Source organism: Ptychodera flava, chromosome 13, assembly GCF_041260155.1.
Source record: "Ptychodera flava strain L36383 chromosome 13, AS_Pfla_20210202, whole genome shotgun sequence".
NCBI classification, from domain to species: Eukaryota; Metazoa; Hemichordata; class Enteropneusta; family Ptychoderidae; genus Ptychodera; species Ptychodera flava.
In genome coordinates, this window is record NC_091940.1 from 21,951,640 (window position 1) to 22,023,728 (window position 72,089).

Here is a 72,089-nt window from a genome sequence, read left to right on the forward strand (position 1 = left end):
ACAGACAGACAGACAGACAGACAGACAGACAGAAAGACATTCTCGATGTAAAACATTCATATGATGGATTTCAATATGCTGTATATTTACCATTGAGGTTTACTTTCCAGTTCACTTAAATTATTATTGTTATTTGCATTTTCGTGTGTACGAAGCAAATTTCATTTCCCAAAAAGATTTTTCGAGAAAATTGCTCAAAATTATGCTTGTACTTCATTCATGTATGTGTTATTAAACTCTTTTCACGACATGCGTCGATAAAAAAATACTTAAAAAAATAAACATCTTCACACAAATGTTTGCAAACACACATATATGGTTACATAGTTGCACAGAGACAAAAATTCATTGATGTATACTTAGATACTTACATAGATGCATACAAAAAGACCAACAGACAGACATGCAGACAGACATAAACAGACATAGTTAATTTAAAAATGTCATATGATATATTTCAAAATATTTTATTACAGATTTGACAGACAGACAGACAGAAGGACATACAGACAGACTGACAGGGAGAAAGACAGACAGACAGACAGACAGACAGACTGACAGGGAGAAAGACAGACAGACAGACAGACAGACAGACAGACATAGACAGACACACAGACAGACAGATAGACAGAAAGAAAGGCAGATTCGATGTTAAAATCGTATCATACATTTCAATATGCTGTATATTTCCCATTTGGGTGTACTTTCCAGTTCACTTTAAAAATCATTATAAATTACACTGACTTGTGTACGAAGCAAATTTAATTTTACCAAAATATTTCAAGAAAATTTTGGAACATTCTGCATGTTGTTTGCGTTATTAAATTCTCCTCGCGACATATATCGATAGACTAATGCATAAAAGATTGCATATCTTCACAGAAATGTATGCAACACACATACAGTAAAACCTCGCTCTAACGACCATGCTTGGGGACAGAGAAAACGTTCCTTAGGGACTGGTCAGTTTCTCCGGCCTGGGGGCCGATGGATTCATGGGGGGAGGGTCACCCTGTTTTTTACTTTGGTGATAGGGGGATCACCATGTATTTGAAATGCCCAATATCGGGTCAGTGTGTTTTTGAATTTCGACACAGACTCATCATATTGCCTAAAATGCATCGTGTCAGCCACAAATTTCATCATTCAGTTGCATTTTTCGGCGCGCCCTTTGGGCGCGTAACTTTAATAATCAGACATATTTTTCAGCACGCCCAACTTTAACATATCAGGCATACATATATCAGAGATATCTGTATGTTCAATATTCTTCAGCGTGATCTTCAAGCGCATTACTTTAATAGATCAGACAATTTTTAGCACGCCCTTCCGGTGCATGACTTTAATATACAAGACATATGTATCAGAGATATCAGGATGTTTCATATTTTTCTCCGCGCCTTTTGGGCGTCATACTTTAATAAAACATAAATTTTTACTACAACCCAAACGGGATTCGAAGCCCCCACTGACGGCAAGATCGCCTAGCTGCTAGGCCTCACACAAAACCAGTCGGCCACCGCTTCCAACCCAAAAGAGTTGGTCACAGTAACCGACTTAGATGTTACAATTATGTGCGCGACCGAGCAACACATATCAGACATATGCCAGAGATATCTTGATGTTGGCTAAGTGAAAGTGCACCGTTATGAAATCTGCATTGCATATGAAAAGCATGACAAATTCCTGATACTTTTCTGTTCTCTCTATGAGAATTCAGTATGGGAAAGCAACATGCACAAATATTTCACAATATTTATTTAATACAGTGATTTATTTAAGAGATAGAAAAATGACAATATATCTTTCATTCTCATTAATGCAACTGTTTTCCTTTGTGTCTCAGGTTTTCTGTAGAATGATGCTTTTTAATGACTAAAATAACAGTTAAAAAGGGCAGTTTTTGTCATTATTAGCTGTGCTTTTATGGTTTCAATGTTACAAGAAAAGGTCATCTCAGACACTGCACACATCAGATTTGGCTAAAATGCCTCTCTATGGCTCCTCAGGAGATTTAATTGGATGGCTGGCAAGTCTTAACACCCATCAAAGTTTTTGATTTACTGCTTCTTCCTCTTTGATATAAATGGTTGACATCCATTTCTGTACAACAGTTCAGGACATCTGGTCAAGCATAGAAAGTGTGAAATACATTCACAGCTCATTCAAAATGTACTGTATTCAAACTTTAAGATTGACACTTTAAAATTCAGATCTTACAAATGACATGTCAACAATTTCATTAAATACAGAATGAATAAATGTATGTAAAATATAATATATATATATATATATATATATATATATATATATATATATATATATATATATGTATATGTCCACCTTTTTGTTTTACAGTTGTCGCATGTGGGGGTCACCCTGTTTTCGTAATTTGGAATAGGGGGTCACCCTGTTTTCAAAATTTGGAATAGGGGGGTCAGCCACTTATTGACGTCGGCAAAAAATAATCCACCCCCAGCCCGAAGAAACTGACCAGTCCCTTAAACTGGGGTATTCGTTCAATTTAGGGAATTCGAATCCACACTAGCCCTCTTGGAAGACACATTGTACGTACGTTATGACCGATAATTCGTACTACTGGTGGTCGTTAGGGCGAGGGATTACTATATATGGTTACATAGGTGCATACACAGAGACATACAAACATTGATGCATACATAAAAACCTACATAGATACAGATAGACAGACAGAAAGACAGGCAGGCAGACAGACATACTCGATTTAAAATTTCATATTATAGATTTCAAAATGCCGTATTACAGATTTCCCATTCGGATTTACTTCAAGTTCTTTTAAATCATTATCGTAAATTACATTTTCGTGTGTACGAAGCTACTTTCATTTTTAGTCCAGTCAAAATAGGGTTAGATCGACCACAAATTGCAACATAATGTTTTGTTCAGAATGCATTTTGTTTAACATGTGACATTTGGTTAATTATGTTATTTTGTAGAACGGCTGGCAGCCATATTTGATTTATGCACGTTAGACACATTTCCCCAAGGCAGATACGAGTAAACATTTGATATGTTGATCTGGGTACCTCTCCAACATGAAGTCTGAAGAAAAAAATTCTGTCGCAATTTGTGGTTGGCTGGTGGCCAAAATCTCGTAGATTGACGGGACTATTTAGAAAAATAGATTTCTTGAAAATGGTGGAAAATTCTGTTTGAATTTTGCTTACGTATGTGTTATTAAACGCTCCTAACAACATTTTATGCCTTTAGACGAATGCATAAAAGAATGAATATGTTCACAGAGGTGTATGCAAGCACACATACATTGTTGTTAAATAGATGCATACACAGATCTTTACATACACAGATCCATCCATCCATCTATCCATCCACCAACCCACCCGCCCACCCACCCATCCACACATCCATCCATCCATCCATCCATCCATCCATCCATCCATCCATCCATCCATCCATCCATACATACATACATACATACATACATACATACATTTAACTTTCTTTTTGCTGTTATATTGTTCAAAACGACTTTATAATCTGTATTACAGCAGTTTCGGTATGTAATTTTTCAATGAGTTTTCTTGACGTGAACGACTGGATCATTTTTTTGTTTTATCCACAAAGTAATAAAATTCATTCACTTGCACCAACCTATTTGTCTCTTTGCCATGTTGTAACAGCCAGTGTAGGAGACATATTTGATAATATATGTTTGACATAAAGGTACGAGACATATTTGCACACAAAAGGTACAATGAGAATCGAGACCTGGAATATCATGTCACTGCCATTTTATCATAAGGATTTAAAGGAGTAGCTACAACAGACAACTTATGAATCAGCTTCACTTACTGAAAGCATTACCATCCAGACTGATAGTTCGACTCACAGTCCAAAGGCACAAGTGTAACAAATAATGAAATCTGTCTAGGCATGCCTTGGCAACTGGTTTGAGACTGAAAAAATTAAAACAAAATTGCCACCATGCACATATATTCGACTGTATCAGGAAACATGTTGATTTGCAGCTGTATGCCATAGTACTATACACTTGTACTAAGTTTCAATGAAATTGGAACAGTCATGTACGAATAGTGGCTCTGGAAGGACAAATATAAAAAAAATCAAATGGCCGCCAGGCTGCCATATAAAATTGTATTGGGAGATAAATTGACGTACTTTCGAACGTCATGATATTATCTATTTTTTCCCGAGTTCGATCATGTCAGTTCATGTCAGAATATTGGCGCCAAACCGACAAATATTAAAACAAAATTGCAACAAAAATCCCATACTTGACCGTATCGCAAAATAAATTAAAATACATATATAAGTTATATTAAACTTCCTGTGTGCAAACTTTTAATGGCATCTGTCGAGGTGTCTGAAAATGGCCGCCTGGCAGCAATATTGTATCGGTAACAAAATAAATCGACGTGCATAAGTTAACATAGTGTGTTGTCCTTTAGCAAGTTTTACACAAACCGGTTCAGTCATGATGTCCGAGAAACGGTCGCGGACAGACTCGTGCACGTACGGAACCAAATCCGTAAATCCCCATTCCGGACTTCTTCCGCGGAAACTAACAAGCTTGCTTCAGAGAGAGAATCTTTGCCAGTCTCACTGCATCAACTGGTATTCAGTCAGTTTTTTAGTTAATCGTTTTTAAATCTATGATAACATCACGGAATATCTAATCATAGCTGCATACAAAGCTTTCATTCGATGTACGACGTCTTGGTTCCTTCTCAGCGCAGTCACTGTGTCGCATTAGCTGTAACTTTTGATGCAATTTTTGTTAATTTTCTTCTGCTTGGAAAATGAGTTCTCTCGTTTTACTTCCAAAGTCACGCCGGAAAGCAAAGCTTTCTACATGTCAACACGGCATGCTATTGCCCCCTCAATAGCAGTCAGAAACACATACCTCCAGGTCAATTATGAACACTATGAAATTCGGTAAATCCGTACATTTAGTCATCGCAGAACTGTTACAACTGTTCGAATTTGTAAGTCTTAGAGCATGAAGCATCTTCTTCAGCTATCGTTTGTGACAAGATGCAAAATTTTACAGTAGGGGCATGTTTTTTTTCTTCCCAGGCCCTTATCTTCACAAATCTAGTATAGCGTCATCTCAGGGTATAAGATGTAATTTGATCGTGAATCCAATCATCCGTGACAATCATTTCGTCATATGTCGCTAATCAGATGACGTATGAGTACATTTACTTCGGAATTTCAACACTAAATTCAAAAGGAGTTTAGAAGAAAGGGGTCAATCAATCAAAAGTGTAGAAATCAGTGTACAAAAAGTCTAATTTTAACTCTAACAGAACATACGGCAGAGTTCACTCAAGTTTACCATAATGAAGCAGTAGGTTCTTTAACCTTGTTCTTCAATATTCATATCGAAACTTAAGTTGGTTTTAAAATAAATACGGCTAGTTTTCAATCGGGTTCGAACCCACAACATACAGCATCAGTCGCGAAACTTCGTGCACGAAACTCAATTAACTAAACATTTTAGGATCTACACTGACACTTTTTAGAACGCAAAGGTAAACAAATCGAGAATGGATACGTGCAAAATGCATTTCGAAAGATCTTTTTGAGTAAGTTAAAGATGAGAGACTCAGTATTTTTCGAGCGAACAGTTCCACATGTTGAACCGTGAAGAGGGTCTAAAAGTTGATAAGTCGTTCCCATCATACCTCATTATCAGTTGCAGTAAAAAAATAATACAAAATTTGATTGACCACTACCGCATGTTTTGGAAAATTTGCCCCAAATTAGACGGGAGTGGGACACAGTGTCCCTTGGTTTAAAATGTTGTCTGCAATAATAATTGCAGACAACCAAGATATGAAACCCGATTCGGTCGATGACTTTCCATCGCAAGACCTGCTACGAGATTGTCTGTAATGTTTTCCGCGCTCTCGAGGCATTACGAGGATATGGAGCTGGCTGCAGTTGTTTGCTACTAAATATCGTATCGCGATGGTGACTGCAGCCGAAGAAATTTAGACAAATATTGTCTGTTTTGAGGTTGCTTTGGTAGCTGCAAAAGCCCGATATTGAAGCGTGGACATGTGATTTTTATGGTTATTGGCAGACACAAACGAAAGTACCTGTTTGTTCTTCCTCTATACGTACACCCAAATGGCGAATACCTTACAAAACAGATGCATATTTTTTTGAGTTATAATCAACTTTTTACACCATTTAGATTAAGCTCTATCTACTTATATATGTATATTTTAAGGGGTCGCGGTCAGAAAATGGCCGGGTAGCGAATCATCTTGTCGATGTATACTGTTTTAAAACTAGTTTGCTAATCAAATTTCAATTTCCAGCCATAAAGGAACGAAGTTATTAATTGATACTGTTCAATTATTTAAAGGCCTTGCACTTTCTTAGCAAACACTATCAAAGTCTATAAGTGCGATACATACCAGGTATATCCGACGAGTCGTGGCCATGGCACAGAAGTCGTTGAATGCTGGCGCGCGAGGGCGCTACTTACAGGAATAGATACGGCTCTCCGTAGTTTATTTTATGGCAACAGCTATATTCGTTACTATAGACATCTTGGCGCGGAAATAAAGAACATTTTTTCTCTTTTGGTTTTCTACATTACTGTAAGAGCTGTTGTCAATTCAAATATTTACCTTTACTTCAGTGCTTGTAAAATCAATTAATCAAATTGAAGATGCAGACTCATCAGTGCAGACATACTATATTCTTCTGGCTAAATACTTTGTGCTGCACTTGAGAATTATTTCTCTGTCCAGAGATTTCGACAACTATCCTGCCGTCGTTATCAATGGTGTTGAAATAATTCTTCGGTGCAGTACAAAGTATTTAGCTACAAGAATTAAGATAGTTCTTTTCAGGATGTGTTATGCAACATGCCTGAACTCAGCTCAGCTTTGAAGAGAGAAACCGGAAATCTCCCACTTTATGATTGACTCCAATAATGTCCGTTACAACTATGTAGTCTTTAGCAGAGAAGGACGAAGCTTGCAAATACCATCGCGCAAGATAAAGCTCCTCCCTGTGCCTTGCTGTGTTCTGATGAAAATTTCGGCTGGTGTTGTTTTTATCTGTGTCTCGCGTGTCAACTTAGTATGTCTAATATCGTCGAAGTTACACGTAACACGATTAGAATTGATTTGGGATAATTAATTCTTCATATTTTTCAAATTTATCAAAAGTGTTAAGTGCTATATAGCTGAGTGTAGACTTGGTTCAAGTCGGTGAATGTCTAAAAAAAACATTTGTACTAGTTCATACAAACCTTTTTGGAAGTTTGGCAGGCCAGGTTTTCCTCGCGATTGAACCCGTTACCTTTGAGTCTGCGCAGTAGTGAGTTAGTTTCTGCAGGATTCATCTACTTGGACTTCTTGAACAGTACCGGCTTAGACGAACTGTGTACACAGTGACGTAAAGCAAATACAAAGCGATTGACAGCCCTCCGCCGGTTATTCTTGCTGATAAGGAGAACGCCTCAGCTTCGACATCAAGGACATTACATGCTTGGCAAATGGCATAAAATTTGCAAATCGACTGCGTTTTAAGACTGATCGTTTAACCATCACAAATCATGGGAGACTACAAGAGAAAAGTTGTCGAAGTCATATCGAAGTCATATCATGTCGAAGTCATAGTCATGTCGAAGTCGGGGAAATTGCGTGAAATCACCGACGTACGACGTCGCCACACATTGTTCTGATTTTCATCGCTTCGGACACGTAAGAGAGCAGGCTACTTATTGAAAACTCCTCCACATATTGCTCTAATGAAGGAGCAAGCCTGTAAGTTGAACGAAAGAGGACTGAAAGCTGTGACAGTATACATCAGCAACCAGAAAGTTTATATAACCAGTGTAGTGGAAGGCTGGTTCAATTATGTTTTCGGTGATGAACAGAGGCCGTGCTGACTTTGATGGGAATGATCGCACTCGACATGTTATCAAAAATGCCATGTGAGTTTTATGCACATATCTTGGGGATCGAAAGGCAACTCCTCCCAATATGCCAAATACGATGATGTCGTCTTATGAATAATATATTACTAAATACAAACGCCATCTCATGCATAATTTATAGCAATGCAAATCGTGCAAGAAAGCCAAGTCTGTGATTCCGGGAGAAACTCCCCTGTATAGCGTTCACCCCACTAATCTTGTTCACCCTACCCAGTGAGCAGGGTGAATGCGTTTCACATGCAAACAGAACACAAATCATCGCGTTCACCAAGCTCAAACATTCACAAATCACAGACTTGAACCAAGTCTACGCTGAATGTTGCAATATTACAAATTACTCATAAACACAAGTGTGTAACTTAAAAGAAATACATGTAGCAGATGAGCTTACATCATTTGCACTATCCATTTATACCAGATTAGTTCAAATCGTGTTACGTGTCTTTAACCATGCAATAGGCAGTTATCTGATCATTATATTACCATGCCCTGTCCATCGCGTTTTGATTGGTCGAGCTGAACCACGTGACTGCCCACAAATATACAGTAATGGTTTGTTTTCATGCCCCTGAATATAAATAATATCGTAAACATAGTAGCTCTACAGCTAAAAAGAATATTGTCATTTGTACAAAATTCATAATCAACCACAAAATGAAATGGAGGATTTGCCGGCGAAGTTTAGACGCTTTTTTCCAAAAAAATCTCGGGATTTGCAAAATTTTTGCAGCGCGCGCACTACTCACTGACAGGTTCTGCAGCCCCGTTGTCGTTCGCACGGGAAATTTTCGTAAAATTTGACGGTTTTCGGGATTCTTTGATAATATAATGGAAGTAACAGACTCCGCGCTGACCATTAATGTTTATTTATGGGCGCGGGCGAGAGGAAAGCCAAATAAACGGGCTCGGCAAGCCTCGCCCATTAATTTTTGGCTTTCCTCTCGCCCTTGCCCATAAATAAACGTTAATGGTCAGCGCGTCGTCCGTTATTTCTATAATATCAAACCAATAATCCATGGTCTTACAAACGTAGTTTATTATTCAATCATCTTTCAATAGCTCTGATCACTAGGATACTTAAATAAAACTATATCAATTGAATAGAATACCTTTATTGTTATTTAAATAATTAAAAAGCAAGGCATGTCAATTTCAACTAATAATTTGACCATCTGGGCATTTAATTTGTCGAAGTGGGCCTTGCATTTAGTCAGTATAGAGTCAATGACCATTAAAGATAATTAATCTGTACACAAGATACAGATAAAGCCTGAGAGTAATGAGTTGCCCTGGTAACTAGGTTATGGATCGTGCAAAACAATCATATCGTTTACTGTCTGGTCTCCTGGGCCATTTTACCGTTCTGTGCGCTGCGCTAACTGAATGGTAGCCAGTCGGTAAATCGTTCTGGGGAGCAGGGTACCAGACTGCATATCAGCATGGAGATAATAGACGGACTGTCAGGTCCAGCAAATGTTGTCTAGGCGAAAGTTTATTTGCTATTGAAAACGAATCTAGTAATGGCTGGTCCATTAATTTAAGTGGGTATGTGGAATGTGGGGTTGCTTTACTATGTGGAGGTATTGTTACTCATCTCCGTCCCAACTAGATAATGTCAATTCTGTAAAAAAAATGAACATTCGTGCAAATGTATGGAGATTCTAAGGATTTCTGTTTACCACTTGTACAAATTTCAGATTACCCAGCATTAGTTGAATGATGTATTAATTACCAATTTTCATAGTCACCTTGAGATATCACCGCTATGGTACACTATATGTTCACAATATGGTTGCCGAAGCATATAAAACTATTTCTTGTCAATGGCATATTCCCCGCCAAATATTAATTTGCCAGTGACACATCCGGAAGGTGCTTTGCGTTCATTTAAAGAAGTGGATCAGAACATGGAAAATACAAATATGGCCGTACAGGGACCTGTCACGTTCAATCTTTCGTGACAATTTGCATGATTATGTTCAAAGTGTACCGAATTGGGTGGTCATGAATGTGTCTGTAGCATGCTGGTAGGAGAATATCTGGTTAATTTTCTCTCTAAATTATGTCACTGTATCGTTGTAGTGAAATATTAGTGAATATTTCTTTCAAATACATAATTATGTTAACGTTGTTTTCTCATACCAAGTTATCATATAGAAAACAGTAAAGGATCAGGTGTTTGTCATGATTTGCATATGAACAGCATATTTCATAATGATTGGTGCGCTAAGAAAGTAACAGACTTACAATTTGTAAAAATCAATATATCTCAGACATACATCTCTGATATATTTAAGTTTTCGCCCCCAGGGCACGCCAAAACTGTAACTGAGTGACAAAGATTCGTGGCTTGTACCGTGCATTTCATCAGTTATGAGCCCATGTCTTAATTCAAAAAACACACTCGCCCAACATTCTGAGCATTTTAAAAACACCCCCCCCCCCCCCCGCTTAGGAAGATCATCAGTCCCCAAGGGTCGTTGTGTACTTACAAATTCTAGTGCATGAAATCGCACAATTAATCATACTGAGTTGTAGCGTGACCAATTAATTTACTGCCTGATTGCACTTAATGTCATGAACGGTCGTCTTGACGTCGTGTAATGTACATATACAATGAAAGAATATCATTAAAGAGGAATAATTAGAGGAGATCTGCAGACCACATCGTGTAAGTCACGACAACTACGAATACTTTCGAGCTTCTCGAGCAAAGAATCGGGCATGAAGAGCTGCATGGTAGGTGCTTCAAATTGTTAAACGCCCATCACCGATAAGCTGACTAACCTAACAAAAGCAAGATTGCGATATCATTTGAGGGTAATCAGGATATAAAACAGGGCGCTAAATTGTCACACATTGGATTTGAAACATCGGTACAATTCTATCGATTGTCGGCAAAAAGTGTCGTAGTAGTACTCGTACATACATATATACATACATACATACCGATGCGGTGCATAAACTATTTAAATAACAAAACAATTTTCGCTAACCTCACCTGTTAATGAAAGTGAACATGTTCATTTTTGCAGCATTTGATCTAGAGTGGCAAATACAAAGGTCACTTTGGGCTCCCGTCTTATAAATAAACGCCATTTGGGGAAAGCTTTCCTATATTTTTACAGGGAAAATTTGTCACAAATAGATGTATCCTGCAATGTTATCCGGAAACTAAAGCAGAGTACATAGTTTGGACGAAGAAATTCCATGGTGCGCTGTTTAATACAATTTGATAACTTCAAAGTTGTACAAGGATGAGAAATAGAGATAACAACCATGGCGGACAGGTGAGCTTTAGTTTTCATTATTACTCTGTATGAAATTGACTTTTTGTTCACTTTGAGATTATCTCATTTGTTAGAATATATGATTTTTTTTATTTGCTTGATGTTTTCTTTACAGATGTAACAGAGCATTCTATTGTCCAATGGGTACAACTAGCGCTACCGTGACAGCAACTTAACCTGAAAGAAGACAAGGTTATTTTTGTTTTAGAGTATTGTGAATGCTTTTCAACTATAAAATAAATATACTGTTTCATTATTTTTTTTGTGTCGCAGTTTTTCTAACGTTATTAAATCAACTAGACTGAAATCTGCATACATACTCATACATAGATATTATGGGCAAATTTAATTTAAACGTTAATTAAACACTGTATACTGAAAATAAAACCAAAAGCTTATAACTACTTTATTTTCTCACAGTAAAATAGAATGCTAGTACAAATCAAGAAATAAAATAATATTGCCTTTTACAAATAAATTGTAGTCAAGTTTCAGTTCAGTTATCTAAAATCAATATTGGAAATAGAGCTGTATAAATAACAGCGATTTCATGGGTTACTGATGTTTTTGTTTTGTATTTGTCGTAGTTTAGGAGAGCAGGGTAGCGGGGATCGGCAGTGTCACTAGGGCGCACACATACAGACATTAATATCAGCTTGTGTAGCTATACCAGAAACGTTTAAAAGAATGTTGAACAGATTGTGAATAAGTTTGTAGACCGGCTATTAGGCGTTATAATTATCGAAAGAAAAATCGAAACAAGAAATAAGGACACTGAAACTGTACTGTCACGCGGCGAGAATAATTTTCCCTCAGTAATTGTGGTGAAAACTGAGCTTTCACAACAACCAAAACGACATATATTTGACGTTTACTGACAGCGCATTGAGAGTTTCCTCATTTAGTTTTATCAGTGTTTGAATAAGAAATGTAAGTTTTCGGGTTTACGTGAGTTTTCCTTGAAGTTGTGAATATTCATTTCCAATTGGATAATCACGAAAAATATTCATGTTTCACCATATATATTTTGGTGTTGTTTTTTGTTTTAAACTCCGATGATTATCAGTAAATTAAAATTCAGGATGACCGCTATATCAAATGTTGTGTCTATCTGGAAAATTAATTTCATATTTTCTCAAAAACAATCCAGTGAATATTTATTTTCCTGTGTATGCCCCAAGATAAGTCCACGCAAAGAGCAGAAGAGCAATTAAAATAATAGAAATATTTGAGAGTTCCAAATGCTGTCCCAAATGCTTATTCACCTTTGATATGTTATTAACATCTATTGACGCGGACATAAAAGTATCAATAAAACTCATCTACACCGAAATGAAAAATTGGAAAATATGGAAAATTTCTTCTGGATTGGTCATAACTGACAATTTATGCACATTAATTCACGAAGGAATTTTGATGGAGTGGGTGTATTTGTAAAGCGTTCCCTCTATGATGATTATTGTATATCAATTATTGATAGGGATTATGAGGGAATTCTAGGAGTCCGCTTTAACGATAAGATCTCAGATTGTTCATTTATTCTGTTTTCTTATTACTTACCACCTGAAAATTCACCCTAGGGCAGAGATTCTTGTAGTTATTTCAGTCACCTACCCTGTCAGCTGTATGCATACGATAATGAGGTAGACACTGTATTCATTTTTGAGATTTGAATGCCCGCCTTGGTAATTCAAATGATAATGTCACTGGTCTAGATGATATTCTTGACCGACAAATTATTGATCACAGTGTCAACCAACATGGACGTGACTTCTGCGATTATTACAAGAAGCAAAGTTTTGTACATTGAATGGAAGATTTAATCTTCAACACGATAATGTTACTTCTATTTCAAGTAGAGGAACTCCTGTAATCTATTTTATATGTGTACCACATGATTGTCTCAAATTTTGTAATAATTTCCATGTTTTCACTATTCAGTCAATAGCTGATACATATGGCTTACAGCATCTATTAAATGAAAGATGTAAATTGCAAGAACATTTCTTTCTTTATATTGATATCTGTGACTGCCCAGGTGTTGTTTCATCAGGTGATCAACTTCACATTCCATCCTTTTATAATTGTACGATTACGAAATGAAAATACCGTCTGAATGATATTCTAGCAAACGTTTTGTCTTCTGGTATTGCCAGGCATGCCATATTAAATATTTTGAGAGAAATTGAACATTGTAGAGAGTCGCAACAAGATTTTGACAAGATTTATGAGAACGTCTCTGACTGCATCATGAATGAAATTAACTCTACTCTACAGCACTTTGATTGCTTCATACAAAAACGTCTTAAATATCGCCCACATAAACCAAACTGGAATAATGAGCTTACTAATTTGTGGAAAGATATAAAAGAAAAAGAGAAAGATTTTGTTCGGTGCAGAGGACGGGGTTAAAGCGAACGTGAGTTGCATTTAATATTCAAACACGCCACGTTAATTTTTGATGAGAAATTACGTCAATCTGAACGGATGTACAAAAATAATGTCATTGATGATATTGAATCCAGTTGCATACAAAATGCACGTCGGTTTTGGGACAATTTGAAAAGGCCTGGGGCTATTAATAACACATCGAAACCAATGAAAGTTTACGATGATACTGGTAATATTATTTGTAGTGATACTGATACGTTGAACACTTGGCATCGTGAATATTTGCATTTATCGTCATTCTGAGAATGTAAAGCTTTCTATGATAGGATGATTTTTCATAAAATCTTCTTGAAAATGAATATTGAAGTTCCGCTGTATCAGTATAATGTATTCTTCAATCGGAATTTCACAAGTCAAGAGGTTAGAAAAGTGTCTTGAAAGTAAAAGCAGGCAAAGCTGTTGGTTTAGATAAAACTCCATACAAAGTGTTGAAGAATGACAATGCAATTTTAGTGCTCCACCACCTACTTCAGCTATGTTTTGATTCGGGAAATGCTAGACTATGATTCAGCTATTTGGGGTTACGGTAAAAACCCCAAGTGTGAGTCGGTTCAAATCCATACTTTACTGTTTTTAGGGGTTCATAGATTTACACCAATTGATTCTGTATCTGGTGACATAGGATGTAATTCATGTCAGATGCGAAGATACATTTGGATACTCACGTATTGGAATCATCTTGTTAACCTTGATGGAAACAGACTAACAAAGAAAACGTTTCTCTGGGACTATGCTCTTCAGTTGTCCAATTGTTCTTCTGATGCATTTAATATTTATGATGACCTGAATTTTGATACAAGTGGACTACTTCATGTAAACTTAAGTCCAGCCTCAATTCGTTTGCGACTTGAACATTCAACTGCTTTGTGTGAAAGTGTAAACTGAAAACAAAAACTTAGAACATATGTGCTCTTTAAAACTGACTATAATTTAGAATGCTATGTATCGATGTTTGTGTCGCGTGGACGGCGATCTTTCTTGGCCCGATTTAGAGCCGGTGTTTTGCCTTTGCGATTAGAAACTGGAAGATATTGGGGAGAAGCTGTTGACTATAGATTATAGTTTCTATAATCGAAATGCTACAGAAAATGAGACGCACTTTCTTTTCCATTGTAATCTTTATGATGATTCGAGGAAAATGTATATAAATTCAAATACTGATTATGAAACTTTGACATCAAATACTGAAAAATGTAAATTTTGGATGTCTAAAAACATTAAAAGGGAATATCATAGTTCATTGACTATGCATTTACGATTTTCTCACCGGTGAGAATTGAAATTCTCACCAAGTACAGTGAGAATTGAAATTCACTGGCGAGAATCATCAAGACTCGCCGTTCATTGGCGAAAATCAGCAAGACTCCCCATTCATTGGCCAGAATCAGAATTTCACTTCTCACTGTACATGGTGATAATTTGTTCTCACACTTGATTTTCACCAAGGATTGCATTTCTCACCAATCTCCAGTGGAGATCAAAATTTTCTAACCGAGAGCGGTGAGAATAGGAACAGATTCTCACTGATTGCAAGAAAGCGTCATTTTTTCGCTCTAGTCTCGCAATTTTTCCCTATAGTGTATTCACATTGCGGCTCAGTCACAATCAGGGTGCTCTAGAGTGTTTCACTTTTGTCAAAATTTCATCTTATAGACACACATCTAAATTAACTAAATTCACAAAGCTTAAGGTTTGATACATATTTCCTTGAAAAGTTGTGGACCAAACTTTCTCAATATTTCCATGGAAACCAGTTCTTTATTGTGTTGACACACAGTCACGGACACTACAAAATATTATGAGTTGATGGAGAAATAAGATAGTAGACTATACAACATTTGTACAATATTCTTTTTAAAAGTTTAACCACAAAATATATACATCTGTTGTAGAAATAAGGTGATATTATCAGGATTTTACCCAGCTTTACATGATTGTCTGCAAAATGATTTCTTATGAAAAAAATAATTTTTCATTTTTTTCTCCCCATGAGCTTATGATTCCTCTAGTTTACAGATTTGCCCTTTAGTACATTTAAGTTATGTTTTACTGCAATTGTTGAAGTCTTTAGAAAACATTAATAGTGTTTGCAGCAAAATTTTGCTTATTTTTTGTTAGTTTTCTAGTCATTTTTGTAGCATGGTAAAAGCGTCATGGACACTACACATTCAGGAATATGTGTGTGAAAGATAAGATAAGATAAGATAAGATAAGATAAGATAAGATAAGATAAGATAAGATAAGATTAGATAAGATAATACTTTATTGAGTCCCATTACTGGTAATTAAGATGTCTGCTGACATACAAACTCAGAACACTACAACAATAACAACAAACATCTCATCGAGATCTGTTAAAAGCCCTATTAAAATTCACAATTGCACGGGGAATGAACGAATTTGAATAACGGTGGGTTCTAGAAGCCGGCAGTCTCAATCTGCTGCTTCTGTCAATACGTAAAGTGTCAAATTCATGTCGAAGTGGATGTGAACTGTCTGCCAGAATACGCGACAGTTTTTCCTCAATTCGCCCTTGATAATGCGAGTCTACCGACCGTTGTTTCTTACCGATAATCATCTCTGCCTTCTTGATCATTTTATCTAGCTTTCCTTTCTCATGTTGTGGAATGTTCCCACCCCAGCAAACAATACAGTAGTTGAAAACACTGGTTATCACAGCTCCATAAAAAGACGAGAGAATGTCATTGTTGACGTTAAAAGAACGCAATTTTCTTAAACAATATAACCTGGAATTAAGTTTCTTAATGATAAAATCAATGTGATGTAGCCATTTAAGCTTATTATCGATAACAAGACCTAGATACTGATAAGTATCAACTCTTGCTACTACTTCACCCTTGATTGTAACTGGCGCAGGATCACTTTGTTTTCTTCGAAAATCAATTATCATTTCCTTTGTCTTAGCAACATTTGAAATTAAATAATTTTTATCGCAATAGTTGACAAAACGGTCTATCTCATGGAGGTAATCAGTTTCGTCATCACGATCAATTAATCCAATCAAACTATTGTTTATTATAACCAGTAAACCTGTAAAATAGTATGATTATGAGAAGAATTGATTACAAACAAATCAAAAACATATTATTAAGGAAGTTTGACATAAAGAATATTTGTGGTACTGGTATTTTTCAATAACCAGAATAATTAATCAAAAATACAACACTGAATGCGAAAATTCTTGAGACAACTGGAATGTAGACAATGATATCTGGTATGTAGAAAATGCTATACAATGCAAAACTGTCCTAGTAACACTATAAAGTGAACAATAAATGATTTACTGAACATTTGGTTTCTAACATATTATTGTGATCTGTATTTCAGTACCGTCACAGACACTACACATTTGAATACTTAAAGGGGCAACTTCTTTATCAGTTCCAACAGACAATATTAAACACAAATTCTCTATATCAAAAGTCTAATTAAAGTCATGAAGAGTATAATATAATACTCTCTTGCCACTCATAATGATATTTGTAGGTGACTGGAGTATTTCAAGTATTTGATCAGCACCTGTTGTTTATAAGGGGGAAAGAGGTTGCACATCTGACTATTATACGTGGTACTGCAGTAGTGTGGGCTCCATTATGAATCTTTGTCAATAGTGATGTTTATAAGGGGAGGATTTATCTCCTGTAATGATATTTATCTGTTTTATCCCCTTGTTGTCGTTTTAATGTGTTGTTGGCTTCAGAAAATGAAAGCCAACATTTCCATATTTTTATCTTGTGTTGAGATTTTTTTGTGAATTTTGTTTTTTGTAGGCTGTTATTGGGATCCAGGGAAAGGGTTTTTAATGTTTCGCCCTTTTCAAGTTCCTCCCAATATTTTGCAAGACTTTCTTTCAAGTCTTTTGTTTTAATGTATGGCCTATATGTTGTTGTGAAGATTAGATTATTTGTTGTTTCCTTCTTTATTTTTCTTGTACTTTTTGTTGAGTTCACTTCCTGTGTTTAATTTCTGTTGTATTTCTAATTATTTCTTTTTTCGTGTATTCTCTGTAAATTAATTTGCTTGTAAAGAAATCAACTATCTCCTTGATATCGTTTGGGTCATTGCATGTACAGAAGTATCTGACAATTTCACCTTCAATTAGTCCTGTAAAGTTTGATTTGGTGACATGATTCTCTGTGCAGGTATTGGAATGTTCCAATTTAGTTTTGTGTGGGTTTTAATATCCAAAATATTTTCTCGGTTGTGCCTTGGGCCCTTCAAAATTTTGACGTCGAGAAATGTTATTTTTTCCTAGTGATTTCTTAACTGTTAATTTAAATGTTGGGTGCATTTTGTTTATTCTATGGCTGAACTCTGCCAGTTGGTTTTGTGTTCCACTAAAAATCATGAAAATGTCATTTCTGAATCTTTTTTCCAAAAGTGAATCACATTTAGGTATTCAGAGATGATGTCCATTTCCAGTTTATGAAATGCAATCATGGCAATCTCCAGCAATGCATTTTAGTCCATTAAACAGCCACATATTTGGCGGTAGAATTCATTGTTGAATAGCCCAAAGACTTGAAAGAAAGTCTTGCAAACTACTGGCAGGAGCTTGAAAAGGACGAAACATTAAAAATCCTTTTCCCAAACCACCCAATAATAACCCCCAAAAAAGAAACAAGAACATAAACGACACACTTGTCAAAACAAAGTTCACAAAAAGAGACAAAATGTTAACAATAATCTAAACACATGAAAAAAATACAAAAATATTGGTGACATTATTTGAAGCCAATAACATGTGAAAACATTAACATCAACAAGTATAACAAAAACAACAAAATATCTGACACAACAACTTAGGAAAGACAGAACTTTGCGACTGTTATAAAAATGTAACTTCAGCTGGTAAACGATAGAATTACCTGCTTGATTCGCTGTAACAAGCAGTGTCTGGATTTGGTGCACGGACACTACGGCTGTCACGGACACTACATTTGGCCACTTTTTGATACACTGAAACAATACAAGTGGTAAATGGATTATATTTTTATAACACATAAGGAAGGCAAACAAGGCCACTTTGGCTAATGACATCAGATTTCTACTATCTGAATGTGGCTGAAAGTTATGGGGGTGTCACGGACACTACAAAATGTTTGGACAAAAAATGGGGACAATTTTCATGATTTGTCATTCATAACCAATACGTTGACCCTATAAACATTTAGTACCAGCTAATCACAGTTGGTCTTCCAATCAAATAGATGTTTTAGGAAACATTCCGCTAGGTAATGTTTTCCAAGTGATAATAGAGAGATAAATCAATGTTGTTGTCAAAATATAAAAAGCGTAACGACACACCAATTTCACTTGTTATCATGCCATTTCCATTCAAATCCATGTATTAAGATGAAATAACTTGCAAAAGAAAGAAGAAATGCTTTTCGATACTTTAAATAATCAGAATAATCGAAAAAATTAATCTAACAGTTTCAAAAAGTGAGTGAAAAAAATGTGCTTTTTCAGATGAAACAGCGTAACGCCCATTTCGACCCGTTTTTAGGGTACTTTTTTCACTACTCAGCTCAAAATCATCAAAAAAACTCCATTTTTTCGATGGGGCCTGTTTGGTTCTACTGGCTGTTTCATATTAAGAACAACGTTTCATTAAATTTTGCTCAACATTTTTTTTATATTAGAGCGTAACATGTCAAAATCTGTCTACAGCACCCTGATTGTGACTGACCCGACTAGTGATGACATGAGCAAAATTGAAATTTACAAAACATCCAATATTGCAGCCAAACCACTTGACCGCTCAAAATGCCTTTCTCAAACTTGATAATACTTGTTTTTGTGATAACATGTGTAAAATTTCACGTCAAATTGTCTGTTGGCTCTGGAGTTTAAAATTTTAATAGATTAAATTCTCATATGATGGCACTCGTTAGATGAGCACATGTTGTTCCTGAGCTCCATAAAATTTGTGATTTTCTACTTCGGTCTTTTGTTGTCTTATGGTGTTCTTCCTTGGTTTTGTATGACGTTCTTATGAAGTTCTAGAGACCGTTCCTGAACTTTTACAGCCATTATGCGGACGTATTTTGAGTGTGAGCCGGGATTTTCTCGTTTTTGGCTACGGCCAAGTATTGTACCCTGTACATGGTCACCAGTCAACAGGTGTTACTCTGCATAACATAATGCAAATTTAGTGCTATAAGTAGCATGAGAACAATGCCAAAGTGCAACGACTGTGGAAAGACCAGAAATGTGAGCTCTACTGAGGGTGATCTCTTCCTCTACCGGGCCTGCAAAGGGAAATATTTTCCGACGACAAAAGAAGACAGCGACTCAAGTGAGCACCTAAACGCAGATCAAATCTCAGCCAACTTCGTTAGCAATGATATACTAGCAAACGAAGGCCATTTATTCAAGGCTGTCGTGCCTGCCAACTGTACTAACGGCTATCGAGGAAATGAAAACTGCACAGAATGCGATGTTTTCGTCATTTGGTTGAAGACAATGGCCAGAACTGATTGTTTTGGTGGCTGTGGCTTGCACACGTATTGCTCATTTGCATAATTAGTGATTTTAGAAAAAAGCAATATACATTGAGAACGACTGCACAGAATTTGATTAGATTTGCTACAAATGTTGATCACACCAGGATATACCAACCGTGAAAGATATTAATGAGTGACATGAAAGACAATTGCTGATTTCATTCCAACTTTTCCCCACACAGAAACTGGCCAGCTTGGAATTATAACACATGCGAAACGCGTATGTGATTGGATAAAATGGCTGTTCTGAGCATTTGTAATTACCCCTAGGCCTATGTACTGGTCAGACATCATGTTGCTTATATAATAGTAGTTCTGAACATAGACAGCAGAGGGGGAAGTCCCCTCTTCTATCTATATTCTAAACTACAAAAAGCTGTTACACTACTTAAAAGTTTCGTTTGAGACGCCATGCCGAGTTCCTTCTCAGTTGGTTCTGAGATAGGGGTGGATTTAGATCAGACGGTACAAGAGAGCAAACGATACAGAAATTGTGTGACGTACATTAGAACTGAAAATTCATCTACATTGAAATGTTGAAATTATTGTACAGTATAGCAGACGAAAAATCCGAACTTCGGTCATATGTTTTCACCGTGACGTGACGCAACAAACATGGAGATGGCTCCATGCAACAAATGACTCAATCGCCAAACTAAAACCCGGATTTTTCACGACGAGAATATAGAGAAGCTGTCGGGGATGTTCGAGGGGCTAGAACTGAAACAAATCGACATCAAATTGTTCAAATTGGTGAAGGTCATGTCAGTTCAGTAAAGATAAAAAAACAGTCAAATTTGCAAAACACGTGGTTGGGCCGAAAAAAGAAAAGTAAATTCAATGGTGTCCCACCAATCCACATTGGATCCATGGAGTAAAAAAATATGATGTCCCCTACATCACAGACAAGGTCTGTGCCTACATAGATTGTTAATACTAAAGGAAATGATTCAGGGTCAGCTTGTGTTCTCTAAAGAGTTGCCACAAGCTTTAACTGGGTGCTGAATGTATCCATTCAATCTCTCTATAAAGAGAAAAAAAATCATGTTTTTCTAATGCACCATAGGTACGATGCTGTGTGGACCTTTGTGTGCATGTTCCGTTCAAACACTGTTACCCTGCACCACAATAGAGGGACGAACACAAATCACCATACACAGACTTAGGTGGATGCAAAGTTTGCAATGACAAAGATCACATGTACAATAAAATAAGGACCTCGGCTACTCCTTTGGCGGCTACACACGCGCTACTCAGCTCTGCTTGGCAGGGCTATAATACGGCTAAGGCGTAGTCATAGCTGAGCACTCTTCACTCATACCGGCCGTGGGGCTAATACCTGACCATCGCGCATCGGTTGATACCGTGGCAGAAAATTACTTTCATAGTAACCTCCGTGACTTTATTTTTAGGTCACGCGTATGTCAGTCCAAGGAGGTAAAAAGTTCTCTTCTACCTGCATGGTTAGTCATGGAGCAAGGAGCGGAGCTAGCACCTCAATGCTATACAGCAAACATTGTGGAATATCTTGGTCATTGCATGCTCACTGTGTTTTGAATGTCATTACACACAGCTTTGCTAGGTTTGCATATTTTTCTCTTTTTGATGAACGTTAGTGTTGTTATTGGAGGGAAATGAGTAAAACCAACAAATTTGTCTGGCTTTATTCGGAATCGCAACTGTCTTGCAAAGAGCATGGAGCTAGCTCCATGCAAAGAGTAATCTGAATTCGCTGCCCACATATGGGGATAGTCAACCTGATGTAATAGCCATTCCCAGATTTCCATCGATAAAGTGTGTGCGTAAACAAGAAAAGTAAACTCATGAATTTTAATAGACATGGTAGATATGGCCGATTGAGCCCAAATAGGCCATAGCAACCACGACTAAATGTGTGGGGGAAAAGCTGTCATGTTCATATTTAATGAACTTTCCTAATTAGGGATATATATCTGAATTGATTAGACTAAAGTTGACGAAACTTAGTGTGTGTATTGAAGATACTATGATTTAACATTATCGAAAGTTATTAGGCATTTTAACATCGGTCAATTCCTAATTTGCATATTTAATGAATATATATACACTGCAAGATCCGAGGTGCAAACTTTTTATAAACTTCCCTCTCGGAGTCGGTAGTATAAAGGTACTTACGTGGGGGGATAGACTTCGCTACTCGAGGCAAACACGTCATCAGCAGCTAGCCTACAATGGTGAGATTTGGCTTGAGTATGATGTAAACAACTCACTCATACAGTGCCGTGTTGAGGTAACTTTCGCCAAGGTATTCACCATGCATCACCTCGCCGACCGTGCGTTCAGCGAAACATTGGTACAGTAGAAATAGGTCCGCTTTACACAGGCATATCCTTCCATGACAAGCAATCAAGTCCACCATTCTTGGCTTTATTTTGTCAATACATAAAAGAAACTGAATGTACAAATTTTACAGAATGTTTTGTACAGTATAAACCAACACTCCCCACGCATTAGCTTTCAAGCGTAGTGTTAATTTAGTTTCGTTACACTTCGCAACACTTGTTCTCATTTGCATATAACTTTGCACCTCCTTTCTTGCAAAAGATGGATATAAAAGCGAATCGACTTGACTAAAGTTGACGGAACTTGCTATATACAGTTAAGATACTATGATATAACATCATTGACAGTCATTTAGCATTTTCACATCAGCCAACTTTGTATTTGCATATTAAATGAACTTTCCTAATTAGGCGTAACTACATTTGTAACAAACAAAGAAACAAAAGCTAAATAAACAATACGAACACAAATACAACTCTCCATTGGCCCTTTATTGCATACGGATATAATCATTTATAACAAATAATTAAACAAGTGCGCATAAAGAAACAACAAACAAACAAACAAACAAGGAAGGAAATAGAGCTTCCTGTGATTCTCAAGCTGAGTATATTTGATACCTCTGCTCCACATGAAATTACACAAGGTGTCCAGACCTATTCGCCAACCTTAAATAGGGTAATAAAATACACAATATGCAATATTATACAAACTTCTAGTACTAACGTAGCTCAAGGGTCATCAAAGTCATCACATATTTACAAAAGATATTTCCCTGCTTGTCATCATGTAATAAAAACAGAACTCTAGCCCTTACAGTTGCTGAAATATATGAAAGTAGGCATCCAAAAATTTGGAAAAAATGTTTTTGTAGCATAATGGTGAAATTGCAAGCGACTGAAAACCAGCTCGTGGGGTGCAGGTAAGAAAGTTAAAGGTCAACCTATACATTTTGAGAAAAAATGTTTAATCTAAGAAAAGGCAACTCTAGACATTGTAGTCATTAAGTAAGGTGGAAGTAGTTCATAGGTCATCGGAGGTCATCCAAAACATTTGATAAAAAATGTTGGTGCCATACCTATGCATTTGGTATGTTTGTTCTGATGAAGAAGATTTCTTATGTTAATTATGGTTATCGTAAGTTTTTATTATATGTTACTAATAGTAATATAGCTGGCAAAGCGCCCAACCACTTAAATCGCCGTCCAATTTGGCTGCCAAGATTATGTGACTACTAGCGAAGTGATGAATAAATTTAGTAGAAAAGAAATTCTAAATTGTTTTGCGCTGTATTCTTGATAATATGCTTTTTTGGTCGATTTTCTCAAACCAAGGTCATGTGATCAATTTAAGTCTAGGTGTACCATTTACTGGTACTCCTTACTTTAGTCCGTGGGCTGGAGGGGCCCACCGTGCACCCCCCCCCACATCCCTACTTCTTGTGTATTTTTTTGTTCTTTAGGACCTGCTGAACAAGAAAAGAGATGTTAACATTGGATATTTGGGGATGCACTCCCTATCTGTGCTTGTTTTGATTTGCATGTACCGCAAAAAATGGCGAAAAATGGGTAGGGGTAGGGGGTACTATATCCTCCCCTACATTGAGTAAACTAGCATGAAATAGCACAAACCATACATTTTTGGAAAGCTGAGATTCTGCTCTTTGTGAGAAATACCAACTTTAGCAAAATTAATTTGTGTACATAGAATAGGACGACTTTAAATTGAATTTTTTTGACAATTTTGAAATTTTTTACCCAAAATACCATGTAACAATTGTGATTTACTTGTTATTAAGCAAAATTTTGACAGCTTTTTGTGTTTGAATTATTTATTCCCACATATTAAAGAAGAAAAAAAGTGTTAACATTAGATATTTAACTATACACTACTTCTCTTGAGTCAATTTTGAATTGCGTGTATCTGTATGGGGTGTGCAAAAGCTAGGGGTAGGGGTACAACATTCTTTCCTTGATGAAGTAAACTGGCTTGAAATGCCATATACCTTATAGTTTTAGAAAGCTTAGATACTGGTCTTTCTAAAATGCATAAAGTTTTTGTGAAAAAATATGACGTCATAGAATTGGATAACTTTAAATCGATTTTTTCTGGTAATTCAGTATTTTTAACCGGAAGAAAATACGATAACTATTGTTTCCTCCTTATGAAGCAAGTCAAACACATTTATGGATGTTATTTACTAATTGCAATGTGCTGAAGAAGAAAATAAATGTCAAAATTGGGTATTTACCATGAATCATTGTCTCTAGTCACTAAAATAGCAAGTTTTGCTACATTGGTATATCGTGAATGGTCATTTTATTGTTATGCAATGAACTAATGCACAGCCTTAAAAAGAAGACTCGAAAACGTGCACACATAGTCATATTGCCATTTTCTCCTTCAAGTAAATAGATTATTGATGACTGTCTATTGTTATCATTTAATTTTTTAATATTTTTCTACTTAATAATTTTGTTAAGGCGTATTCGGAAAATTGTCTATGCCTCCTTGTCTTACTTTATATACAGCAAGCATTACTAACAATCTATTAGGCCGAGGCTAGAGGGGGCGTCTACGTGCACCTCCCCCCTCACCCCACAGGATAACAAACCTGTAATTTTCAGAAGCCTTGGGATCCCTAGAATAAGAAATGGGATTTTAACAGACAAAATATAGGGACTCAATAGCTGTTACGGTCATGTTTTGAAGGGTACCACAAAATCACGATTTTGTGACCCTCGTGGATTTTTGTCAAACCTGTCTTCTTGTACGTGATCTGCTGAGCTTACTGTTTAACATGACCTAGGTTATGGGGTATCATTAGAAAGGTGATTCATTCTTCTTGTAAATGGTATATAGCAATATGCATTATCTTCTATAGTTTTCATGAAATAGGGCCATAATTTACCCCATACCCCAAAGTTTTATATCACAAATTACTGTCAAAACTAATCTAAATTCCACCAATTATTTACCTATACATAATACAAAGGGCAATACTGTGTATTAACTTTGTGTTATTTGCTACAGGTACATGTTAGAAACTTGGAATAAACTTTTAACAGAAAAAATATTGGGATCCTGTAGCTGTAACAGTCATATTTTGAAGGGTACCGAAAAATCACAGTATTACTGACTCGCATTCGTTTTTGTTAAACCTGTCTTCTTGTAAGTCTTCTTCTGAGCTTATTTTGAACATAACGAGGCCAATGGGGTACCATTAGAAAGTTAATTTACTCTTCTTTAAAATAACATGTTGCAATATGCAATATCTTCTATAGTTTTCATGAAAGAAGATCAAAACTTACCCCATACTCCAATGTTTTATGTCGCAAATTACCATCAAAACTAATCTCAAATTCTACCAATTATTTTCCTAGACACATTACAAAAGGCAATTCTTTGTATAAAATATATTTTATTTGGTACAGGGACATGTCAAAAATATGAGTTACACTTTTAAGAGACAAAATATTGGTATTGAATGACTGTTACTGGCATGTTTTGAAGGGTACCATGAAGTCAGAGTATTACTGACTCGCGTATGTTTTTGTTAAATGTGTCGTCTTGTAAGTTTTCTGCTGAGCTTACTTTTTACCATAGTCTAGATTATGGGCTGCCATTGGAAAGACAATTTATTTGGCTTTAAAATGACATATTGTAATATGCAATATCTTCTATAGTTTTCATGAAATAGGACCAAATTTTACCCCATACCCCAAAGTTTTATGTCACAAATTACTGTCAAAACTAATTTTAAATTCTACCAATTATTTACCTAGACATTATACAAAGGGTAATGCTTTGTATCAAATTTGTTTTATTTGATACAGGTAAATGTAATTAACTTGAATAAATTCTTAACAGAAAAATATCCAGATGCTGTAGCTGTAACAGTCATATTTTGAATGGTACTGCAAAATCACAGTACTGCCAACTCGCATACATTTTTGTTAAACCTGTCTTCTTGTAAGTCTTCTACTGAGCTTAATTTTTAATATAATGTAGCAAGTTGGGCATCATTAGAAAGTTAATTTACTCTTCTTTAAAATAATATATTGCAATATGCAATGTCTTTTATAGTTTTCATGAAATAGGACAACAACTTACCCCATACTCAAAAGTTTTATATTCCAAATTACCGTCAAAACTGATCTCAAATTCTGGCAACTATTGACCGAGACATAATATAAAGGGCAATGATTTGTATTAAAGTTAGTATATTTGCTCTAGGTTCATGTTAGAAACTTGAAACGAACTTTTAACAGAAAAAATATTGTGATGCTGTAGCTGTAACAGTCATATTTTGAAGGGTACCACAAACTCACAGTATTGCCAACTCGCATACGTTTGGTTAAACCTGTCTTATTGTAAGTCATCTGCTGAGCCTATTTTTTAACATAACCCGGCTATTGAGGTATCGTTAGAAAAGTAATTTTTTCTGCTTTGATATGACATATTGTAATATATAATATCTTCTTAAGTATTCAGGAAATAAGACCAAAACTTACCCCACACCCCTAAGTTTATATTGCAAATTACTATCACTACTAATCTCAAATTCTACCAAACTTTTACCTAGACATACTACAAAAGGCAATGATTTGTATGAAATCTGTAATTGCTACAGAGACATGTTACAAATATTAGATAGACTTTTAACAGACAAAATATTGGGAATGAATGGTTGTTGCTGTAATGTTTTGAAGGGTACTGTAATGTCTCAGTCTTGCCCACTCGTATGTGTTTTTGTTAAATGTGTCATCTTGTAAGTCATCTGCTGAGCTTACTTTTTACTCTAACCTATCTTATAGGCTATCATTGGAAAGAAAATTTATTTTGCCTTAAAGTGACATATTGTAATATGAAATATCTTTAATAGTTTTCATGAAATAGGACCAGACTTACCCCATATTCCAAATTCGCAAACTGCAAAGTTTTCAAACAGATGTAGTTTGCAAATAAAACTAAGGGCTGGGGTAAGTTTTTTGCCATTTCATTACAACTTCAGATGATAATGCACTTTATCATATGCTAAAATAAAGAGTGATAAAAGCTTTGTAATGATACCCTACAATCTGCGTTAAGGATAAAATAAAGGTTGGCAGATAAATTTCATGGAAACTTGTTTAATAAAATTTTATGGGTTTCAGCAACATATATCCTGCTATCCTTCAAACTATGATGCTAACAGCTATTAAATCACAATAATTATCCAGTTAATGGTATCTTTCATAGTTGGAAATGTCTCTGTAACAAATAAAATAGGTTTCATACAAATTTGTCTATTTTATAGAATTTATCGAAATTAAATGCTAGTTTTGACAGTAATATACAACATAAAACTTTGGGGTATGGGGTAAGGTTTGGTCCTATATCATGAAAACTATAGAAGATATTGCATATTACAATATGTCATTTATAAGCCAAATGAATTGTCTTTCCAATAGCAGCCCATAATCTAGGCTATGGTAAAAAGTAACTTACAAGACGACACATTTAACAAAAACATACGCGAGTCAGTAATACTCTGACTTCATGGTACCCTTCAAAACATGCCAGTAACAGTCATTCAATACCAATATTTTGTCTCTTAAAAGTGTAACTCATATTTTTGACATGTCCCTGTACCAAATAAAATATATTTTATACAAAGAATTGCCTTTTGTAATGTGTCTAGGAAAATAATTGGTAGAATTTGAGATTAGTTTTGATGGTAATTTGCGACATAAAACATTGGAGTATGGGGTAAGTTTTGATCTTCTTTCATGAAAACTATAGAAGATATTGCATATTGCAACATATTATTTTAAAGAAGAGTAAATTAACTTTCTAATGGTACCCCATTGGCCTCGTTATGTTCAAAATAAGCTCAGCAGAAGACTTACAAGAAGACAGGTTTAACAAAAACGAATGCGAGTCAGTAATACTGTGATTTTTCGGTACCCTTCAAAATATGACTGTTACAGCTACAGGATCCCAATATTTTTTCTGTTAAAAGTTTATTCCAAGTTTCTAACATGTACCTGTAGCACATAACACAAGTTAATACACAGTGTTGCCTTTTGTGTTATGTATAGGTAAATTATTGGTGGAATTTAGATTAGTTTTGACAGTAATTTGTGACATAAAACTTTGGGGTATGGGGTAAATTATGGCCCTATTTCATGAAAACTATAGAAGATATTGCATATTGCTATATACCATTTACAAGAAGAATGAATCACCTTTCTAATGATACCCCATAACCTAGGTCAAGTTAAACAGTAAGCTCAGCAGATCACGTACAAGAAGACAGGTTTGACAAAAATCCACGAGGGTCACAAAATCGTGATTTTGTGGTACCCTTCAAAATATGACCGTAACAGCTATTGAGTCCCTATATTTTGTTTGTTAAAATCCCATTTCTTATTCTAGGGATCCCAAGGCTTCTGAAAATTACAGGTTTGTTATCCTGTGGGGTGAGGGGGGAGGTGCACGTAGACGCCCCCTCTAGCCTCGGCCTAATAGATTGTTAGTAATGCTTGCTGTATATAAAGTAAGACAAGGAGGCATAGACAATTTTCCGAATACGCCTTAACAAAATTATTTAGTAGCAAAATATTAAAAAATTATTATAAATGGTAACAATAGACAGTCATCAATAATCTATTTACTTGAAGGAGAAAATGGCAATATGACTATGTGTGCACGTTTTCGAGTCTTCTTTTTAAGGCTGTGCATTAGTTCATTGCATAACAATAAAATGCCCATTCACGATATACCAATGTAGCAAAACTTGCTATTTTAGTGACTAGAGACAATAATGCATGGTAAATACCCAATTTTGACATTTATTTTCTTCTTCAGCACATTGCAATTAGTAAATAACATCCATAAATGTGTTTGACTTGCTTCATAAGGAGGAAACAATAGTTATCGTATTTTCTTCCGGTTAAAAATACTGAATTACCAGAAAAAATCGATTTAAAGTTATCCAATTCTATGACGTCATATTTTTTCACAAAAACTTTATGCATTTTAGAAAGACCAGTATCTAAGCTTTCTAAAACTATAAGGTATATGGCATTTCAAGCCAGTTTACTTCATCAAGGAAAGAATGTTGTACCCCTACCCCTAGCTTTTGCACACCCCATACAGATACACGCAATTCAAAATTGACTCAAGAGAAGTAGTGTATAGTTAAATATCTAATGTTAACACTTTTTTTCTTCTTTAATATGTGGGAATAAATAATTTAAACACAAAAAGCTGTCAAAATTTTGCTTAATAACAAGTAAATCACAATTGTTACATGGTATTATGGGTAAAAAAATTCAAAATTGTCAAAAAAATTCATTTTAAAGTCGTCCTATTCTATGTACACAAATTAATTTTGCTAAAGTTGGTATTTCTCATAAAGAGCAGAATCTCAGCTTTCCAAAAATGTATGGTTTGTGCTATTTCATGCTAGTTTACTCAATGTAGGGGAGGATATAGTACCCCCTACCCCTACCCATTTTTCGCCATTTTTTGCGGTACATGCAAATAAAAAACCAGCCCAGATAGGTAGTGCATCCCAAAATATCCAATGTTAACATCTTTTTTCTTGTTCAGCAGGTCCTAAAGAACAAAAAAATACCAAAGAAGTAGGGATGTGGGGGGGGGGTGCACGGTGGGCCCCTCCAGCCCACGGACTACTTCCAAATAAGCATTACGAAATGACACGAGAAGTAGTGTCTGAGATTTGAAGCGACAAAACATACTCCAAAAGAAGAAGAGAAATTCGGACGAAACCAACAGGGTCCACGCCTAGTAGGCGGGGGCCATTACAATACCAAACGAAAGGAATGTCACTATTGTAAGTCAAGTCTATAACGTAGCAAGTGTAAACCATTGCTAACGGAAAATAGACGTGCATTAAATGTAGCCATTTCATGATGAAAACGACTGCCAAGCGACAAGAGAACGCAGAACATCATTAAAACATGAATAGGGAACGCCGCATGTTGTTATGATCCGTTCACGTTCCGTTCACGTGTGTCTTAAAAAAATTGTACACGTGTGCACGGCGTCCAGGACGCAAGTGGAAAGGTACGAATAACAGAATAAGTCGAGAACAAAACCTGGAATATTGTTGTACCTTTTGGCTTTTTCAAGCACATTGCAAATCCATATTTTACTAATCTTTGACTACTTGCAACAGGCAGACTTCTATCGTTTGGTGTCAAAATTGTTTTGTCTTTTATGTTTTTCATGTTCAGTGAAGGAGTGTAGGATAGTTTGTTTATCAATTTTTCCATTCAACAATTACATTTTCATCATCTTCATTTTGTGTGCCGACATTATGTCTCTTAATTATGACAATGTCATTCAAAATAAAACATTGACGTGAAATATGTTTTGCGTATTTGACAATTAACTTATCTCATGAACAAACTTGAACGGACGAAGTCCCACATTGTTCTATCCAAGTCTGCTCATTCGAGACAATATTCCTCTGGATATCGGTAATTCCGTGATCGCGTTATGTGTTTTTTGTTTGTATTCCATTCAGCGTACAGCTTGGGTCTCTCATCGTATTTTTATTGCATCTGTTAGAGTTGCACATATTCTCTGCTCTCTCATTCGTCCGCTCTGTAAAAGGTTATTCGATCTACCTTTGATGAGCACACTGGTATTTCATGTTTAACATTTTGAAGTAAGTATCTACTGTAAGGTTCGTAAAAACTGAAAAAATGTTATGTCATGGAAAGAATGACTTTCTATCAATTGTGATAACAATGACGTGTTACAACAAGCAAGGAATCATATATTTAACGCTAACTAACAGTGCGTAAGAATTCCCTTATTCAGTTTTTAAAACTAGCCGTATTTTCTAACCTGGGTTGGTTACACTGCTGGTGGACAGAATTGTCCCCGAGGTTATCGTTCGCCCAGTTAAAGCGATGAAATTCGTTTCTTCGCTTCGATAAAGTGTGTATGTGCGATGTATGATAGTGAGCATGCGTGCGTGAGTGCTTCACGAACTCTACAACGTGTTGAGCGGTCTCAGTCAGAAAAATGTAACAACTTAGCCGGCTATTGAACCACTCTTTTTTGGGAGTGGAGATTTAGCCGAGTGGTTCTGTCTGTGGCCTCTCAGCTAGGCGACTGATGCCGTATGTTGTGGGTTCGAATCCGATTGAAAACTAGCCGTATTATTAGTGTTTGATTAGTGATGTATTGAACTTTTTTGATTCATCGTTTTTGTTTTTTTTTTTGTTTTAAGTTATTTATCGGTAAACGAATCAGGATAGAGGGAAAAATATTATATTTAAAATATCTTTTTTCGAAACTATAACATAATATCAACGGAGAGTTACGTTTATTTGGCCCTAACGGAAACCTTATAAACTTGCTTTGGCTTGTGAGGCTGTAGTCTAGACCTACGCGCTTGAGGGTTGGAAGCTGAACACCTCATTTGGCAGAGACTAACTTCAGAATATCAGTGAACTCTAACGTCATAGATATTGCACTTGAAGGTTCCATCAACTGATGTAGTTCAGTGCATATTTCAAGATCAACTCACTCTACTTTTGTTTCAATTTCGACATCAATTACAAGCCGGTTACACTGTTCAGAAGATGAAATCAGCGTGAAAGGGTTTGAGAAAGTGCTGCCTAGACCTTTAATTGTATTAAAAAGCACCCAATTTAATTTTATTTAGATTTAAATTTGTAGTCGAGAAATATCAGTCGGAAATGCTTCAATCATTATTGACGTCAACATTTTATCTTGATTAAAGTGGTCACCTGGGAATCTTTGTATGGGTGAATACACTTATTGTGATAGCAAATATGGTATTTCAAACAAAACAGTCCATATCGATTAATTTCCTTGCTAATCCGACTTCATTAATTTGCTCTACCGATCACCATCACGGAGTCAGAGTGATATGCCTCCGTATTGGTGATCGGTAAAGCAAATTAATGAGGGGAATTAGAGAGACAAATTAACAGACATGGACTGCCTTCTTTGAAATACTTTACAGAGACAGCAAGGGTAAAGTAATAATACCAAACACAAGCAAGGCTTGTAGTATATAAGATAGGCTTATATTATAAAATATGTTTAGTACTGACAAATATTGATCATAACGTCGAGGTGAATACTGCTTGCAATACCTATTGAAAATGAAAATGAAAACATACCAAAAAAATAGTTTTTAGAAAACGTTGTGTACGCCTTGTGTACGACAATTTAAATAAAATATGCAAAAACGGTTATTACTGAAATTCTGATCTTAAAGGAAAAGCATGATAATAAACAGTTGTTTTTAGCTCAGGTTTATTTGACACATCAACATCTGCTTTTAGTACATGACTAATTATGACAATATATAGCCAGACTTAATAAAAAGCTATGTTTTTTCATTTAATACATTTGTACCCAGGGGAACTGTTGGTGGCAAAAGCATCAGTCATAAATGATCTCGATGTTTTATCTTATTAAAGCATTCGTATGACTTGCGTCGTACACTATTTGTAACATCGAGTATGTCAAACATATAGAGATAACACTAGAAAAAGTTTAAAATTGTCCATCTGCCCTTCCCAGAACATGAGGTGCAAACACATGAAGTTTATTCTATGAAGACAGTGGTCTTCAATCAATGCGACAACTAGACGCTCAGACGTATTTCTGAATTGACGAGTTGCCGACACTGTCATGTGCAATTATTGTCCTGACAGTAAATTTGCTCAATGGAAAGCAAAACAACTCTAAGAAATTTGAAACGTCACCTAGGAGTGAACGAGCAGTCAAAATAACTCCATACATATTCCACTAAGAAACTATCATTTGCATTTGTACGGATTTTGTGTTATTTTTGTTATGTCTGACCTCCTGGACAGTATTTGCACAATTTCACGGAAATGATTTCTTGTGATGAACTTATTACAGCTAGGCGACAATTACACAAAACAGTGTTGGACTCAACCGTTTATATAGTTTGCCAGGTTCCCGTATTTTCAACGACTCAACGCAAACCACCGTATTGTATGCATGCAAAATTATTACGGTGAAAATGTTAATGGTAAATGGAAAACTTACAAACAAAATATCCTACACTGCTTAACTGTAAATACAGGGGAGGGCAAACGCGTAAAGACGCGTTGTAAATGTAGTCACCGCAGTTCGAATTTGAAAAGATAGTATACGTACAGTTAATACCATTGTAAATGAAAATTGTATAAGTTAAAAACCTTTGATACCAAATGTTAGAAATCAGTCTGTTGCAAAAAATACAAAGCACACTGTCAGCGAAACATTAATTTGCAATCCGCTTGAAAAACCCAAAAGGTAGAACAATATTCTGGTTTGTCAGATTAACTGTGTTTATTACAAGTTTCGGATCGCTTGCGTTATGTAAGCCGTAAAAGAACAATAATCTTCGTAGTAAAGCGTTAAAATAATGTTGTTGGTTTTTTTCTGCAGAGGTATATGTAGCTCTTTTGATCTTTGGTAGATCTGTCGGGGTCGATACAAATTATGTATACAGTAACAAAGAAATAGTCACCAGTTACTATGCTGTACTGAGTAATCATTTCGGGATTACCTTGGTCGTTGATTGATAGGAAGTTTCGAAGGAATCATTTAGAGGTCATGCGATTGGCTGTTGCTGTGGACGTGTCATCAGAGGACATGAAAGTGCCACATGAGGTAACACCAGTCCAGGCTCACACTTCAATTGGTCAGGATACTGTGAGAGAACATGTCCTCACCTACCACCCTTGTGAATCCCCAATGCTATTATCAATTTATACCTAGGATGGGGGGGATTTGTATTTATCACATTTACTAAAAGAAATCCATCTAATAATGTTAGATCCGAGGTTCTCAAACAAATTACATTTTCATTTTTAGCTCATGTGTTAACAAACGTGAGCTAATGTCACAGCGATGTCTGTCTTTCTGTCCGTGTGTGTGTGTGTCTGTCTGTCTGTCTGTCTGTCTGTCTGTCTGTCTGTTTACCCGATAATTCAAAAACGCCTGTACAGATTCAAGTCAGATTTGGTAGACAGGTACCGTATGCTACTTGCAAGAACGTATAAGATTTTGGTTAGTGTGACTTGCATTCAGGGATTTTTATATTAAATAGAGCAAAAACGGGCTAAGTGTCAAAGAGACAAGGAAAAAAGGTAGAGCATCAAATTTGGAAGTGAAATAGAGAAAACAAGGAAAGACATTGATGAAGTTCAGCGAGCTTTAGATTATATTTAAAAGTCAAAACACAAGGTATTATTATACACCTGCGTCTGTAACCTATGGAATTTCGTCGTACAGTAAGTTTCGGTATCAGGACTTTAGGTGTTATTGGACACTACTTGACCTTTGACCTCAAAATACCTTTACGTCAACACAAGGAAAAAGAAGAGAATATTTTACATTGTTTACAAAAAGATATACTTCTTAACATTCAGTACTTCACAAAGCAAATCGTGGTCAGTCCAAACCCTGTAAATTCGAGTGAAATTATGTTGCTGACGTACAATTTCGACCATGTGCACTGCGCAGCGCGTGTTGAAATTTCGTTCTGCGCGCTCAGTATAGTGCGCAACGAGCATCCAAAAGACGCCTTAAGTAAAGTTGGACTAAAAAGGTGTATAATAATAAGGTTATTCCCAATATACCCAAAATACCGTACATCGTACGCTTCAGTATTGTCCTCGACGCGACGCATCTCGGACAATACCTCCGCTGCACGATGTACTCGGACTTAAATCCCAGTATTTTAGGAATAACGTTATATTATTCAAAGTGCCAGACAATGGCATGATCTTCGTGAAAGAAGCAATGCTTGTTTTTTGAAGCTTGAAAAGAGAAATCATTACAAAAGCACACGCGTAAACTTCAAACATCTACAAGAACTGTTACTACAGCTTTAAATAAAATTTTAAACACACAGAAAGAGTTTTATCGAAATTTATACCAGACTACACATTGTTTTCCTGAAGAAAAAGCAGAAGAGTTCACTGGTGATTTGCATATTCCTGTACTGTCAGCATTACAGAAAAATATTTGTGAAGGTTATTGGAGTTTCAGAGAGTGCTACCAAGCTTCGAAAAACATGTATAGTAATAAAAGTCCGGGGAATGGAGTTTCTGACCCTGGTTTGGTAATTTAATTGTAGGGAGTTTCAACTAAATGTACATGGAGAGTTGTCAGTGTCAGTTTCCCAGAGACAATCAATCATTACTTTTATTGATAAAACAGGAAAAGATCGTCTGCAGCTGAAAAATTGGACACTTATTTCTGTTTTAAATGTTGATTATAAAAATTGTTGCCAAGGCCCTTTCAATTCGAATTTCAAAGTTTTACAGGACATAATTCACCCAAATCAAGCTGGTTATGTAAAAGGTCGCTACATGGGCGACGCTGTTCGCAAGATTTTAGACTCGGTGCACTTTACAAGAGAAAACGACGATATTCCTGGTATCTACTTTGTATTGAGTTTGTCAATACATTTGACTGTATCTAGTGGCCTTTCCTTTATTTTGCTTTGAAGATATTTAATTTTGGTGAATCTTTCATTCTATGGGTCAAACTTTTATACTACAATATTATTCCTGGTAATTAATAATGGTGTCACCTCTGATTACTTTTAAGTTAGCAAAGGTTCAAGACAAGGTGATCCTCTTTCACCTTATTTGTTTTTAGTTGATGTAGAAAATTAGTCCATCGCCATTCGTCACAACAAAACAATTAAGGGGATTCAAATCGGACAAAATTGCACAGTATGCAGATGACACCACTGGAATATTATCAGATGTGAAATCTGCCGAAGAATTTCTCAGAATGGTTGACTCATTCGGCAACATTCCCGGCCAGAAGATGAACAAGGAAAAGAGTGAAGCACTTTGGATAGTTAGTAAGAGAGATTGTATATACACACATTAATCGACTCGATGTACCGCATCATTTAACAAAGTAGAAACGATGTGTGAAGTTGCCTTCTCTTTCATGTATATAAAATGGCTAAAAAATGCTCAAGATGTAAACTGTCTGCTCTACCACGTACGGCAAGTGATGATGACGACCACAAGGTAGCCTCGTCCAAGTGTAACAGTGGAGGCATAACCTCTCTCCCTGTTATTAAATTACAGTAAAAACATGTTGTTACTCTGCACATCAGTTCCTTTCTAAGTGTAGACGAAAAAAGAAATTTCTTCCGTTCTATTTATTTATAACGGAGGTCAAACAAAAACACAAAGTTGAGAGAAATATTGCCTACAAAAATAATACAACTGTAAAGTATAGGAGTAGCTGGAATACTCTGGAAATGTACTTTGAATCAGAGATTGAGAATGTCTCTTTTATGTAAGTACCATCCTTGTTCTTTGTCGTTTTTTACCTTTTTCTCTTGTATGTAAATAATATATATATATATATATATATATATATATAATGTTGACGACCACATATATATATCTCTCAATCTAGTATTGAATACAATACGAACACCACCATGAACACAATGGAACAAAATTAGACGTCCTAACTTCAAGAATGAAAGAGCAAACTTCCCGTGGAACAACATAGAAATATGTAGGCCTACATTATGCCATTATACCTCGCAATTTATCCACTGAACCTGAATAGGCGACTGATGAAGAAAGTCTGGCAAACTTTCGAAATATAGCGTTAAAAGATAGTTGTGTCGTACGCAGTCTCTCTGTAGTGCAGACTGCACTGACATTCCTAATACATCTGTGTCTCGCCTAGCCCTGCGTACAGGTCCGTGTGTTCCCGGTGTTATACGGCCTCCTGTGGTGGAGGCCGTATAATGCCGGGAACACACAGACCTGTACGCCGGGCTATGTCTCGCCGTACCAATTTAGTTCTGTACACAAGACAGTGAAACAAAAAATACACACTACTGAATTAAAAGCAAACAACCAATGGGCCTGTATGAACGATGTGTGGAGTTGCTCTCCCTTTACTAACTATGACTGCAGGCGCAAGATGCCACGTTGCTATGGTATTCTCCAAAGGACCGTTCAATATTTGTTGCAAAATGTTTGCTCCAGTACTTCCGTTTATGCTCAAAACAAATTGAAGAGCGTAGAGTCATACAGAACGGCGCAGCTCAAACAGAACGACGCAATTACAAACTTAAGAGCGCAGGTCAAAACAGAACGACGCAGCTCAAACAGAACGACGCAATTACAAACTGAAGAGCGCAGATCAAAGCAGAACGACGCAGCTCAAACAGAACGACGCAATTACAAACTGAAGAGGGTTTGTGTCGTTTTCGGCCACGGTAAGGCAGACACTTCTACATTGTTACCAAGCAACAATGACACGGACACAATTCTGCCTGACCCTAGTAAAGGTCAACGACGTTCTACATGTACAGCAGCGGCCATCGCACGTTGTAGGATACATGACCTGAACACTATGTGAACTCTATATATCGACAATATATATTGGACACTATTTAATGGACCCTATATACTCACATATACTCACCATATGATATCTAGTCATTTTACTCAGTATTTCGATCGCTTTCAATTTTTGCATTTTTCTCGAGTTTTAGTTTACGATGATTTTTCGAATTTTAGACTTGATAGCTTTTCTGTCGGGCGGGAGAATGTCGAGAAACGTATACAAAGATAGCTACTTCTTAATTCCTTGACAATGAAGACAGATTGTAATCTCTTCAGTTCCTTCCAATATCCTGTGTTTACACATAGTTTTAATTCTTCCTGACGTGTGACTCATCTCTAACCAATCAAAGTCAAAGCTTACTTTCCCGCCAAAATCGGCTATATCACAGTCTGAATTAGCCACTTTACTTTGGTATATGTTTATGCACGGTATAGTGTATGTGTATGCGTATACTCAGAGCGCATCGCTCACCACTGGATCTGGTCGTCACTTATCCACCCACTGGTACATTATATTATTGTAGCAGTAGTTCATCGTAGCTGTAGTAATAAAGTTTGAAGAAATACAGTCGACGCCTCTGTCTCATCACTTGAACTCAAAAGATCCTGCTTCGTAAACAATCCCACACACGTACGCGTATTCGTGCAAGCGTAGGAGCTTTTGGTAGAATATGCTGTATTATATTACCTTGCCCTGTCCACAAATAGACAGTAATGGTTTATTTACATGCCTGTGAATATGAATAAAGATATTAACAATGCACAGCATCGTAAACATCGTAACTTTACATCAATCAAAAAATGCAGTGGAGCACTTGTGGGCCAAGGTTAGACACCTGTTTCGAAAAAATCGGATTTGCAAAATTTTTACAGCACTCGTGACAGTGCGTCGTATTGCACTACTCACTGACAAAATGCTGATAAAAGAAGTCACAAAGTACAACATGGAAAAGGTTTTCATAGGCCTTACTGATAACAGCTTCAACACGCGCTTCAGGAACCACATGCACTCGTTCCGTAACGAGAAATACGAAAACAGTCCGGAGTTGTCAAAGTTTGTATGGAGCTTAAAAAGTAAGGACCAAGTCTTTGACATTTCGTGGTCAATCATTGATAAAGCATCGAGCTACTCTAACGTAAGCAAACGTTGTAATTTTTATATATCAGAAGAGCTGCTCATTATCAATGTTCACAAATCTACGCAGTTATACAAACACTCTGAGTTGGTTTCAAAATATCGCCACCAAAACAAATATCAATTATTCAATTTTAACACCACTTACAAATAGAATGATATGTCCGAAAATATAGAAGTGATAGTGTCCCTAATAATCCTTCACTTCTGTCTGAAGATTGCAGAATGCATGATACTTAAGTAACAGATGTTATTACTTTGTACTTGAAGTAATTCGTGTTATTATTTACAACGGTCTGTCCTCCGCATCGAGCGCTATAATTTCCCACGAGGACATCTGTATACTTTTTTTCCCTGGTTTAAATACTTCTCGACTCTCTAAATCGAAAAGTGTTCTACTAAAGGTAATACAATATGTGTGCATATTGTTTTCTGGGCTTTTACATTGATTTCGTTGGACGCACGCCTTGTATTTAAAAAAAAATTACTACCTCTTTGATCGCGTAAGTATGTTCAAAATTGGAACAGTTTTCAGCTTTCAACGTGTGTTCTGCTACTTAACACAGTGAAGTTCAATGGGTTAGCAAATGTATGCCAAGTGTTAGTGAAAATCTAAATGGCGTTTTTTTAAATTAAACTTTTGGCGTTGAATGTATGTTAACATGTCATGTCAAAAGTATATTGCAGTAACACGTTAAGAGAACGTTACTGAAATTTCGACCAATGGATGTATTTTATTGAACGTTTATTTGTAATTTACTAGCTAATAAGACTGTGTGCACTATTGACGATTGACGATATCAAAATTATCGAAATTATACAGATACAAGATTCATTTAACATTATCAATTTCCGTTGCGAATATAACTATCTAATGATTGTCTGACAATTATTGAAGGTAAAGTTGCTTGTCGGTTTTCCAAGCAAAGTCAAACGCCTGTACTGTAGTACTTTTCATAAATATGTAGAAACTATTATAGTCAGGGGAAATCAAGTAACCAAAATGTGTGTATTGTATACATAGAAATGATTACCTTCGCTCAAGTAACGCTATTCAGAAAACATGCCTTGCTATACCTAGAAAGCTAAGGAAACACACAAATATTAGTATCTGGTCAAATATCGCAAATGTTAGGAGTAAACCCTCTCGTTCTTGTTAATTGTTCATTTTTTATTCCTCTTCGGAAATGCCAACTTAAGAGTTCAGTCATTACTGATAATACATTTCCTTATAAAATCGTTTTGGATTTGGGTTTGTTTATTCATTTGTTTGAAAGATATTTAACTTTCTTTGTAATTCAGTTGGAAAGTAATGCTGGTCCAGTAAGTCGTCTGGTCATCACTAACGAGGTTGATCATGCTATATTTGTTAAAGTTTTTAATATCTACAACAAAGCAAACTTAACTCTCGCTAAGAAATTTGATGCGCAAACATAGCATATTACTAGTTTTGTGTAAAAAAATTCTTTCAGATCTTAAAGACTGTTTGAAGTAATTACCAGTCTCTACGTATACCAGATTACTTCCAACTAAGGAAAATATAGCAAAACGTAGCTTTATTTAACACACATTATAATAATTTCGCATAATTACGGCTCGATAACATGTGGTATGTTTTCTTTCAGGTAATGGTGTTATATTCGACACTGTTTATCCATATATCTGTGCAATGTAAGTGCATAATTATGTCACCATATTCTAATAAGGGTTATACAACTGCATTGATTTCAATCAAAAGTATCAAGCCTATTTCAATACTTTATACTTGTGCTCCACCATTCATTGTGTTTATTCAAAGTATGGTGAGCAGACAGCGTACACGTTTATACAACTCTTGACTTAGAAGCCTTTGATATATCACTGGCTGACGATTTTGTCGAAGGATATCGTTTTCAAGGCCATGAGTTGAAATTAATAAGTGTATATATAGTCTATGTCTGTCAACAAACTAATTTTGATTTTCCCATAAACTATTCAACCTAAGAGGCCTAAAATGTGCCTTTTAAATTTAAGAAAATGCGTACATAATGTATTCCAGCTAAAATGGACGTGGCATAGGATGGATTTTACCTGCCTGCGGGTACGCGTTTTACGAGATTTTGACACACAGCGAGTCCTCTAGCATCAGCTGTTACCTGAGTGCTACATATAGTGAAGGGTACTAAAATTGACTGTATACATGCCTTTTACAAAATGTCAGCATAAGTGTTTATTTATGGCTTGTTAGATGGGTTCTTTACGAAGAAAAGAGCATCTGAAAGGAGAAAAGAAATATGAAAACTAAATGTGAGTCACGCAAATTCATCGCTTAAGACCGAACACTAAATGTCAGCCATTACATTGATTTGTACGACTCAGCGCTTGCCATATCTCCCAGCTTAGCAGTTCTAAAGACAATAATTTAATTAGTTAAGCTTCTGTTCAGTAATATCTACGTTTAGGGCTGTTTGATTTTCGGGATGAGCGAATTTCGTCTATTATTTTATGACCTTTGTTACAGCATCAACCTTGTATGCTAGTAAAGGCCCTACTATTTGAACCACCCGGTCAGAACAAAGCATTCGTGTACTTTAAACATTGGTATAATATTTCATACCGTCACACAACAAACCATAAAGCCAGTTCTATTTCACTGATGACAGTTTCCCTTTATCTGAATTGTATGCCCTTACAGTATGCACTGATGGCGACTATACATTTGGAGGATCATGTTACAGTGTTAAATTAGAGGAGCTGTCATTCTCTGACGCAAATGACAGTTGCCAGGCATCAGGTTATTGGTCGGTTGCGTTTTCTTCACGAGAGGAATTCGATTACATATCTGACTTACTGATTAGCTTGGACAATGAACGGGATTATTGGATAGGTGGGTACAAGAACTACAAATCCGACGACTGGAAATGGACAAATGGAGAACCTTGGCGGAATGATGCTATTAAATGGGGCTCTGGCTTTAAGAACACAAATAACCATGCATGGCTGAAGAGGGCTGAGAATTATGCATTATTTGCTCAGCCACCTGAAGAAAAAGATGCTTATGTTTGTGAAAAATATCAAGGTAATGCTCAGTTTTTGCGAAATCAATGTTGAATTTATTAAGCAAGTTGTAGAGTTTATCCGAGAGATACAGTAAACATCTCTGTACAAATGCGGCAAATACGAGAATACTAAAATAAAATTTAAAAAAATTGGCGATTCACATATGAGTGCGATGAAGTCATCGCTTGAAACATTGTTAAAAAGTTACTGTGAAAATATTTTTATTCGTCCAATTTTTCGATGAAATCCTTCTTGTTGACATTTATACTACAAGGAGCTAAAAGTTGTTTAACGTCTCCAGGGAGAGACTTCAATAAAAACCAATACTCAAATGTTTGCGATTAACAAAGTAGCATATGCACGTTGCATAAGTCAATCAAGTAAATACGTGACTACATTACAATGCTAACAATAGTCAGGAGATATTTGAACCTTATAAGCTTTTGACAGCATTTGCGACGGAATCGGTCGCTGATTTGTGTATTCTATCAGATGTGTTAGATAAACAGACATGACAGATAGTCGTTCTTATTAGATATTCATTGAACAGTGGATAAGTAGTGTTCGCATTATCAGGAAGTAGTTTAATTCCAAAAATTAGATTTAGGCAACTTGTATCAATTAACACATGTTTTGAACATATCTACAACCCTTATAGATGTTAAGGTAAGCAAAAGAAGCTAAAAAAATCAAACCAAATAGTCTATTGGTTGTGGAGAAGAAAAGTGTTACATGTTTAAATAACATTTTACAAAGATTAAATATTTCGGTCAATGTCACGTGAATGCTCGTCATTTGATTTTCAAATCTTGGTAGACCAAGTGAAAGCATTCTACCAAGTACGGGAGTGTGCAGTTATTTTGCCAGGGGTGGGCCTGCAAATTCTTCCTGTGCATCAGTAAAAATAAGTGAACCCCCTACTTATTGCAACAAAAAATTGATGACCCTTTAAGATGACAAAAATTTCACGATCCCCTCCCCCATAAAAACAATGCTTGGGTAAAGCGGTACACACACATAGCTCTGGAGGGGGTGCAATAGAATAAAAGAAAAAGTTCTCAAAATTTTTCAAATTACCCCACTAGCAAACTCATAATGTGTTAACATTTAAATCTCCCTCTTTGACTTGCTATAATTTTGAAATCTCCCCTGAAAGGGATTGGACAGAAATTACAGGTGGTTCGCAACTTTTTTGCGCAACGTTTTTGAATGGGTCATGAAATTTCGTGCTTGCCTTTTTGGGGAGGGCCACCATTTTTTACGCAACTATTGGAGGGCAAAATGTGGCTGATGTACTCCGTCCTAACATGTCAAATCATAATACATGGGAGTGTATTTGGCAAACTATTAACATTTTACCATTAAAAAAAGCAATCTATATCTGTACACTTACACATGGTATTCATGTAAATGTACTTTGCTTGCACTGGCAGGTAAAAAGTGCATGTGTGTACATAAATTTGATATTTTGATTTTGATAATGTTGTTTCACTCTACATGGTTTAGTCCTTGGGCTAGAGGGGGTCTACGTGCACCCCCCCCCCCCACAGGATAAGAAACCTGTATTTTTCAGAACCCTTGGGATCCCTAGAATACGAAATGGAATTTTAACAGAAAAAATATAGGGACGCAATAGCTGTTATGGTCATGTTTTGAAGGGTACCGCAAAATCACGATTTTCCAAGCCAAATGCATTTTCGTCAAATCTGTCTTCTTGTAAGTCATGTGCTGAGCTCATTTTTTAACATAACCTCACTTGTTTGGTATCATTAGAAAGAGAATTTATTTTTCTTTAAGATGACATATTGCACTATGCAATATCTTCTATAGTTTTTGTCAAATATAACCAAAACTTACCCCTTACCCCAAAATTTAACATTACAAATTACAGAAAATCTCAAATTCTACCAATTTTTTAGCTAGGCATAATAAAAAATGCAATGCTTTGTCTGAAATCTGTTTTATTTGATACACGGACATGTCAGAATTATGAAATAGACTTTTAACAGAAAAAATATTGGGAATCTACAGCTGTAACAGTCATATTTTGAAGGGTACCGCAAAATCATAGTGTTGCAGATTTGCATGCATTTTTGTTAAAACTGTCTTCCTATAAGTTATCTGCTGAGCTTGTTTTTGAATATAACCTGGCTTGTTAGGTATCATTAGAAAGATTGTTTACTAATCTTTAGAATGACATATTGTAACATGCAATATCTTCTATAGTTTTCATGATATATAACCAAAACTTACCCCATACCCCAAAGTTTACATTGAAAATTTCAGTCATAGCTAAAACCAAATTCTACCATTTTTTTAGCTTGACACAGAAAATCTGGCCGTTTTTGCTATTAAATCTATTTTATTTGTTACAGGGACATGTCAGAAATATGAAATAGACTTTTAACAGAAACAATATTGAGAATCTACATCTGTAACAGTCATATTTTGAAGGGTACCGCAAAATCATAGTGTAGCAGATTTGCATGCATTTTTGTTAAAACTGTCTTCTTATAAGTTATCTGCTGAGCTTGTTTTTGAATATAACCTGGCTTGTTAGGTATCATTAGAAAGATAATTTACTAATCTTTAGAATGACATATTGTAACATGCAATATCTTCTATAGTTTTCATGATATATAACCAAAACTTACCCCATACCCCAAAGTTTACATTGAAAATTTCAGTCATAGCTTAAACCAAATTCTACCATTTTTTTACCTAGACATATAAAATCTGGGCGTTTTTGCTATTAAATCTATTTTATTTGGTACAGAAACATGTAAGAAATGAATGAAATACACTTTAAACAGAAATAATATTGGGATTCTATGGCTGTAACAGTCATATTCTGGGGAGTACTGCAAAATCACTGCAGTGCAGACTCATATGTGTTTTGTTAACTTTGTCACATTGTAGGTCATCTGCTGCGCTTATTTTATCACATAGCCATGTTTATTTGGTACCATTTAAAAAGCTGATTTACTACGTTTTAAAATGACATATTGTTATATGCAATATCTTATATAGTTTTCATGGCATATGACGAAAACTTACCCCATACCACAAAGTTTATATCGAAAATTACTTTCGTAGCTATCGTCAAATTCTACCAATTTTCTAGCTAGACATAACAAATAAGGCAATACTTTATATGAAATCTTTTTATTTGGTATGGGGGAATGTCAGAAATATGAAATAGACTTTTAACAGAAAATATATTGGGACTCTACAACTGTAACAGTCATATTTTGAAGGGTCTCGCAAAATCACAGTATTGCCAACTCGCTTGCTTTTTTGTTAAATCTGTCTTCTTAAAAGTCATCTGCTGAGCTTGATTGTTGACATAACCTGGCTTGTTAGGTATCAATAGAAAGGTAATTTACTAGTTTTTAAAATGACATATTGTAATATGCAATGTCTTGTTTAAATTTCATGAAATAGGACCAAAGCTTACCCCATACCCAAGGTTACACACAATTACTGCAAATCTGAAACTCTACCATTTTTTACAATTTATTAACTGTATATACCAAAGGCAATGCTTGTATGCAATATATGAAATATGTGTTTTTGTCAATAAAGTATGTTAAAAATATGAAATTAACTTTTAACAGGAACATAATATGATTTTGTAGCCTTTGGATCATATTTGGAAGGTACCCAGGTATCAGGGCAAATTTGCCGAAACACATACATTTGCAATATATGGGTTCCCCCTCCAAAATGATCCAAATGGCTACTAAATTGTATCATCTTCCCGTTAAAAGTTAATTTTATACTTGTGACATACTTTTGTAACAAATAAATCAGATTTTAAACAAGAATTGCTTTTGTATTATGTGCAGCAAAAAATGGTAGAATTTAAGATAAGCTGTAATTTGCGATTTGAACTTTTTGGGTATGGGGTAAAGTTTGACCATATTCCAGGAAAACTATGAATGACATTGTATATTACAATATGTCATCTTAAAGAAGAATAAATTTCCCTACTAATGATACCTCACAAGCCAGGTTGTGTCACAAAATAAGTTCAGCAGATGACTTACAAGAAGAAGAATTTAACAAAAAAGGTGCCAGTTTGCGGTACTGCGATTTTGCATTTCCCTTCAAAATATGGCTGTTACAACTATACAGTCCAAATATTTTTTCTGTTAAAAGTCTATTTCATATTTCTGACATGACCCAGTACCATATACTACAGATTTAATACCGAAACAGGGCTATTTTTATCATGTCTAGCTAAAAATTCACGGAATTTGATCACGTTATCTATGACAATACTTTCAATATAAACCTTGGGGTATGGGGTACGTTTTGGTCATATTCCATGAAAACTATACAAGATATTGCCTGTTACAATATGTCATTATAAAGACTATTTAAATACTAAACAAACCGGTTAAAATCAATAACAAGCTCATTAGACGACTTATAAGATGACAGATTTAACAAAAACGCATGCGAATCAGGAATACTGAGATTTTGCTGTACCCTTCAAAATACAGCTGTTACAGCTAGAGAATCCCAATATTTTTTCTGTTAAAAGTTCATTTCATATTTCTAATATGGCCAAGTACAAAATAAAACAGATTTCATACAAAAAATTGCCTATTTTTTTATGTCTGCGTAAAAAAATTGCTTGAATTTGACATTAGCTATGACAGTAGTTTTCGATGTAAATTTTGGGGTATGGCGTAAGTTTTGGTCATATTTCATAAAAATCTGTACAAGATATTGCATGTTACAATATGTCATTCTAAAGATTAGTAAATTATCTTTCTAATGATACCTAACAAGCCAGGTTATATTCTAAAACAAGCTCAGCAGTTGACTTAAAAGACGATAGATTCAACACAAATGCACGCAAGTCAGGAATACTGAGATTTTGCGGTACCCTTCAAAATTTAACTGTTACAACTACAGAATTCCAATCTTTTTTCTGTTAAAAGTCTATTTTATATTTTTGACATGACCCATTACCGAATAAAATAGATTTCATACAAATAAATGCCGGAATTTATATGTCTAGGTAAAGAAAATGGTAGAATTTGATTTTAGCTATTACTGCAATTTTCAATGTAAACTTTGGGGTATGGGGTAAGTTTTGGTTATATATCATGAAAACTATAGAATATATTGCATGTTACAATATGTCATTCTAAAGATTAGTAAACAATCTTTCTAATGATACCTAACAAGCCAGGTTATATTCAAAAACAAGCTCAGCAGATAACTTATAAGAAGACAGTTTTAACAAAAATGCATGCAAATCTGCTACACTATGATTTTGCGGTACCCTTCAAAATATGACTGTTACAGATGTAGATTCTCAATATTTTTGCTGTTAAAAGTCTATTTCATAATACTGACATGTCCCTGTAACAAAAAAAATAGATTTAATAGCAAAAACGGCCAGATTTTTTGTGTCAAGCTAAAAAAATGGTAGAATTTGGTTTTAGCTATGACTGAAATTTTCAATGTAAACTTTGGGGTATGGGGTAAGTTTTGGTTATATATAATGAAAACTATAGAAGATATTGCATGTTACAATATGTCATTCTAAAGATTAGTAAATTATCTTTCTAATGATACCTAACAAGCCAGGTTATATTCTAAAACAAGCTCAGCAGTTGACTTAAAAGACGATAGATTCAACAAAAATGCACGCAAGTCAGGAATACTGAGATTTTGCGGTACCCTTCAAAATATGACTGTTACAGATGTAGATTCTCAATATTTTTGCTGTTAAAAGTCTATTTTATATTTTTGACATGTCCCTGTAACAAATAAAATAGATTTAATAGCAAAAACGGTCAGATTTTTTTGTGTCAAGCTAAAAAAATGGTAGAATTTGGTTTTAGCTATGACTGAAATTTTCAATGTAAACTTTGGGGTATGGGGTAAGTTTTGGTTATATATCATGAAAACTATAGAAGATATTGCATGTTACAATATGTCATTCTAAAGATTAGTAAATTATCTTTCTAATGATACCTAACAAGCCAGGTTATATTCAAAAACAAGCTCAGAAGATAACTTATAAGAAGACAGTTTTAACAAAAATGCATGCAAATCTGCAACACTATGATTTTGCGGTACCCTTCAAAATATGACTGTTACAGCTGTAGATTCCCAATATTTTTCTGTTAAAAGTCTATTTCATATTTTTGACATGTCCCTGTATCAAATAAAACAGATTTCAGACAAAGCATTGCATTTTTTATTATGCCTAGCTAAAAAATTGGTAGAATTTGATTTTTTCTGTAATTTGTAATGTTAAATTTGGGGTAAGGGGTAAGTTTTGGTTATATTTGACAAAAACTATAGAAGATATTGCATAGTGCAATATGTCATCTTAAAGAAAAATAAATTCTCTTTCTAATGATACCAAACAAAGGAAGGTTATGTTAAAAAATGAGCTCAGCACATGACTTACAAGAAGACAAATTTGACGAAAATGCATTTGGCTTGGAAAATCGTGATTTTGCGGTACCCTTCAAAACATGACCATAACAGCTATTGCGTCCCTATATTTTTTCTGTTAAAATTCCATTTCGTATTCTAGGGATCCCAAGGGTTCTGAAAAATACAGGTTTCTTATCCTGTGGGGGGGTGCACGTAGACCCCCTCTAGCCCACGGACTAGTTGTCTATGAGAAAACGATATATACTTTTTTAATGCAAAACGCAATATCTTTACATTTATAGACTTTTATAATTAAAATAACTTCATTTGATTGGAATAGGGCAGTTAAAACTTGTATTTGTGCAAAAAATTCGATTTAATTTGGAATTTTGATAAAAATATTCATCTATAATACCGGTACATGAGAGTCTTTGAGAGAATATAATACTTGCTAAATCTGTTAATCTAAAGACGTTTGATAATTCATTTTAATGTACTTGATTAGACAAGGGTGGTTACAAATGGATGTTTGTGCAAGAAACTTGATTTTGGAATTTCATTGAAATGTTGATTCACTATACATGGTAATCTATGAGGAAACTATGAATACTTTTTTTCTGATATGAAACTCGGTAAATCTGACGGATGTATTTATAGACGTTTGATAATTCATTTGTACTTGATTGGACAAGAGTGGTTATAAGTTGATGTGTGTGCAAGAACTTAATTTTGGACTTTCACCGAAATGTTGATGCACAATACATTGGAGTCTATGAGAAAACTATAAATATTTCTTTTACAGTAACGAACTAAGTAAATCTGTGCTTCTATAGGTGTTTTTTGACAATTGAAACAAAAATGTACTTGATTTAAATAGGGTGTTTGAAAGTTCAGGGTGGACAACAATTATGATATTGGAATTTCACCTAAAAGCATTATTTTACTTTTCATTTTAGTCTACAGGTACTGTTAAATATTTTCCCTGACAAAACTTGCTATATTTCTAATATGTAAGTAATAGGTCGGAAGTGTTCATTGCCCTCAGTAAGCTAGATTTACAAGAAGGCAAGCCTCATAGTTGCCAAGGCAAGCTGTTCATGTAACAGATAATTATACTTTTATTCAGATTTACAGTTAAATGACATCAGCGAATAAAATCATGCAGCGAATCATTTTAATTTCCCAGATTATCATACATGCTATGCCTGTATTGCCTTTCTTCTATTGTTCAGACGGTACTGATATGAGCCCATATTTTAACTAGTGAAAATACGAATTATATTTTCACTGTAACCGAACTACTTACTGCGACGCGGACGCGTGACCTTCGCTGTATGCATGACCTTCGTTGGTATATGTACATATAAAACAGCTGAGCGAATAAGACAAATGAAATGACAATTCGAAACGTCATTATGATTATGGTCGAAATTCTGTTGTTTGCAGTCACTTCATGGGCATTGCCCTTAGGCACAAGTACAGTTGTACCAAAAACATACAAACAAACGTATTGAAAATTTGTATAATTTGCCGACACCTGTCAATTCACGGCCGGTCCCGTGGCGGTGCACGGTGCAGTGTTTTCGTGTCGTCTACGTTGCTGAATATTTACACCATGTGACCATGGAAGTATCATTACACGTAAAGATATCGGTTGACAGAGTATAATGATAGAATCGGTTTACGACAAGTTTCCTGTTGATGAGCTTAAAGTATCTGGGCGGTGAGTTACATCGTTTACAGTCGTAAATGAGCCACGAAAATCCAACCGCACTGAAAATACTCGCGACAGACAAGGTTGAAAGTGCACATGATATTTCCGATTTTTACCTGTCAGTTCACAGGTCATGATCGTGTCTGGTGGCACCGATGCGGTGCGGGTTTCAGATACAATGTGCCATCTAGGGAAAGTCAAACTTTCGCTTCGGTTGTTAAAGGAAGTTTAGTTCTATTTAGGCAAGCCAGGAAGGAAAATATACGAGCAGACGACGGAAATACCTTTGAAATGTACTTTTATTCGTACAGCAACAAAATCACGAACGAGTTACGACACTACAGCTTACAGTGTACTCACTTCATGTTTTCACTAATCCGCTTACTGAGATGGTAAATTCGGCATATTTGACGTCTGGGAACATGTATAATTCTTCGAGATAAACTGACTGGTACGGGTTTTATATCCACTGTATGTGCATTCATAGATGTCGCAGAGCTGCTTGCTCTGTGCTCTCAGCTGTTCATACTCGATAAGAGTTTGAGCGTGGCGCGAGTATTTTGACCCGATTTTGGCGGCCTCATAACTTTCATGCAGGGATGAGGTTTTGTATTAAAACACAAAAACACACCCATTTTGTGGACTCCCGCCTATGTTTTACATCCACCGTCATTTTAAACTAAAAATAAACCTTCTTCAAATTGTGAAAACCTGTGTCGACATCGTAATATTTAAATTGTTTGCTGTAAAAGTGCTCCATAAACCCTCCTTTGCAGTGGAATGGCCCAATAGCGGAATAATATCAAGAAGTGATACGGTTGTCATCACTCCTTAGCAACCAACTTTTTATAAGTACAGCCTGGAGGAAGCAAGGTCGATTTCAAGTTGATTTCGTTGCTAATTTCGGAGCGTCTGTAGGAAAACAGTCATAACCAAAGCATGCATGTATGATAAAGGGGTTATTACACGAAGTTAGGGCGATACCGCGTCGTATTCTCGTGATGTGTCCGTATTTTGACTCGTTGCTGCGCAACTCGTCAAAATACGGGCACATCACTCGAATACGACGCGGTATCGCCCAAACTTCGTGTAATAACCCCTAAATATTTTTGAATACGGAAACTGCTTTTTTGACGGGACAGATACTTGTGAAAATTAAGTGACCCCATCTGTGCTGTTTCAAAAATACATGACGCTCCCTTTACATTTTTCAAATTTAAGGTGACCCCCCCCCACCCCTGGATTTTGCCGGCCCACCCCCGGCTGTAATAACTGAACACCCCTAATTTGAAGTGGTTTTGCATGTATTTTGAGAATTTGCCATAGTGTGGATTTACTTAAAATCCAATATAGCCAACAAGATCATGCGATCTATTAAAGTCAAAGTTTACAGTGCACCAGTTCTCCCTATCGCCGAACAAAATATGAAGTTTCGTGTTAAAACGAACAGTTGTTGCTTGGAATAGGAGTTAATATTTATACGGAAGAAGAAGAAGAAGAAGATTTTGATTTTTCAAATGAGCGTTTATTACTAAAATTAATCTCTTGTACAGAAAAGTACATATCAAAACAATTCAAATTTTGAGACGAAAAGCAAAATGAAATCAGAAAAATGCGAAATGGCAAATGATGTTCAAATACTGAAAATACTAGGCAAAGCTGGACTAATATATCAGCAAAAAAACTGCGAAATGGCTATGACACTGATGCTGGAGCGAGACGGAGAGAAACGGTGAAAAGGCAAACAGGTAGCTATATCACTTACAACATGGGGAAGGAAACCAATTAAATCTGAAAAAAGCACAATTTTGTTAATGACAAAAGGCAAGATGCGAGGTGCATGAAAAATCTCCACTGAATAGGAGAAAGCAAACCAAACAACCGAAACAAGAAAAAGCGACAGAAATTTGCAAAGAAATAGGACAGGAACGCCTTACATCTTGCAGAAAAAAAAGCCACCTAACCGCCAATGAGAAGGGATACATTGAGAAAACTCTTCGTTGGCATGTACATGCCACGAAGAATCCTCCCAACTGACTACCCCCCTCCCATTCCGTGAGGAGTAAGGTGCCCAGGACGAGATAGGATTTGGCAAAAGTGAAAGTGTGGTGAGAGGTGAAAGCATATTCTTCACAACAAAATTGAATCAATAGTAATTGTTCCATCAATGTCTACAGAAGCAATAACGTCTTTAATACACCAAATGTTTTTGAAAGCACTTATGTTTGAATTGAGCGTGAAGTAATTATATTCTTCTAAAATGCGAGCACAAACTCGCCTTTTAAAAACAGAAACAAGCATATTACTGATTGAGGGATCATGACCATTAATTGCATTTCGTCTTGTCACATGAATTGAAATTTTAGATGTCGTAAAAAGAAAATTTAAAAGCGCAAAAGTATTCTTGTCCATGTATGATTTATCAAAGGGTGGGCCTAAAACAAACCACCAGAATAAAATCTTGCATTCCTGACCAAGAAAACGGTGACAGAGTTTACGAAGGAGAATGAACAAGGGAGAAAGACGAGGGCATTCGAAAAATATGTGAAAAAGGTCATCTCTGGCACTACAGAAAATACAATCAGAGGATGAGCTATACCCAGAATGGAACATAAACGAGCCAGTTGCGTACGCACCGTGGAGAAGACGCCATTGAATATCTCCTACTTTTTTGGGAATTGGACTGAGATAACAAGAAGTGAAGAAAGGTTTGATATTTTCAGTAAGTGAAAGCAGATCTCTCCAAACTGTATCTTGACGTTTATTGTTCCTATGAAAATTGGACATAATCAAGAATTTATAAATGCTACCCTTTTCAAATTTATACAAGGGACAATTCAAAATAATATGGTCATCAGTGCCCTTACAAATAAGTTCGAAAGAGTACGAAGGACGATGACAAGAATGAACGTCATCCAAATCAACTTCCTCTTCAAAATAACTTTGGATTTTGTTTTTCCAATCACAGGGAATAGAGTCGACCAACGTCTTGACAGTATTTGTAAAAATTCTATCCAAATGAATAGAAACAATGTTTTTAAACTGGCTTGGCGAGCGCCAAGTTTTTTGGAAAGGGTCAAAAAGATCTCCAACTTTTGTAATGCCAGCACTGATAAAGTGATTAACAAGAGTACTATCAAGAGGGTTTGTACAACTAACACAATCGTTGAAAAAAGGGCTTCATGGAAGATATCTTTGATTGAAAGGGGTCCACCTTTTCTCAGGAAAATACATGACTTCCAGACTCTCAAAAGCTCAAGATAAAAATTAGGAAGATAATCTGGAACAGACTGAAAATTCACTGTAAAAAGTTGAGAGGTGTACTTGAGATTACCAACATTCCGAAAATAAAAATCACCAAACAAAAATGAAGGATGATCCAGATCTGAATACAAGTATCTTTGAAGATAATTTAGCCTGAAAGCTTTCACACGTGAAGAGAGATCGATAAGATTTTGCCCTCCTAACTTCAATGGAGCAAAAACTGTTCGACTTGGTAACCGATGTTTTCCTTGCCAGAAGAAATCAAGAAATTTGTGCTGAATTTCATCAATGATAAAAGCAGGAGGACAGAGGCAAATTAAACGATGAAAGAGTTTAGTTGCAGCAAGTTGATTAATAACGATAACACGGCCTTGGAAAGACATAGCAGGAGCATATCTATTCCACCAAGATAACTTATTGTCAATCTTTGTAACACACTCACTCCAGTTTTTTTAAAAATACTCATGAAGTTGCCCAAATATGTACCAAGAACTTTGAAACCAATACTATTCCAAAGAATTTCAAGCGGATGATCAGCACGCGCACGCCATGAGCCGACCCAAAGACCTTGGGACTTACGATAGTTAATTTTTACATTACTGGCATGCTCATAGACAGAAAACCAATGTTTAAACCTCAAAAAATCAGTATCACAAGTTACAAAAGTATTAACGTCATCAGCATAAGCTGAAAGTTTACATTTACGATCACTTGAATTTGGAAACATAACACCTTGAATACTGTCATCTTTTCTTATTCTGTGTAAAAGAGGTTCAATAACAATTGCATACAGCTGCCCTGATAATGAGCAATCTTGCCTTATACCACGTGAAAACTGAACTGGAGCAATAAGGGAACTGTTAACACGAACAAGACTATCAGTTTGAGTATACAGAAGTTTAATAAAATTGATGAAATTTTCACCAAACCCGAACGCATGCAGAGTTTGAAAAAGATAATGATGACTGACACGATCAAAAGCTTTTTCCTGATCTACAGAAAGAATACTAAGAGGAAGATTAATGTCATTAAGAAAATGAATGCAATCCCTAATTAAATGAATATTGTCAAACATCTGTCTGCCTGGAACAGTATAACTTTGATCTACATGAATGATATCTTGCAAAACTTGCTTTAAGCGAAGCGATAAAGCTTTAGTGAAAATTTTATAATCAGAGCAAAGCAAACTGATAGGTCTCCAGTTCTTAAGAAGGGAGTTATCACCTTGTTTCGGAAGGAGTGTGATAACAGCTCTACGACAGGACGTTGGAAAAAGGCCATCGGAAATTGACTTTTGAAAAACCTGGTGAAAATCGTTCCCCAATAGAGACCAGAATTTTTTATAAAATTCACAAGGAATGCCATGAACACAAGGTGTTTTACCATTCGCAATGTTCTTGAGTGCAAAGGTGTACTCATCAAGACTAATGGGTTCATCAAGTTGCGTAACTTTGTCAGCAGGTAATTGAGGGAGATCATGAAGCAAAGTATTTTGTGCTCCGGGAGAAACAGGCTCAGCAGTAAACAGGTTTTGATAAAACTGGCGAGTAAGTTGACGAATTTCTCTCTGATTTTCAGTAATTGTATGATCTTCACGTTGGAGATGAGTAATGAATTTACGACAGCCTTTGTATTTCTTAAGAGAAAAGAAAAACTGTGAATTAGTATCAGAATCATTGAGCTGTTGAAAACGAGAACGAATAACTGCACCTCTGGTATCAAGTTTCTGAAAACTGTCTAACAAGTCTTTTTGCTGATGATATCTTTTTTCCAGAGAAGGCTGAGTATGAATCAATGTTTCCAAAGTACGAATTTCCTCAATAAGCTTTTGTTTTGAACGTTTAAAGTGATGAACTCGTTCAGCGCTATACTGCTGACTTAATTCTTTATTCTTTTGTTTTCCTATATCCCACCAAGACTGAAGAGAAGAAAACCTATCCTTCTCATTGCGCCAACCTTCCCAGAATTCCTTAATTAAAGTACAGTAATTTTCATCGTTAAGAAGACTAGTATTGAGACACCAAACTGGATTTTCGTTGACACTCGAATTCATAGTTAAAACAAGAGAAACAAGAGAGTGATCAGATAAATCAGTAGGAGAGTCAATAGACACAGATTTAATTTTCGAAGTCAACCTCTTGTTGACGAAGAAAGTATCAATGCGACTTTTTTGCTCTCCTCTCTGCCACGTAAAATTTTGAGCCTGCTTATGAAAATAACGCCAGGCATCAGAAAGCTTACAGCGATGAACAAGAGAAGAAAAAACTTGCGAAGACTTTAAATGTGGTTCAATATGAGACGACCTATCTAAATCAGGAACAAGAGTACAATTAAAGTCGCCCCCTATGACAATATTTTCATTATCAAGATCAAAATCAAGGAGAAATTTACGAAGACTTTCAAAGAAAATACAACGATCATCTCCACTTGAAGGAGCATAAATATTAAGCAAATGAAAGGAAGTGTCATCCACTTTAATATGCAAATGAAGTAGACGACCCTGGACGACACTTTTTACAGAAACAACATCAACATTTTTGTTTCGTGGAAACAGCACTGCAACCCCAGCAGAATTACTAGTACCATGTGAGAAATAAATAGGCGCGCGCCAAACTACTTGCCACTGCGCCTGATTAGCCACTGTAGAATGGGTTTCTTGTAAAAAATAAAATCAGCGTAATGATTGGACTTCAACGAAGACAAAATGTTATACCGTTTCAAAGAATCATGGCAACCATTTACGTTCCAAGAAATGAAACTTGCCATGACTAGACAAGCAAAAACAAGAACGATTTTACTTCCCATGTTTAGTAATAGCCAAGCTTTTACATTGTCTAACATGTTGTTGTAACTTTGCCCCAAGTTTATGGATACGAACTTTTTGTTGACTTGTGACAATATCTGACCTGCGTAAGTTAGCAAATGACTTTATGAAAACTTTAAAATCTGGGCAGTAATCTTTACATTTTTCTATCATATTTTTAGAGCCTTTAATGTCTTCTAAAAACTCAAGCAAATTAGACGGCTTGATTTGTAGCTTTTCTTGAGATTCTGATAAGTCCGAAATTTCAGACGCAACAGATTCATTGTCATGATCAGACATTTCGCTGAGAACATCAAAGGAGTTTGATGTTTTCACTCCTGACCAAATAAGCTGATTTTGAGAAGCTTTTCTTGGCGACTGTGACTGAGAAATAAACAAATCCTGAGACTCATTTACATTGATATCTGAAAAAGGAGTCTCAGGAAACTCAAGGGATTGAGACTGAATAAGTGAAGATGATGACGAAGAAGGGGGTCGAATGATAAAACGGGAGTAGAGGGGAGCGGAGAATACGAAGGCGAAGCAGGGGTTCGTACCCTGTCTTCATCGGCATGGACGTTAACATTTTTGTCTTTCTTTTGAGCGTCAGTGGGTTGACTGTTTTTACTGGTGAGAGGTCTTTGATCAACGGAATTTTCATCAACAGATGTGACTTTGTGAGCGGACTCTGATTGTGCCTCACTGTTTTCGACAAAGCGAGTTGACGTTGAGGCGTCACTTGAAGTTGAGATGTTAATTTCTGTAGTATTGATATGCTGATTAACACCTTCATTTGCATTTGCTTCACTTTCGACAACATCCATTACACCTAAGTTTTCATCCACACCATTATTGTCTTTTTGAACATTTTCAGTGTCATTACGTTGTTTTCTGAAGATCTATAGTTTGGACAACGTTTACGGATATGACCTTTTAGTCCACAATGAAAACAATGCAGTTCATCAATAGAAACGTAAACGGAGTAAAAACGATCATCATATTTGATTTGAATTACACCATTGATGTTCTCATTGTGTAACAAAAACATGAGCTTGTCGTCTAAACGACTTCACATGCTTCAGCGAAGCATTTTTACAACCAAGAGGGATTGCTCTTAGGTGACCAACAACTCTACCAAGTTTCCATAAATGTTCCTCCAAAACTTCATCAGGAATGAACGGAGGAACATTTGACAGAATTAATTTTGAGGCCGGTTTCACCATGTGTTCCACATCGACTAATTCATCAAACAAAGCAAACTTGGATTCAACAATACTTTCAACATTACCGAGTGTTGCTAAGAACACAACCACGGACTTATTCATTCTAGATGCAGCAATAACATTTTCACTTCCGACTTTCTTTGCAATCTCTTCAACATAGCTTTCAACGGGGACACCTTCAATATTAGTACACCTGATAGCATGCTTGCGTGTCAGATTCCGAAATGGCTTGTCCTCCCGGGCGGCCATATTGCCGACCACGGGTTAACAAATGACAAAAAATAAAATCGAAGGAAATCCACCTAGTCGAAGATGAAACCGGACCGGAAATAAGACCCCAAAGAACTAAACACTACTCACAACATAAACTGATGACAATTGACGAAGGATGGCACTTCTCACTGGTAGAAAATCAAAACAAGTAGGAGCCCTTCTTCTGTACGTCTATCCAATATGGCGGAAGAAGAAGAAGAAGAAGACGAAACAGGAGAAGAAAGTTCTTTATTTTCCAAGTAAACATTTAATAGTGAAATCAAACTCCTGTTCAGAGAGGTACTTAACCAATCAATTCAATTTTTACAGAAGCAAAAAAGCAAAGTTGAAATAAGACAAAAAAGACGGTAACAGCTCATGATCAAGCACTGAATAGCTTGAACAAAACACGTTATTGTAGAAAATGAACAGAAATTACTGAAAAACTGAGATTTTCGGTATTGACACCAAAGCCGCTACGAGACAGGGGAGATAACGGATAAAATAAGCAAACAGCGAGCTATACCAAAGATTACAGCATTTAGTACGAGCTACTGCAATAAACTTCTAAGTACATGTAGATTAACTGTGACTAAAATCAAATAGTCTTTGAGTGATATTGCAGTACTTTGATGAAAGTGCAGTGATAGTGCAGTGCCCAAACTCAGTATTGTACGCCTTATTTATTTTCTTCATGTCAGTAGAGTCAACTCATTTTTCTGATAGACCAAAAAGGGCGTAATAGTTAGTGGTCAGATTATTGTCATGTTTCATTAAATTTTTTTGTCATTTCATTGTTATGAAATATTTGTTTTGTTTTTTCTGACGATAAAGGTAAAATATATTTGGAGAATACTTTACTTTCCATAACAAGATAATGGAAGCCTGTAATGTGGTTTGTAATCATCACGATGTACAGAGCAAGTCAAGTTGTCCCCTTCATTTCAATACTTATTGTATGAATACTTATTAAAACGATTGGAACTAATTTTGATAATGTGATGATGAAGTAATGTCAGTTCAACCTGAAAATATAAGCTCATCTGTTTTCTTTTTTAAGGTTTCACACTCGTTTTATGAGTAATTTGTTATGTTGCAACATTCAGCTATAGGGACCCTATCACTTTTGAGAACTTTGAAAAATATGAAGATCCAATTATCCAAACTAAGTTCCGTCCGTGTTATTGCATACACACAAAGACAGTGTCTGTAATTGCAACAAGACATTAAGTACAATAAGTTTAATTTTGAATCACAAATTCTGGCAAATACATAGAAAATGCTGACAAACATTGAAAATATTAACGCTGATGGAGCCGTTGCGCCCAAAGAGAATAAGGGAGCATCAGATCGTCTAGTGTTTTCTGTTTCAGCACTTCGGCCACCATATTTTTCTTCCTGTGTTTGAACGGTTACTTTCTTCAGCAATTGCAGGATGAAGTTATTGTTTTTTCTTTCTAATCTACCACAGTTTTATTTTCAAAAAATCTTCCACCCCGAAATCAAATGGCTCTCTATTAAAGTCAACAGTTAATATCACGAGATGCACAACTTTCCAGAAGCATATCTCAACAAGTACTGTCTACTGTTACAGTGCCTACCAATTATAGATGACAAGTACACAGGTGCTTGTAGCCCGTCAACGTCCGGTCTGCACTGCTTGATTGGGTCTGCCTAGCATACCATAGTTTACCTAGCCATTCTGTGGCGAACATTGGCACTGCATCATCACAACAAGGCTTCAAAACGCGTGGACCAATCATAGCTACCATTCTTTTTATCTTCTACGTTCTCTACATACTTTTGTGTGCTGCCCAAAACAAGTAACATAACATAAAAACAACTATCAGATGATACTTCCTGTAACATGCCTTATCGGAATCTCGCTAACGATCATTACAGGCAACCTAGTGTTTCTCTACTGTCTACACGGGCAGGCATGTTTATACCCACGTTTTGACAAGACTCCCTAGATCGGTTCCCCTAGCCAATGCATCAAGTCATTTGTCCCATCATTACTTGGCGAAGAAGGTAGCAAGTAGCATTAAACAGGAAATATTTCACGTAATCGAAAAGGTAATGCAACAAAAGTCAGTTAAATTTGTCCATAAACCCTAAATAAGATTCATACATTCAATACATGGAATGACTTTTATCTGCTTATAATAAATGAAATAAACTATCCGATTCCAATACAGTTCACATATACTATCTTTGTCATATTACAATGATATTTTAATCTCATACATTCGCACAGGAGGTGCTAGTGTAAAATGCACTCAAGACTTTAATTTAACGACAACGATTGACAAACCAACTATTCCTGCGATGTGGCCAGTTCCTAATGTAACTGCTGACTCTGGCACTGTGCATATAAACGGGAGCCATAGACCTGGAAGTAACTTCTCCCTCGGCGCTACAGATGTATCTTATGAAATATCGTACCCCTCTGGTAATGTGGTTTCGTGTTCATTCACTGTGAGAGTTAAAGGTGAGAATTTGTGGAATGTATAAAATGTATGATATGCGTTTACTTATGACAAGGCAACGCATGACCGATCAACTCTTACTGTAGCCTAAAATTATGAGTGATAATGACAGTGCATTATGATAATTTTAGATAGATAGATAGATAGATAGATAGATAGATAGATAGATAGATAGATAGATGAGTCTAAATGGCGAGAATTTAAGGAATACCATTTGTACATAGCAATAGTTGTAATCAATAGGTAAGAGATGCCTTCAATATCGAAATATTTCTCTTTCTTGAATTGAGAAAATTTCAATTCTTTGTCTCATTGCTCCAGTAGCTTATTATTATGATATGTACTCGCATAATTTGAATAATTGACTTTCTTTGACCCAAACTTACCAGAGTATGAAAATGCGACCGGGCAAGGTTTAAATGGTTAAAATGTCGACTTTGACGGTTTACAATTTTTAAATCTGGTCAGACATATGATGCTCCTTTGATTTATCTTTCACGGGAATGATTGGTCACATTAAGTTATGATTTTGCATATTGAAATTGAGCGAGCGTCACTCTTTCTTTTCATATTTTAACATGTACTCGTTTCATTACGACGGCGAACAAGTATAGCTGTCATTGGAACACTTTTCACCATTCCGAACGGAACACAGTCAGAATTATCAACCGCGGAGGTAGGTATCTTAGTAATCACAGCATTTGGACACACCTAAAGCGTTGTTGAAGAAATTCATATTGATACATTATATTTTTAGAATTCGTAATCAGAGTTGGATTCCCTCAAAGGTATAAATCAAAATTGTTGTTTGTTTTCATTGATTTATAAATGCAGTCTTCGATAAACTGACCAAGACGTTGAGGTGATTTGAACGCGAATCTCTACCACTTGCATTGGTAAAGCCTCCCTAGCAATCACGTGTAACTCCATCTTGAAGACGAACTTTGAAATGATGTTCAATAACTGTATTCTGTAGTATGAGTCAGATTGATGTCAACATTTTAAAGAATATTCTGGGTGAATATTGAATGCCGGCGGAACAGTTGATACCAATCATGTAACAAGCTTTACTTATATGTTACAGATTATTGAGAGTTTCAATAATTTATCGGAGGCGATCACTGAGCTCGACAAGGTAAACCTATCGCAAGACGAAAGCCACACTTTTGCCACCGGTAGGTGAACCGTGAATCCTCTAACAATAGTGTCGAAATGCGTCATGACTATAGCTTTGTCTAGATTTTTGACGTATAAGGCTGAGAAAGTCGCGAAGCTAGAAAAAAGCATGAAACAGTTGGAAGCTGCTGAACAGAACGTGCATACTATTTAGTCGCATAGCATGTAACATCCCTATGACAATTTTAACAACATATAAGGAAAAATGGTCTCATTCAGCCATGCCAAAGGTAGCATTGAACGACTTTGTTTTAGTCAAAATGAGTAGACTTGCCTACTTGTTCATTAGCTGGCATCAACAGCTGCTACAAGCATCATGGGTAGAAAAAGCTAACAAATATAAATTGAACACCATGTCTGGAAATCAAAATAGGCGATAACTTAAGGAGTGTCGTAATTTATGAGAGTCCATATTTACGAAAATACCAAACTAAGAGACACAAAGCATTGACAGTTGACGATTTTTTTTCCGGACTTTTCTGAAAGAGACATCACAGTTTGAACGTGGCCTTATTCTCCCCAAGATTCTATTGCTGTCGATGGCTGTTTTGTAAGATATGTATTATAATAGTGGTATTGAAATTCAGAAACCAGAACCTGCAGAATAGAATGAATTCACTAGGTTAAGACTGTAGTTAGGTCCACAATGCAATCCTTCGCCATTACTATATTATGTTGCAACAAGTCAAAGTTAGACCGCACTCTCTTCGCTGATGATAAGTGCCTCGTAGGTAGCCATAAACTACAGTGATTTGTTCGAGAAAGTAAAATGAATTATGCAAAATTGGATGGCTGGTTTTAAAGCGATGTTGATTTTCATAAGGGCAATGAGTGAACGAAAAAAAGAGAGGCGTAATCACATCCATTAATTCCACACCCTGCCCATATGTTGTGGGACAATCTCTAAACTACTGTATTTTCCTAATTCTTTGTAAAAGACATATTAAAAGCAATTGAGGAGTGCATCGAAGTAATACAGCTCGCGGCACCAAAACATGTAAACAGCAATGATGGCACAGACTTTTTGACTGAATCTGTGCTGAACACCATAGACAACCTTGCAAAGTTTGTTCTACGCAACACAAAGCCTGGCACTGGGCCCATCGTATTGGATACACCATCTGTAGGATTACGCTTAGAAAGTGACTCAATCGACAACATCACCGATGCCACTGTCGTGATCGGAGATGGCAACGGATTCACTTTACCGTCGGCAGATAAACTGTTTGCTAATCAGACGCTAGGGGATGGAACATTCAATAGAATTGTAAGTTCATTCACAATCTATCACATTTGACAAAACATTTTAATCGACCATCATTACCTTAGGAGTTAAAAGAAGCAATGAAATGCCTTTTTGCATCAGTGGCTCGTGCAGTGACTCTGAAGGTGCCCCTAAATTAGGCATACGAAGCATGAATGCAGCGCTAAAATTCTTGTATTGCATACTGAAAACAATTTGAGACTGAAAGCCAGCAATGTCGATAATGTAGAGTGCTAAAAGACTGTGAATTTCCCTATCACATTTCATACAAGGTAATGTGATGTTGTTTGACAATCATCTTCGAAATTAACATTTATTTACGAAGAATACATACATAAATCAAAAAGTCTCTACAGCTGATAAGGCTCACTATGATGCTGGCACTTCAGCTTCAGCCGGGCGAGTCTGACATCTGCATGAAAATTCCGTACACAAAAATATGAAATGCATCTATGGTGAATAGATGGATTCGTGTTTCAATAACCAAATGACATGTTCGAACTCTCTGAAGTATTAGTCAATTTGCGTCCAGCATTCCATTAAAAGAGTAACAAGATTTTAATTATTACTTTTAAATGTTTATATGGTGCTGGTCCACAATATCTGAGAGATTTAATAAGTTTTTATGTACCTAGGCGCAAACTTCGTTCTGCCAACGATTGTAAACTCAATACATTCATGACCAAGATAAAGAGGTATGGTGATTGGGCGTTCTGTTCTGCAGCCCCATTTTTATGGAACGAGCTTCCGATGAATATTCGTTCTTGTAATAATTGTATTACTTTTAAACGTATGCTTAAGACACACCTTTTTAAGTTGGCTTTCTCTATTGATTAGACTTTTTTATGATTTTGCTTGTTTTGAACTTTCTCGATTGATTATATTTTTATTAGTTATCCATTTTCTTTTTGTAATGTATCTTTCAGCGGCTGTGATCACTTTTTCTGTGGAGTTTGTCGCTTAACAAATTTATTATTATTATTATTATTATTATTATTATTATTATAGTATATTCTCCCTAAGTCATTTAAATGATTACTTTGCCTCCCATGATTTTACTTAAGTTATTGATTTACTTGTCTTGCACACGATACAGTTGTATAATCGTAAAAGTTTGAGAGTCAAATATCTGTCCCTGAGGTGCATTCTGCAGCATCTTAAATGTTTCATAGGTTGTAGTGATGTGTCAGTTGCAAATTCTTGTAAATGACAGACTTGATGAAAAGGGAAAAAGGCAGAAAAGATTATAACAGCAACAAAGTAGCCATCAGCTAAATAGGGCTAAGGAAAATGACAATTTTTATCAGCACAGTTTCCTGCAAACTTATTACAACTTCACAGTCAATCAAAAACTGATTTATTCAAGGTGGCTGGTAAACCACTAGTTTGCTAAATCTTTACGTCCTGTAAGAGCTCTGGATGTCCGAATAATTAAAATCTGTGTTTTGCGTCCACTCACAATTTTGAAAGGTAAGCATGCATGTTTTTAAAACCCCGAGAAAAATTACACTCAGGTATTGAAAATTATGGTAGATTATTCCACGTAATATTACGTGTCATTTCAAGAAAAAAAAACGCCGAATTATACCTTCCCCTTTAATAACATAACATAATTTACGCTACAATATGACAGTCTGCACGCATGGAGGCGTTTTAAATACACAGTACAGAATATGTATACAAACATTTTAAGCAGAAAGTGTATGAAGTAATGTCCTATTTAAATTAATTGTGGAGTTTCCCTGACAAATCCAAACACCCACGAATCATTTAAATACTTTGGCTAAATGAGCAGCTGTATAATGTATTCGATTTCCATAATGTATTCAATGTCTTTCATAGGTGATTCATTTGAAAAGAAGGGGTGATTCAGTGAATGACGTACTGTCATTGTCATTTACGGACAGGGCAGGCAATGAAATCGAAGGTAAGGACAATGAAATTAACACTGTTTACGAGATGTAATATAAATGTGTTCGATTAAAGCTTACAACCTTTCATGACAAAGAAGAATTTCCGATTGCTTTAACACGGACCTTCGCAATTCAAATCACGGTTTAAAGTATACAATACCGTGTATTGGCAATGAAGTTGTTTATGTCTGCATAATATTAACGCAACAGCAAATGCATATCACGGAGTACAGTTTGTTGCGTTATTGAATATCAAATTAGTATAGGCCAGAAGGAATAAAAGCAATATGCCCAATGATATAGTTGTCACGATGGTAGCCCAGAACACCTGAAAGATGACACATCACCTGGACGTGATTGGTCACGCTAAAACGATGTTTTTACTTATTTGATTTAAAGTCTGGTACCGTTGTATTGATATATATATATATATATATATATATATATATATATATATATATATATATATATATATATATATATATATATATATATATATATATATATATAAAGACTGATTTCTTGCATCTGCCTTCTGTTTGATTCACTGTGAACGTTTGAGGAATGGTGCATTCTCACGACTTAGATCATCGAAATTTCAAATCGAAAATGTCAAAACAAGTGTTTTACAATATGATATATCAAGAATCACGACATCATAAGGGGTGTCCGCAACTTGTCACGGATTTTTTTCAATTGCTTTAACACGGCCCTTCGTGATTCAAATCCGGGTTTAAAGTATACAATTCCGTGTTTTGGCAATGTAGTTGTTTATGTTGGTATAACATCAACTCAACAGCAAATGTATATCACTGAGTACAGTTTGTTGCGTTTCCGTCCTTTCAATTGAGATAGCGCGATTACTTGGTCTTTGTCAATAACTTTTCAGTATTTCTCTCGAGACGTCATATGCCTTCGATGTTGGTTTTACTACAACAGCGCCCCACCACTTGACAATTGTACATATTCCGTTCTGATTCCGAAACATGTAGTTACTTTATCTGAAACAGTCGCTACAGATGTTGAATCCCTAGTTGTATGTGAAGGCCAACGATCACTTTGGGTCTTGAACGGCGACAAAATGGTTGACATCATTAAAAAAGAAGCCCATCACAGGATTATTATATTTGTATGTTGGTGATAATGACATAGAATGATAATGGTATATCAGAAAAGTGTGACACTTCAGCATACTTCAGAATCAATAATGAACGTTCACATCAAATGTTCCAGTTAACATAAATTGCTTCTTAAATTTTGTTCATTTACGATTGATCTCTTTTGTTCTCTTAGTGAAAGATACAGATGAAGATATTGTTATTACATTTGCGAGTACTCCTCCCGAACAAGGAACAAACACATTGATTACAGGTTTATATCAAGACGATGACAATGTTACTTACTTCGGTTCTACTTTTAACGTAAGTATATACATTGGTTATTTTTCTGACTTTCTTTAGCTCCGTAAGACTTGCTTTAAGCATATCATTACATGCCTGCATTTGGAGAGGGTGGCCATTTTTTGAAAAACCATACGGTGGAAAAAAATCTCGTGTATATGAGAGAGAGAGAGAGAGAGAGAGAGAGAGAGAGAGAGAGAGAGAGAGAGATGTGTGTGGAGGTGTGTCCTAGGCAAGACTAGGTTAATTGAAAGTGCATATGTGTAGGGAAACTTCGACTTTGGAATTTCAGCAAGTCTATAACATTAACAATCTTCCCTTACAAAGCAAGTTGTATCCGTACACTGATCTATGTTGGTAATTGATATAAATGTACTCAACTGGAACTTAAAAGTAAGAAGCCCATGTGTGTGCAAGAAATTCTATTTTGGGATTTAATCAAAATGGTGATTCAATATATTTTGCAGTCTATGTGAAAACTGTGAACATTATTTTTACAATACATATACATATGCGTACAAGGAAGGAATTTGTTTTTGAATGTTCATCGAAAATGTTGATTCACTATATATGGCAGTATATGAGAATGTATGAGAATTGTTGTAAAATGCGTGCATAATTTTTGACAATCGCTATAAATGTATTTGATTATATAAGATGTTTGAAAGAGCAGATGTGTACTACAATAACGGAATTTCACCTTACGAATATCAATTCACTCCACATGGAAGTCACGGGTAAACTGTTAACAATTAATCCCCAAAAGATTCGCTATATCTGTGTCGTGATATACTGACTTTAAGGCTATAATAAGTTTCTTGATAAACAATAACATTTCTCTCTGTACATTAAAAATTAAATGAAGGGAAATATTACAGATTTCCCTTTTCATTGTGAAATCAGACTATTGACTTTCACATGACAATTTAACAAGGTCACATATTGTCGTGCCAACAGTTTCGAGAATCACCATTTTCGCGCAAAGTCAATTTGAAAAACACCGGTCGAACCCTCCCCCTCCCACTGTAATTTCTATTCACTCCCCTAGTGAGAGATAAATATCATGATTTATTTTACAGATTCCGAATACAAATCCTTTTTTACAGTTTAATAAGTTTTAATAAGTTTGGATTTCTTTGGTAACCTCTTCTTTAAGACATCTTAATTCTTTGTTTTATTCTTTTTGTTTATGGGAGACTTTTCATTACGCCTCTCTACCGGCTTTTCTTCTTATACTGCATCAACATTTCTGACTTCTCTGAATAAGCCATGTTGTCATTTTAAAATCGTCTTTATATAGTGTCAGTATTTTTATCCAAATGTTATCGTTCACAATGGTATAGCCCTATTAGCCAAGAACCTGTTGTTTTATTACAAAGTAAACAATATATCAATTGGTGAAAATTAATTAAATGAACTGGTGAAAATATTGGTCAATATCTGGCGATACATACCGTTTAATGCATAGCATTCATTATTTTACGATTAAACATTATTTTTTGGAAATGACAAGATTCTCTAATATAGCATTGCATGAATGTATGAGCAAATTTTATTGCTAAACATAACAATCTGTTTTTAATAATTTGTCTCGCATAATTTTTTCAGGTATCACGGCTTTTCCATGCGACAATTATTATGTTAGTGAGCAATGAATCTGTGTTGTGGAATTGCACTGCGTACATCTTTAATGATGTATTGAAGTATTCCAAACACTATCGTGGTTACCGATTTTCTGTTGATGTACTCTTTCACGGAGACCATTCAACTATTTTCATCCCAGAGGACTACTTTCTGATGACAGGGGAATACTATCTAACCTTTTCCGTTCCTGGAAGTAAGTTGAACCTGTCACCATTTCCCTTTAACAACGAATGTTCATATTAAATGAAATCTATCTGAACCTCTGATCGCTGAACACTGCACATCGATTTGACTATAAGAAGGGTAGTGAATCCGTTAGCAGCCGTTATTTGCCTTATCTCACATTTACTTCTTTGCTCAAAACATTACTATTATTTGTAGACCAGAGAGCTTACTTCTCCATGACTGTCAAACAAACCGTGTGTACCTATCTGGACAAGAATACGACTACCTGGGGTAGACAAGGATGCAAGGTATGTTACTGTAAAGAGTGAAATGAGATCAAACAAGTTCGGTAATTGTTTATTAATTAACGCAATCATTGAGGCAAGGTAAAGCTCTTTCACTTCTGATTCTTATGTGTTATTTCTAACCTTAAAAGTTATTTATTAGTGCCTTCGACAGATATGCCCACAAGCACAAAATGTATTCTGTGACATGCGGGCTATGAAATAGGAAACCTTCATCGAACAAAAGTATTTGTTCAGTCATGCGCCACCAGACCCCACAAGGTGCTCGTCAGAATAAGGGTATATGATTTGCGATATAAGATTTGTAAGCATTTTTAAGCGAAAAGACCATCAATACTTCAAGCCAGCCCCATCCTTCCCTGGATGATTGATCAGTTGAGTACATTATTTATGTGATGATTCGATCCTTCCGAGAGTTTCGCCGCGAAATTTTTAACACCTCCGACCAACTCTCCAACTCACAAATGGCCAATCCCCCTCGATTTTTCTTGAATATTAGGTATCATCGGCATCCAACATGACGTCAACTGTGTGTCTCTGCAATCATCTGACCACGTTCACTGTCGAAAGTATTTAGAACTCAGATGACAAAAAAGTGAGCGAGAGTTCTATAGAGCAAGAAATAGATCAAAACAGCGACAAAAATGCAGACGTGAAAACGTACAGTCTAGCTTGGAAGACAGACAAGGACAGGAAAAACACAGAGATAAAATATATACAAAACATAGATAAAGTTATCACTGGACATATTTGAAGGACTGACTATTATGTCTACAGAAAAGAATCGTCGAGTTTTTGGGATTTTCAGTAGCGTTATCGTGTTTACAAAGTTTGTACGCTGACTTCTCCATAGGATTGAAGATGTTCAAGGTATTTTCATATGAGCAGCTTTGTGTCGTTTGAGGCGTAAATTCACCAATTGAGGATTGAATCTGATCGTTCAAGAGGTTTTTCAAGGGATAATAGAAAGTGTATGTTTTGCAAATGTGGTGCAGTACAAGTCGAATATCACTTGTGTTTGGTATGTCCGCTTTATGATAACCTACGAGAAATGTACTTACCGGGGTATTTTTATAGAGATTGTAATGATCGGAAATCAGTTATGTTAATGCAGTTAGATTCTATAACAACAGAATATTTTGCTAAATCTGTATTTTTTGCTTTCAACCGCAGAAAGAGACGTAAAAGCGCTTTAGAGATGTAGTCTATTTGTAGTTTCTCTTGTCTTTTGCTTTTGTCATAATTGCAGACCTCATATGTGTGCAGTATAATTATTTAATAATTATTTATAATCGTTTAAGGTGAAGTACTACGAATTACGTCAAAATTAAGTTGTGGTGTAATTTTCTTGAAACTTTGCACAAATATTCTTGGAAGTTGTGCAAGTGCAAAAATGAAATAAAAAATGGGGGTCACCACGCTCGTTTCCATGGAAACGGACATTAAAATGGCGTCGTTAGAAATAAATAAAAATGATATAATTCACTTAAACTAAAGAAAGCAATTATAAAACGCTTAGCAAATGAGTTAATTTTAATAAATACCAAGACTTAAGATCCATATCTATCGAATGTATAGTTTTCATGATGTTTGTGAAGAAAATTTAACATAAGTATCGACTACAAAATGACGATATCGAAATTATATCACTACATAATTTTCGAACTTTCTTCCTGTCGCTTTGAATGGTGTCATTTTGACCAAACTTGGCGAATAAACTCCTGACATAATACCATTTAGTTTACACTTTTAATAAAAGGGTGTCACCACGCTACTTTTTACAATATCTCCAGGTGAATGGGTAATTTGCGCAATATAAATGGGAGAGAAATGTGAATTTTTCGCTCATATTGAATAAAAACCAGCTTCCTAGGGGGTCAAAATATGACAAGATTATAGGTCACATGTATTTCTAAGACACTGGGTCAAAAAATTAGGTAAAAGCGCAATTTCAACAATGACAGGTGATGTTAAATACATGCGCTACAAATTAACCCATTTGCGGCAGGCTGGAGTTAAATCTGCGCAGAAACGTTCTAAAGCGTGTGCGCGTCCGAATTCGTCGCCCTTTACCTTAATATATTGTATAATAGGCCGGAGGCCAAAGTACCGAAATAAGCATAATAATAATAATAATGATAATAATCTACATAGAATGGATTATTACAGTAATCTTGTAGATAGGATTTTTTGTAGGATATTCAGCGCATGTAATCTTACACAGATGACCTTTGAAGATCTATGCTGAAGGCAGTGCACTGCTCAGCAAATGGTACATTGGGTTTTCTGCAGAAATCCTCTGTTCAAATACTCTTATTACTGTATATCGGGTGAAGCAAGTCGATAAGAATGGAATTATTATGAGCCTGAAAGGAACACTTGTGATAGAAATATCTTCATTTCACAGCATACTTCATTTTGTGTAGTCTTCAACTAATCTGAAGAAAACATTACTTTTGCTCAGATGCAACTTTGGACATGTGACACTCTTTACGACTTCCAAAGATGATACTATTCCCGTGAGAGAATCCTATGGTCAGAGACAACGGGAGTATGTTTTCAAGAAGATCACTCTCATTAAATCTCTGACTTAAATAGCTGGTGCACTTTGAAGATCACCCCGAGTTTACGAATACAAATATCTTAATATTTCTAAAACGTGCTTTCACGACAAAGGAAGGACTAGTTTTGTTTCTGAAACACGTTTTGTATGATAAAGTAATTTCCTATTACCATGTAATTGTTGTTTTACCGGTACTTTGGTGCAATTCGCCATATTTGAAATATTACATGTGCACTCTATTCAGATGATATCATTCTTTGAAGTTACATGAAAATTTTAAATTTTACCGATATTAATGCACTTTCATCATCAATTAATTTATCCAAATATCAAAGGTGTATAGCCAGGGCGTGTGCAGAACCATCATGCCCACACAAAGCAGATTAAGAAAACCGAACATTTGCAATTTTAAATGTTGTATTATAGATAACCGATTTGGGTTTACTCTCCTGTTCTGTTAAATTATTATGATAAATTGCACTAAGTGTGTATAAAGCCACTTTTACCAGCATTAATTCGGTGATGGAAAATTCTTATACTACCTTATAAGTTCTCTGCTGGTCATTAATACATGCAAACGTAGGCATACATACATACATACATGCATACATACATACATACATACATACATACATACATACATACATACATACATACATATTAATTTCCTTATTAATGTATATTTCTTAAAGATACTTAAATATATAGAATGAGATAAATCGGACAAACAGCAAGACACACGGTCGATTCGATATAATGCTCGGGGCATTTGCTCCCAATTGTCCTGTTTTTACAGCAGCCGTATATGGAAGGGAAGGGGAGAAATTAAAGGGAGGGAGGACCAGCATTTTTCAAAATGACGCTGTGAGTAAAAAAGTTATTCTCAAAACGTGTTGGTAAGAAAACAAATGACCTCCCTTATTTTCATGCGCAACAAACAGTGACCATTCCCCTGTGTGTCAAAGTCCACATCAATGTTAATAAGACACTTTCTCTTGTGGTCATCTCGGATATTTACCATAAAATTGACCTTAACCGTATAAAAATTGATCAACAAAAATTCTGTACATTATCTTTGTAGACCATATGGCCAGGTTGCTACATTGCAAATATCAAGGTCTCAAGCCATGTCCATGTCAGCTTTGAGAAGTACATCTTTAGAGTATTATTTTTCAGAATATTCTATATGATCTTTGACCTACCTATACCTCTGCAGCAAAGCTCTAAAGGTTGCAGCTATTGTCCCCTCAATAGCAGTCAGACAACTAATACCTCCAGCATCAGTGACATACCCTTCCTTTGTTGTGGAATTACAATCATGAACACCATGAAATTCAGT

General features: G+C 35.7%; 1 protein-coding gene and 1 long non-coding RNA gene across 2 annotated transcripts; both read left to right on the forward strand.

Moving 5' to 3' along the window:
• The first annotated feature begins 10,639 nt into the window (after positions 1–10,639).
• On the forward strand, positions 10,640–42,172 carry LOC139147825 (uncharacterized). Its single transcript, XR_011555806.1, has 3 exons — positions 10,640–10,723; positions 40,754–40,799; positions 41,803–42,172. It is a non-coding gene; the product is annotated as an uncharacterized lncRNA (long non-coding RNA).
• A 19,223-nt stretch (positions 42,173–61,395) lies between these two features.
• Positions 61,396–70,103, forward strand: LOC139148504 (polycystin-1-like protein 3). Its single transcript, XM_070719994.1, has 7 exons — positions 61,396–61,495; positions 62,435–62,763; positions 64,603–64,687; positions 65,967–66,094; positions 67,682–67,910; positions 68,099–68,190; positions 68,687–70,103. The coding sequence occupies exons 1-7, from the start codon at positions 61,396–61,398 to the stop codon at positions 68,762–68,764; spliced, it is 1,041 nt and encodes a 346-aa protein (XP_070576095.1). The 3' UTR covers positions 68,765–70,103.
• The last annotated feature ends 1,986 nt before the right edge of the window (positions 70,104–72,089 follow it).

Bases quoted from the DNA above. Each gene is read 5' to 3' on its own strand.
- LOC139148504 (XM_070719994.1), top strand. From the start codon at position 61,396: ATGTTACAGATTATTGAGAGTTTCAATAATTTATCGGAGGCGATCACT. The intron at 61,496-62,434 runs GTAGGTGAACCG...TCTTTGTAAAAG, and splicing joins AAGCCACACTTTTGCCACCG to ACATATTAAAAGCAATTGAG. The intron at 67,911-68,098 runs GTAAGTTGAACC...TATTATTTGTAG, and splicing joins AACCTTTTCCGTTCCTGGAA to ACCAGAGAGCTTACTTCTCC.